The sequence below is a fragment of the Henckelia pumila genome, chromosome 4 (genome assembly GCF_033568475.1).
Source record: "Henckelia pumila isolate YLH828 chromosome 4, ASM3356847v2, whole genome shotgun sequence".
In the NCBI taxonomy this organism is placed as follows: Eukaryota; Viridiplantae; Streptophyta; class Magnoliopsida; order Lamiales; family Gesneriaceae; genus Henckelia; species Henckelia pumila.
Genome location: NC_133123.1, coordinates 146,114,603 through 146,186,691, shown reverse-complemented (window position 1 = coordinate 146,186,691; position 72,089 = coordinate 146,114,603). Strand labels below are relative to the sequence as shown.

At 38.3% G+C, this 72,089-nt stretch overlaps 2 protein-coding genes and 1 long non-coding RNA gene across 5 annotated transcripts; 2 read left to right on the top strand and 1 right to left on the bottom strand.

Moving 5' to 3' along the window:
- Positions 1-15,254: 15,254 nt before the first annotated feature.
- LOC140867146 (serine/threonine protein phosphatase 2A 55 kDa regulatory subunit B beta isoform-like) lies at positions 15,255-27,554 on the top strand. Its single transcript, XM_073272218.1, has 14 exons — positions 15,255-15,620; positions 17,312-17,415; positions 17,502-17,597; positions 17,823-17,942; positions 18,989-19,195; positions 19,602-19,693; positions 20,170-20,288; positions 25,767-25,890; positions 26,084-26,207; positions 26,732-26,800; positions 26,889-26,980; positions 27,071-27,148; positions 27,237-27,307; positions 27,407-27,554. Exons 1-14 carry the CDS (start codon positions 15,503-15,505, stop codon positions 27,541-27,543), a joined length of 1,551 nt encoding a protein of 516 aa, XP_073128319.1. The 5' UTR covers positions 15,255-15,502; the 3' UTR covers positions 27,544-27,554.
- Positions 27,555-34,618: 7,064 nt separating this feature from the next.
- Positions 34,619-42,240, top strand: LOC140867021 (inorganic pyrophosphatase 1-like). 2 transcript variants are annotated; one of them, XM_073272088.1, is made up of 4 exons: positions 34,619-34,680; positions 41,172-41,293; positions 41,390-41,594; positions 41,695-42,240. In XM_073272088.1, the coding sequence occupies exons 1-4, from the start codon at positions 34,660-34,662 to the stop codon at positions 42,055-42,057; spliced, it is 711 nt and encodes a 236-aa protein (XP_073128189.1). In that variant the 5' UTR covers positions 34,619-34,659; the 3' UTR covers positions 42,058-42,240. The 2 variants fall into 2 exon arrangements, with proteins under 2 accessions (XP_073128189.1, XP_073128188.1); XM_073272087.1 differs by lacking the exon at positions 34,619-34,680 and adding an exon at positions 40,932-41,079.
- A 4,771-nt stretch (positions 42,241-47,011) lies between these two features.
- LOC140866081 (uncharacterized) lies at positions 47,012-49,202 on the bottom strand. Of its 2 annotated transcripts, none has more exons than XR_012144798.1 (5): positions 49,080-49,202; positions 48,953-48,990; positions 48,005-48,774; positions 47,827-47,912; positions 47,012-47,469 (listed from the first exon to the last, which is right to left on the bottom strand). It is a non-coding gene; the product is annotated as an uncharacterized lncRNA (long non-coding RNA). The 2 variants fall into 2 exon arrangements; XR_012144797.1 differs by lacking the exon at positions 48,953-48,990 and adding an exon at positions 48,882-48,916 and having other exon boundaries at positions 49,080-49,192.
- Positions 49,203-72,089: the final 22,887 nt, after the last annotated feature.

The window sequence follows — 72,089 nt, the reverse complement described above, 5'->3', positions numbered from 1 at the left end:
AGTCAGAAGAGGCCGTATCAAGCTCCAACTCAAAGAAGACCGCAACAGCAGCAGCGCCAAAACCCCAATCAGGCGCAACCTCAGGGACAGAATCAACCGAATGCCAACGCTCCAAGGCGAATGCACCTATCTGTCAGAAGTGTGGGAAGTCACACTCCGGTCAATGCATGCTTGGGACCAATACTTGTTTTCTCTGCAAGAGGCCAGGGCATTTTGCCAAAGACTGCCCGCAGTCAAAGGAGCCTGTCAAGGGAAGAGTGCTTGCTATGACTCACGATCAAGTTGACCCAGATTCTGCAATTGTCTCAGGTATGATTTGTATTGCTGATTTACCTGCATTTGTGTTGATAGATACAGGAGTTACGCACTCTTTTATGTCTGTTAGTTTTATGATGAAATTGAGGGTCTTGCCGGATGAATCTATTTCGGAATTTTGTGTGTCGTTACCCTCATGAGAAGAATTGAAAAGTAGTAGTGTGGTAAGAAATTGCAAGGTTCAAATGCAGAGTCTAGTTTTGTGTGCAGATTTTATTGTTTTGAAAATGGTGGATTTTGATGCAATTCTTGGGATGGACTGGTTGACTCGGCATGAGGCTATTATTGACTGCAAACGGAAAACTATCTCTGTGATAGATCAGAACGGAAAATCATTGGTGTTCCACACTACGTCTAAGAAGAGTGCACCAGGTATGATTTATGCAGGAACAGCCTGGCAATTATTGAGTAATGGGTGTACAGGATTTCTTGCGAGTCTAATTGGTGATCTGGAGGTACAGCGACCGAAACTTGGGGAAGTGGAGGTAGTGAAAGATTTTTCGGAAGTCTTTCCCGATGATGTTGCGGGATTGCCTCCAGTCAGGGAAGCCGAATTTGGGATATAATTGTTGCCTGAAACTAAGCCAGCTTCTAAGGCACCGTACAAATTGGCACCGACCGAGATGAAAGAATTAAAGGATCAGTTGCAAGAGTTGCTAGATAAGGGGTTCATCAGACCGAGTGTATCGCCTTGGGGTTCATCGGTGTTGTTCGTCAAGAAGAAAGATGGGTCAATGAGATTGTGCATTGACTACAGAGAGCTGAACCGAGTTACAGTGAAGAACATATATCCCTTGCCCAGAATAGACGACTTGTTTGACCAATTTCAAGGGGCAGAGGTGTTCTCAAAAATAGATCTACGATCAGGTTACCATCAACTGAGGGTAAAAGATGCAGATGTGCAGAAGACAGCATGCAGGACTCGCTATGGCCACTACAAGTTCTTGGTAATGCCGTTTGGGTTGACCAATGCACCAGCTGTGTTCATGGATTTGATGAACAGGGTGTTTCAACCTTTCTTGGATCAGTTTCTCATAGTCTTCATAGATGACATATTGATCTATTCTCGTAGTAGGGAGGAACATCGTCAGCACTTGACTATAGTGTAGCGGATTTTGAAAGAAAAGCAGTTGTATGCTAAATTCAGTAAGTGTGAATTTTGGCTGGAGCAGATTTCATTTTTGGGTCATATAGTTTCAGCTAAAGGGATTGAGGTCGATCCGTTTAAGGTGAAAGCGGTTCGGAATTGGGTTGCTCCGAAGAATGCTACAGAAATACGAAGTTTCTTGGGTTTATCAGGCTACTATAGGAGATTTATTCAAGACTTCTCTAAGATAGCTTTACCACTGACTTCCTTAACTCGAAAAGGTGTGAAGTTTGTGTGGTCAAATCAATGTGAGAAGAGCTTTGCCGAATTGAAAAAAAAGACTGATGTCAGCGCTAGTGCTAGCAATTCCCGAAGGCACAGGTCGTTTTGTGGTTTATACCGATGCTTCTAAGAGTGGATTAGGAGCTGTTTTGATGCAGGATAATAAAGTAATAGCATATGCATCTCGACAACTGAAGGTTCATGAGAGGAAATACCCGACTCATGATCTTGAATTGGCGGCAGTGATTTTTGCTTTGAAGCTTTGGAGACACTACTTGTATGGAGAAAGATGTCAAATTTTTATTGATCACAAAAGCCTAAAATATTTTTTCACTCAGAATGAGTTGAATATGAGGCAGAGGCGATGGCTGGAATTGGTGAAGGACTACGACTGTGACATTAGCTATCATCCGGGTAAGGCTAATATTGTAGCTGATGCAATGAGTCGCAAGTCTGCGACATTGAACCAATTAACAGTACAGCAGGAATTGATTGCTGAAATTGAACAGATGAGGTTGGAGGTATTCGAACCAATGGAGGTATGCACTCTAGCAGCCTTAACAGTAGTACCTAGTTTGCTTGAGAGAATTCGTGCAGGCCAAGCTTCTGATGAACAGTTGACATTGTGGAGGAACAGAGATGAAGCTAAGGGTGGTACATTGTACACTGTCAAAGATGGAATTGTTCATCACCGAGGTAGAATGTGGGTGCCAGTAGTAGACTCACTGAGAGTTGAAGTGATGACTGAAGCCCATACTGTTATGTATTCCATTCATCCAGGAAGTACGAAAATGTATAAGTATCTGCAATCCTTATATTGGTGGCCAGGAATGAAGCGGGATGTTGTTAAATTTGTGAATGAATGTTTGACTTGCCAGCAGGTGAAGATCGAGCATCAGAGACCGGCAGGACTCCTGAAACCATTGCCAATACCCACATGGAAGTGGGAAGATGTCACCATGGATTTTGTGGTAGGATTGCCAGTTTCAACGTGAAGGATGAACTCGATTTGGGTGATAGTTGACAGGTTAACTAAGTCAGTTCACTTTATTCCAGTCAGGAATAACTTCTCGATGAATCAGTATGCAGAGCTGTACATTCGAGAAATTGTCAGATTGCATGGAGTACCAGCGAGGATAGTATCTGACAGAGACCCTAAATTTACTTCAAACTTTTGGGGAAGTTTACATAGAGGATTGGGAACGAAGCTAGCTTTCAGTACAGCTTTCCACCCTCAGACAGATGGTCAGTCAGAACGAGTGATCCAAATACTCGAAGATATGTTGAGAGCTTGTATGATCAACTTTGGAGGTAATTGGGAATCAAAATTGCCTTTAGTGGAGTTTACTTACAACAATAGTTATCAAGCAACTATTGGCATGGCTCCTTATGAGGCGTTGTATGGGAGAAGGTGTAGAACTCCCCTACACTGTGACAAAGTTGGAGAAAGAGTTGTTTTGGGACCGAAAATAGTGACCCAAACAGTAGATGTGATAGCCAAGATCAGAGACAGAATGTTGACAGCTCAAAGTCGACAGAAAAGTTACGCCGACCAGCGACGTAGAGATTTGGAGTTTGAAGTAGCTGACCATGTATTTTTAAAGGTGTCACAATGGAAAGGTATTATGAGATTCGGGAAAAAGGGTAAATTGAGCCCAAGATATATAGGACCTTTTGAGATCCTAGAAAAGGTTGGGGCTCGAGCTTACCGAGTGGCACTACCAGCCAACTTGGAGGGTGTTCACAATGTCTTCCATATCTCCATGCTAAGGAAGTATGTGGCAAATTCCTCTCATGTTATCCGCCATGAGCCAGTGGATTGGATGCCAGACTTGTCCTACGAGGAGATGCCTGTTCAAATCTTAGACAGACAAGTTCGTAGGTTGAGAAACAGAGAGATTCCAATGGTGAAAGTCTTATGGCGCAACCAATTGGTTGAGGAAGCTACCTGGGAAACCGAGCAGGATATGCGAGCATGATATCCTGAATTGTTTGGTAAGTCGAATTTTGAGGACGAAATTCTTTTAAGGAGGGTAGAGTTGTAAGGTCCAAAAAGTCTACTAGCTTAATCACGGTTAATTGGTTAAATTATATGATTTAATGCATGTTATTTAGAATGTTTAATTGCTATGTTTAATTATGTGATTAAATTAAATGCCTGAAATTTTATGCAATATATATGATTTTAAAGTTTTCATGTTGGAATTAATCTTGGGTCACAGGAACGAGTTTAGCCTTGAAGCGAGTAAGAAAATATTTTTTTTTAATTAATTTTAAAGGTATGCAGTGTATTTTTATTGGGAGAGTACAAATTTTAAAGGATTTTAAATGTAACTAATGGGCCGTGTTGGAGCTCATTAGTCACAAAAGAAATAAGCGTTCAGATTGTTTTTCTGAACTCTCATTTTTTTTGAACGCTCTCTTTTCTTTCAAATCTCTCTCACTCGAACGCTGCATCAAAGCTAGGGTTCTTCGACTTCTCAAGGCTAGATCGTTCCGCCGTCCAGGTTAATCCCAACCAGACGATTCAGACAAGTTTTTACTGTTTTTAAACCCATTCAAGAATATATATGTTTTTTTTTAGGTAAAACCCTAGGTGTTTGATTGATGATCTATGCATGTTTCTTGAAAATTTTATGAGTATGTTGCTTGATTATGATACGTGAAGCATTCCTGATGTGTTCGGTTCATGTTTATTGAGTTTTGAAAGATTTGAATGCATTATATCAGATTTTTGGGTAAAAGAAGTTATGAAGGTTTTTGACTCAAAATTTTTGAATGTTTGATGTATTGGTACAAGTTATTTTGAAATTTTGATGTTGTTGAATGATATTTTTGATGGAAAAATCGTCCCTAAGCAATGTGGTTTTGAAAAAGTGCAGAAAAGATCAGTTTTTGGAAAAAAGAGTCGCGACGGCGCGCCCGCGCTGCCAAGCAGCGCGCCCGTGCCTGAGTCGCGCAGGTCTGCGCACAGGAGGCGCGCCCGCGCTGCCAAGCAGCACTCCTGCACTTTTGTGAGTGGGCGGCGTGCCTGCGCTGGTTGTGCGCGCGGCCGCGCCAGTGGCAGCGCCGAGACGGCGCGCCCGCGCTACAGGGGTAGCGCGGCCGCGCCGCAGGCTTGAACTTCCCATCCCATTTTACGAGTTTTTGAATCCCAAAAATCATTATTTTGATATTTTAAGGTATTTTAATTATTTTTAAGAATGTTCATGAAGAATGTTAAAGTTTTCAGGGTCCGAAATGGACGGAATGCCTCACGTGGATCGGTCAAGTTATGTATTGAATGATTATGTGATTTTCTTATGAAAGCTAATTTCTCATGAAATGATTGGAAGGAATTTAAACATGTAGCATCACGAGAAATTTTATGAGCATGTTACGAGGTTTATGAAAATGATATGATATGATTTGATAAGATGAATGATATGATACATGAAAAATATTTTGATGAATTATGTGTCTTGTGGTGATTATATGGGGTATGCACTTCGGGATGAGCTCCGGAGCGGCTATCCAAACATGGCTCACGGGATGGTTATATGGGGTATGCACTTCGGGATGAGCGCCGAAGCGGCTATCCAAAGAATGAAAGTTTACGGGCGTAATGTCATATGCTTGTTGATCAACAGGAAACCATGAATGGCTCGTTATGACGGTTACCACACTACTCATACTTCATCACCTCAAATATTTTTATATTATGGCTAAATCAAAGTTATGTTTATTGCATGAAAATTTACGTTAATGTTTTTCTTTTAAAGTAGAAAATCCTTTTTCTGCCTGTTCTTGCTGAGTCTTTCGACTCACTATACTTGAATGGTGCAGGTAACGATGATGTGGATGCTTACATTGATGATTATGTGACCGGGCATGAAGAAGAGGCCGGGGTCGGTCCAACGGGCAATGCATAAGTGTGAACGCTTTAGCTTGGGAGATGTTTTAAAAACATTTGTTTTATTTTATTTTTATTTGATGAGAGGCAAACAAGTTTAATTTTCTTTAGTTGTTGGCCATGTTTGGCAAAGATTTTTAGATACTATTTTATTATGTGAAATTTTTATATGCTCCTTTTAATAAAAAAGATGATGCTTCCGCAAAATTTTTATTTTTACCAAATTTAAGTATGTATGTTTGAGTAACGTTTCGATTGTGAAATTGGGACGTTACAATAAATTCACAAGAAGAGACATGTTTTATCCACAAGTAATAAATCAGAGTCACTAAACTCTGCAGGATGACCTAGCCCAGTAAAAAACCAAGTGGATTGTAGTAGCCCGGTTCTATTTTACAAGATTAAGTGATTTTAAATACATTAGAAAATGACATATAATTTTAAAAGTGTCAAAACATGTTTAAGGAGTCCTTATTTGGTTAAAATAAGTGGAAAATCAGATCCGAAATGTCCGAAAATGGTGGGGTAAGTCCCGGGGGTTCCGGAGGACCAAAACCAGTTCGAAAGCATGAGAAACAGTTCGGAGCTACCGAGCAGATCGGAGCTTCCGATCCGAGAACGGAGCTTCCGATATCAACCAGAAACAGGTGTCAAGGAGATTGAAACACGTGGCCAAATGCTGGAGATCGGAGCTTCCGATCTTGACCGTCCAAAACGTGGCAAACATGCACCGATCGGAGCTTCCGATTAGGATATCGGAGCTTCCGATCGTGGCCTATAAATAGGGGTCTGAATCCCTCATTTTTAAGTGCAATTTTCCCTCTCCTCTCCCGGTAATCGCTCTATTTAAGGGCTTCGGGACTCTTTCTTTAAGAGTTGGAGTAGGAAATAGTTTATTTTATAGCAGACAGTGTCCTTAGTAGCAGCCAGGCGGCGGAGCTCTGGCGAGGCATCTAGGAGTCGTAGCTAGTCTATGCCCAGGCTCTGGGGCATGCGACATCATCGGGCTGACGATGGACGAAGGTATGGCTTTGGTTCCCTATAGTAAATAGGGAGTAGGCTATAGTTTAATTAAGGCTTTTAGAGCCTAGTAGGTGATGTTTGGCATGCTAGGTAATGCATGGTTATTTATGCTGTAGTGCTGAATGGTAGGCTTGGACCTAGAGGGGGAGCTTCTAGGATCTGCCTTAGTAAGGTACGGAAGTACTATTCGAGATATCCAGATTGAGTATGCATGTATTATGTGTTTGCATGGATTATGTGATTGCATGTTTTATATGCCTTTATATACAGCATGTCATGACTGTATGTTGCATACATGAGCATATTGAGCTTTTACCTTAGAGGGATCCTGTAGTAGGGCGCTCACCCTACGAGTTTGTGGATGGTTGGATATGTAAGTCTTGTGTCAGGTCACCTTATGGTTGGACACATGTACTAGTATAAGGTCACCATTATCCATTGGGTATATGAGCCACCTCCTGATGCGACGGCGCAGCGTGCTATATATCCTGGGCCCTGTCTATGAGCTTGTTTCTTGACCTGAGAGTCTTGGTACCCAGTTCACTTGCATACATGCACACATAACACCGTATACTCATACTCTCGTACTGAGCATGTTAGGCCCACTTCCGGTTATTTTTTCTGTTGGCTGGATGCCCTATTCCATGGGGCAGATGCAGGTAGTTCTCCCGGAGACAGTGAGGTTAGGTGGTGACCAAGGCTGGATAGCGGGGTTGACCACTAGGTTTTGCTTACCTGGTATTTGACTTACTTTAATTCCGCAGTTTCTCTGATTAAGATTATTTTATTAATTAATTGCATGCTTAAGTTCTGATTAGTAGGTGATCACGGTGCGGATCACTACATTTATGGTATCAGAGCATGCAATAAGATTCTTTGGGACATAGTAATTATTTTGGGTTATCCTTTGTAGGATTATAAGTTGGATTCAATAACGATAGCAGTATCAGGAATTGGAATAGCAGGATGTCTAGGCTTTTCCAAGATCGTCATTGCCAAGGTTGGCAGCGTAGGATCGTATTATGTGGATCCCAGCAGGATGGAGCTGGAAGAGAAGATCCAGTTTTCAACGCCAGGCACTTCTCCGGGTTGAACAGAATGTGTGACATGTAGTCATCAATTCTAAGTCGACCAAGGAAGCCACCCCGGAAGACTCTTCACTAGTAGTTGGAGAGATTGACGGGAAAATCTTGTCTCCTCTACCAGATAAGGAACCCAACAATATTGGAAGGATCCGGTAGATTAGCAAGATTTTATTCTTTGAGATCTTGTGAGGTAGAAGTTCTGCTGACATGAGTAGCAGACGGGAAACTTCACGTTCAAGATCAGTAGACGGAATGAAAGACTTTCGCATGAATTTAAATACTGTATTTGGTTGTAAACAATATTTCAGTTGTAATCAAATTTATTAAAGATTTCAGTATTTGATGTACTCAGTTATTGTTGTATTGTACATCTTTCAGTGTAATCTTTTGATTAAGTTACGTATTACATGGGATTGTAATAAAGATTATATTAGAACCTGGATTTGTGGTTCAAGTGTTGTAATCTTTGAGATTAACTTGGTTATTTTGAATAAAAGACTGATCATTGTTTTAATGAGTACTTGGGATTTTGCATGTTTTCAATGAATAGTTCTAGATGTTTTACCTAGAATATTCTAGTAAACCAAGTATTTTCAGAGATGATGTGATTCATCAGGATGCATGAATGTTTGTTCTAGACGGATTTATTTAGAACAGTTGGTTGTTTTGATCTTTTTAGGTTGTTACCTAGTGGTAATGGATTTTCATCAGGATGACAGATTAACTAATACCAAGAGTTGTGGATTGTGACCAGTACTAGACATGAGGGGGTGCCACCCTTAGTCGGTTATTCCTCTGGAAGTTTCTATACTTCGGAGATTGTTTGGAGGCCTTGGTGCTCCAGGGACTATATAGGGAAGGCTACTCAGTCTGGAAATTTGGCACTGTCACAGCAGGGTATGACTTTGGATAGGACAGATACCAGGTATGGTATCAAGGTTTAGTTATCCTCTGTTTGAGATACAGATGTTCCGTTGTCAGAACAGTCTTGGAATGGATTTTTCCTTGACAAGTAATTGTTCTGAGTAGATAAGTTTTTGATCTTGATTTGTGATATCGGGATTTAATCCAGGAGATTAGTTGAATTGATATTCAACAGGATTTAATTAAGATGCTTGCAGACTCGGGATTTGAGTTGTGCCTCAACAGAGAATTTTCCTTGACCAATGATTTTAGTCCAGAAAGGAATGATTGCATAATATCAGAGACTCATGGATGAGTTATGCCAGGGTGCTCTTGACTGTCGGGTTCTGAGATGGTATAGTAAGTGCGACCTTATGCCGGTGTACTCTGGAAGGATTCTTTTGTTCCAGTTTGGCATTATAGGAAGACTTACCTTAGTCTCGTTGTTTGTATAGTCATATCAATGGGTATAACTATCAGGAGAATATTCAGGATTTATTTGAGTCTTCTGGAGTTATACTTGGTACTGGATTAGTTCCAAGGGATTTGAGTTATCTTCTGACTTCATCAGAGATACAGACTTTCGTTTCCGTGGACAGAATAGTCTTGGAAAGGATTCCTTGACAAGTGAATATTCTGGACGGGTAGTTCTCGCACGTGATACTGGGGGAGAACCAGGAGGTTTTACCAGTATTAGCTGATTCTATCAGAGGTATTTTAGTGATCAGGATCTAGATTACGAGATGAACAGGAAATTCTAAGTGATGAGTTTACTTAGGTAAATTTTCCTATAAGAATTGGAATTCAATCGATGGATTGTCAAGCAAAGAAGAATTTTATCAGGGCACTGTGATGACTTATACTAGGAGACGTGCACTGTGATCAACGATAGACATGGGAGAGTATATTTCCATTGATATTCTGGAAGTCTTTTGTACTTCAGGAAAGGATGAAAAATTTACTCAGTCTAGAGATCATTGCAACAGTTACGTTAAAAATATAGTTTGGTGTCAGTTTGATAACCTTGAAAAGATACTCGATTCTATTGACAGATGACATGAGCCTGCTAAGTTACAGCATGGATTCATCAGTATGAGAATTCAATTGGTTAGTGAAAGCTGGGCACTTAGGTGTTCATGTATGTTTCGAAATGGTCAGTTAAATTGGTGCAAGTTTGGTGCCAATGACTATTTGCAACTATTTGTCGGAGGTAGATACAGATGTTATAACCCCGTGACGAAGGAGCTAAATATTCTTTTGCATAAAGAACGATTGGAATTATTCAATTTTTGGTAGACTGATAAGATGAGTATAGTACTCAGATATTCAGTTCTCAGGAATGATTTGAAGTAATTCTCGGACTTCAGAGACAGAAATTGATCTAGAAAGCATTTGAATTTTAATGAATACTAAGAGGATAACATCAAGTGTTTAGACATGGAAAAAGGACATCAGCTGAGATCTAAGGTTATCAGATCCAGCGAGATTGTTGTCACTGATTTTTCAGGATGTCTAATGGATGCATTGATAAGTCTGATTCGATGAGATTGATTCAGGGGTTTTTGCTAGGTTGTATTGTTTTTAGGACTTTGCCTAAGAGGGATGAAACGGTTTTGTTCATCCAGTAGTGCAAGTCAGGATTCAACAAGAAATGATTATCCGTGAGAGGATAAGCAATATTCTCATTTTCAGGTGTTATCTGAAGTTATGAGATGGGTGTCAATATAAATTGGCACTAGAGATTGCACTAATCGATTTGTTAATCAACAGAATAATTGTATTGATGTTTTTCAAGAAGAAAACCTGAGAGGTTCAAGAAATCAAGAATTGTGGACAACGACGTTGCCACAGTTGTTATGACAAGTGTTAGTCATAAAGTATGCGAATCCTTTCGGTGTAGAAAAATTTGCGTCTGAAGTTCTTTCTGGTGGAAAGGAATGAAGAAAAATGTGTATTAGTATGCTTCTATATGTTTGGTGTATCAGTAGGTCAAGGCAGAACACTGACAACTTGGAGGATTGCTTCACAGTTTATCCATTCCTGAGTGGAAATGGGAGTTGATCATGATGGACTTCGTGACCCATTTACCGATAAGCTCGAGGAATTGTGATGCTATCTGGGTTGTGGTGGACCGACTCATCAAGTCAACACATTTCATTCCTTATAACCAAAACTTTAGTTTTGATAGGATGGCACGATTGTACATCCAGGATATTGTTCGATTGCACGGAGTTCCTGTGAGCATCGTCAGCGATCGAGATCCCAGGTTTACTTCCAGGTTCTGGGGGAGTTTTCAGCGCGCTATGGGTACTACTCTTAGTTTGAGTACAGCATATCACCCAGAGACTGACGGGCAGTCAGAGTGCACGATTCGTACTCTTGAAGACATGTTGCGAGCATGTTCTATGGATTTTGGTCTAGCATGGCAAGATCAGTTGCCATTGATTGAGTTCGCGTACAACAACAGTTACCATCGCAGTATTGGGATGGCTCTGTTTGAGGCGTTGTACGGGCGACGATGTCGTACTCCACTGTTTTGGGAAGAAGTGGGGGAGCGACAGGTTGAGGGACCAGAGTTAGTACAGCAGGCTGTTGATATTGTTGGATAGATCAAGAAGAGAATTAAGGTTGCGCAGGATCGACAAGCTAGTTATGCGAATGTCAAGCGCAGACCTTTACAATTTGAGGTGAGTGAGAAAGTATTCCTGAAAGTTTCACCATTTCGCAGGATTTTTGGGATTTGGTTAAGCTATCTCCTAGGTTTATTGGTCCATTTGAAATATTGTAAAGTGTTGGAGATCTGGTTTACATGTTGGCTTTACCCCGTATTTGTCTAAGTATCCACGACGTGTTCCATGTTTCACTGTTACGACGGTATGTGGCAGATGAGTCTCATATCTTATATTCGTCTGAGGTACAGTTGGACTCGAATTTGACATATGTGGAGAGACCTTTGCGTATCATAGGTCACAAGGAAAAGGTGTTACGCAACAAGACCATTCCTCTTGTTCTAGTTCAGTGGCAGCGCCGAGGTACTAAGGAGGCCACTTGAGAACTTGAGAGTCGTATGCGTACAGATTATCCAGAGCGATTTTGAATTGTTGTATTTTCAGGTTGTAACTTGTAAAATGAATCAGTTTGAATAAAAGATGTTTATTCAATATTTTACTGCATTCAGTACTTAAGATTGTTCGAGGATGAAATATCTTAAGTAGGGGGAGAATGTAGTAGCCCGGTTCCATTTTACAAGATTAAGTGATTTTAAACATGTTAGAAAATGACATATAATTTTAAAAGTGTCAAAACATGTTTAAGGAGTCCTTATTTGGTTAAAATAAGTGGAAAATCAGATCCGGAACATCCGAAAATAGTGGGGGAGGTCCCGAGGGTTCCGGAGGACCAAAACCAGTTCGGAAGCATGAGAGACAGTTCGGAGCTACCGGGCAGATCGGAGCTTCCGATCCGAGAACGGAGCTTTCGATCCGAGAACGGAGCTTCCGATCTCAACCAGAAACAGGTGTCAAGGAGATTGAAACACGTGGCCAGATGCAGGAGATCGGAGCTTCCGATCCTGCGATCGGAGCTTCCGATCTCGACCATCCAAAACGTGAAAAACATGCACCAATCGGAGCTTCCGATCAGGAGATCGGAGCTTCCGATCATGGCCTATAAATAGGGGTCCGAATCCCTCATTTTTAAGTGCAATTTTCCCTCTTCTCTCCCGGTAATCGCTCTATTTAAGGGCTTCGGGACTCTTTTTTTAAGAGTTGGAGTAGGAAATAGTTTATTTTATAGCGGACAGTGTCCGCAGTAGCAGCCAGGCAGCGGAGCTCTGGCGAGGCATCTAGGAGTCGTAGCTAGGCTATGCCCAGGCTCTGGGGCATGCAACATCAGCGGGCTGACGATGGACGAAGGTATGGCTTTGGTTCCCTATAGTAAATAGAGAGTAGACTATAGTTTAATTAAGGCTTTTAGAGCCTAGTAGGTGATGTTTGGCATGCTAGGTAATGCATGGTTATTTATGCTGTAGTGCTGCATGGTAGGCTTAGACCTAGAGGAGGAGCTTCTAGGATCTGCCTTAGTAAGGTACGGAAGTATTATTCGAGATATCCAGATTGAGTATGCATGTATTATGTGTTTGCATGAATTATGTGATTGCATGTTTTATATGCCTTTATATACAGCATTTCATGACTGTATGTTGCATACATGAGCATATTGAGCTTTTACCTTAGAGGTATCCTGTAGTAGGGCGCTCACCCTACGAGTTTGTGGATGGTTGGATACGTATGTCTTGTGTCAGGTCACCTTATGGTTGGACACATGTACTAGTATCAGGTCACCATTATCCACTGGGTATATGAGCCACCTCCTGATGCGACGGCGCAGCGTGCTATATACCCTGGGCCCGGTCTATGAGCTTGTTTCTTGACCTGAGAGTCTTGGTACCCAGTTCACTTGCATACATGCACACATAACACCGTATACTCATACTCTCGTACTGAGCATGTTAGGATAACTTTCGGTTATTTTTTCTGTTGGCTGGATGCCCTATTCCATGGGGCAGATGCAGGTAGTTCTCCTGGAGATATGGAGGTTAGGTGATGACCAAGGCTGGATAGCGGGGTTGACCACTAGGTTTTGCTTACCTGGTATTTGACTTACTTTAATTCCGCAGTTTCTCTGATTAAGATTATTTTATTAATTAATTGCATGCTTAAGTTCTGATTAGTAGGTGATCACGGTGCGGGTCACTACATGGATTCCCTGGTAAGATCGAGATTCATACAGTAAAATGTCAGAGCCTTTCGTTCTTAATCTGAGAATTGAGATCCATAACCCATGTCCCATCATACATCATATTTATACCAAACAAATGAGAACTCGAAAAATAATATCATCTTTTCTACAACAAAGGTGCTTAATAGATAATCTTCCGACTCCAATGTCAAACTGTCATAAAGGGATGCAATTGGTAATCTAAAAGAAAACAAAAAATGTACTTCCCCGCTGTCATTAGTTCATTTAATTGGTCATCTAAATGATTCTACCAAATATATAAAAAAAACCTCTACAACGAATCAAACTCCAACAAAAATCCACAATTTCACCGTTATTCCATGATGCTTAGGTATGACAAAATCTAATCAATCACAATCACACGAACTAAAAATGTGAGGAAAACACACAAACCTGGTGTGTTGGAAGAGCACGGATTTTGTATTTCTCGATCTCCTGAGACTTATTGTCTTGTCTATAAGTGAGAGCCCGACAATCTTTAACCCTCCCCAGTAGCTCAACAGTTATCCTCCCCACCCTTTGTGGATCATTAACTTGAAAATCTTTAATGTATCATGTGATTTCAAAATCATCACACTCTACTGGATTAAGAATTCAGTGATGGGAAAGTGAGACAAAAGCAGAATCAATAAACACTTAATTCCTTCTGTTTGCCAATTGGAAATTTAAAATCTTTTTCAAGGGATACGAATAGTAAGTTTCTCAGAATATCAAATTCGTTTAATCGGCTCTTATTTTCACTAAAATCCAATCTCAAACACACCCTCACAAAAAATCTGAAAAAAGCATCAACTTTTAGAAACAATCCAAAGAACGAATCCAATCCATTTGCTCATCTAGTAATCGGCACCAATCAAAATCAACAAAGAAAGCATACAGAGTCGCTAGTAAATTATAACAGTAAACAAGAATAGATACAAGTGTACCTCTATATTTCATGATTTGAAGAAAAGAAACCATGACATTAGAGATGGGGTTCAGCTCAGTTGAAGCGAAACCTCTCTTTTCTGCATTGACGATGGTTCTCAAGGCGTCGTTCAGTATTCTTCTTCCCATTTTTTGCTCTCCTTGTGCGTCAGCTCCAAGCCCTTCTGATGCTCTACCGCAGACAACCATTCTGGGCTTTAGTCTCTTTTTGGGCCTTTGTTGCTCTGGGCCACCGTTGATATTGGGCCAATACAGCCTCGTTTTCGTCATTTTCAATTTTACATGTATGCTGTAAATAAATCGAGTCCGTTTCCCAGATTTTTTTTAAAGCCGGTTCGAATTCGAAGAAAAAATTAAAATTTTTGAGTTTCGAATCGAACTTATTAACGCTTAATTCAAACAAGTCACCATGATACACGCGATGTGTGTCTCATAAATATATAATTTAGTTAAGATTTCAATTTGATAAAAGGTGTCTACAAATAAAATTTGAGTTTGACCAAGAAAAAAATGGAAGAGGAGGAACCGATTAGAAAGTAGGAGAAAATAAGATATGAAGAGAGTTTTTGTCAATGTGGGGTATGAGAGTATAATGGAAAAATTTTAAAAAATGATCATGATACCAAAAACAGTTTTTAACAGTTTTTACTCACACACACTTAATAATATAGTATAGTATAGATAGTATAAATAGATAAGCTGGTCAGTAGAAAGAACCACCATAAATATTTATTAATATTAAGCTCGATTTATTGCATTTACTCTCTAAAATCAGTACTACTTGTTTTGAGTTATAAATTTATTAATAAAATATAAATTTATATTTTATTTTATATTTTCAAGGGTGCCATAATTTATTAACAATTGTTTTCTAGAATGAAAAAAGTAAAAAATAAAATAAAGTAAAAAATAAATTGAAAGAAGGAAGGAACATATACATACACTGTCTAGTATATCTACGCATTGAGGGAGAAAATCTGAATCATCTTCTTTTGTAATCGGCGTTGCCGTTTTTCTGCAAGCCCACTGAAAAATGTTTGAATCTGAATCCAAATTGCCCCTGATCTTTCTCAATTCTTGAAACCTTATTTCTTTTTTATGAACTAGGGAGGAAGTGAGATTAGCTGTTGCCTTTTGATATTGTTTTTGTCGTGGCTTTTGATTTTTCTATATCGTTTACCGAGGAGAATGAACGGTGGTGATGGGGAAGAGGTGGATTCAGCTGCGTTGGGTCCGCCACCGCCGCTCGAGTGGAAATTTTCTCAGGTCTTTGGCGAGCGGACAGCCGGAGAAGAAGTACAGGAAGGTAGATTTTCTATTGTTGATTTTATTTTTGAGGGAAAGATGTTTGCTTTGGGTTTGGATCTTCTCATTTAGGGTTAGGATTTATGTAATTTGATCCCTTTTGGGTTTGTTAACAGCTTGATTTAGTAGGATTTCAGCATGATTGATTGGGAATTAACGTCAGTGATCTGCATGCCATTGTTTTTGATAGATGATATGAAAGTTTAATGGTGTGGGTTTGAAGTGAATAGAGTTCAACGTCAGTCTGATTGTGGGTTTTCACTGAACCTAAAGAATGTGTTTTATTGGGGGTTTTGATTACTTTAAGCATCTTTGCAATGTCTTTGAATTTGTTTCGTGTATGGTTAGTATGAAGATGATGCCACTTTATAGCTTGAACTCCAAACTCTTTTTAAGTTGTTGGGGGAAGTGAGACCTGGTCTCTTTGCACACTTCATACAGTAACTGACCCAGAGTTGGAGGTCATTCCACGACTGTGCTACTGTCGTTTTGTAGGTGTACCGATTTGTGACTTGGTGCTGGGGTAAGGTTTTTGGCAACTTTTGGCCGTGTCTGTTGCTTGGACAACTATTTACTTATATTGAACTGGAGCTGCCGGTTTATACGAACATGTTATAACTTATATTGCTTCCAAATTTTCGTTATGGGTAGAAAGGGTTCAGGACTTCCCTGCGTTACCCAAATACACTGGTCGGACCTATTATGAGATTCAAAATGATGGTTGTATTTCCATGATGCCTTGACAGGGCCATTCAAAACATGCATCGTGCAGTTCCTTTAAGTCGGAAATACAAAAATGATGTCTATTATACTTTTGTTTCCACATAAAAGGGAAGGTTGCCTCTTTTTTTCGTTTGTTCATTTATCAACTGTTATAGGGTCATTTAGTTTGCAATCATTTGTTATGCTGTTTAGTGTATACCTTGGGTGGGTTCAAATTAGCGTACTGGTTCGTGTAGAGGGAGCATTGAGTAGGAACAACAAGAAAAATTGTGATCTTATGTTCTAGGGTTGATCATTCTTAAATGGACTGGGATCAGCAATAGATTTTTTTGTCAGAGTCTGGGTTTTTGCCATGTTTGGCTTGAATTATCTGTCTTTTGCAAAAATTACTTGCGATCTGCACATATGGTAAGAATTGCACACATGTGTAAGCTGAGGCACTTGATGGTGTTGTTTTAAATTTCATGGTTCATACGTAATTGGATTCTACTGTTCGAAAGACAGAAGTTGGAAATTTACTGATTTCTTAAGTGCATGCTTTTACTGTTGTACTTTTTAAACCTGAAATAATTTGAAATATCATGTTTAAGACATGGTGAGGACAAGTATTCTGCAGTTCAAGAAGTTCAATTTCAATAATCCTCTCGCCCAAGTTTTTATCTTTGATATGCGAATATATTTTTCTAATTTCTTATAGACTTTATTATTTTACATCCCTTAGAGTTTCCCACTTAGTGAAAAGTGTACAGATACACTGCCCTTATTTAATGGCTTTGTGCCTCTTCTTGGGTAGCTGAGAACAATGATAGCAGCAGTTTTGTATGAATATTTTTAATGTTTCCTGAATCATGTTTCCAGTGGTTGGCTGTGTTATAATTTTATAGGAACTGTCCGACTGCAAACTTTAGGGTTGCAACTCATGACCGTGCTTTTGTTTTTTGTTTTGTTTTGTTTTGTTTTTTATGGCAGTTGACATCATATCCGCAATAGAATTCGACAAAACTGGTGATCATCTGGCTACTGGTGACCGCGGTGGAAGGGTGGTCTTATTTGAAAGGACTGATGTGAAAGAGGTAAGGTCAACATTTGATGTTTTGATTTCATTGGTGACATATTCATTTTGAAAAAGATATATTATATTCACTAGCTTAAATCACAGCGTGGTGGGAATCGTAGAGATTTAGAGATGATGGACTATCCAATTAGACATCCAGAGTTTCGGTACAAAACTGAATTTCAGAGCCATGAACCAGAGGTATTCATTAAAATTTCCACTGTCAAATTATCGTTATATGTGGTTTACCTTTGAGATTTAATCATTTTTCCAAATGCTCACGCCTTGATTTAACAGAGGTTTCCATTTTCAAATGGACAAATTGATTAAAGATTACTTTCACTGTTTTACTTCCTTTTCCCTTAGGGAGGAATTGGATAAAAGTTTGAATTGCAGTTACATTGCGTAAAAATCTTTTTCGTTCAGTTTGATTATCTCAAGAGTTTGGAAATTGAGGAAAAAATCAATAAGATTCGATGGTGTCAGACAGCTAATGGTGCACTCTTTCTCCTTTCCACGAATGACAAAACTATTAAGTTTTGGAAGGTTAGATATAAATTTTTCCTTTCTTTTAATTCTTTTTGTGATGTTGAGATATGACATGTATCTTACTATATTATTAAGTGTAATACTAGAGACAAATTTGTGTCATGATCTGATTTTTGTTTTTCTCCCCTTTTCTTTTCTTTTCTTTTCTTTTTTAAATTCATGATTTTAAATTTCAGTTTAGCCCCTTCGTATTTTTAATTGTTTAATTACATTATTCTAATTGTAGTTTAGTCCCTTATTAATTTTTACAGTTACGATATGACCCCTTTGAAAAATAATCATTTCAAATTGCAGTATGACCTTTCACTACTTTTACTATTATGATATCACCCTTTATTTGAATATAAATTGAATTAATTATGAAAAAGATTGTACAAACATGCAACGTGTGCCAAGGGTCACTAGTAATAGTTAATTATTTGTGGTTGTTTATTGTAGCAATTATGTGTTCAGATCCATACTCATCTTGTTCACGTTCTGAATTTGTTTTTCTCATATTGTAATTGATTTTGAATGCTGTCCTTAATTTTTCTTCAATGTATTTAAGAATTATTTGTTTGAAACAAATGTACTTTTAAGAGTTCAGACATTGATTAATACAAATTTTTGACATGACTAAATTACTGTCACCCACTCCAGAATTTTTTATTCTACACATGTTGATTGGTTCCATTCCCTTATCATTTTTTTCTCGGAAATGTCTTTTTATGATCAGACATCATTTAATGCTGTTCATTTTATTTAATACATTTACAGAAGCTTGACATAAGAATGGATTATTCATTAAAATTTGTGTACAATTTAAATGAAATAAATTGTAAAATTTTTTGTTTGAATTAATAACCAACAAAACCTGCCATGACTTGATATTTTCAACAGAAAATGTCCCCAGAGACAAAAAATTAAATATATATATGAGCACTACTGTGCACAATTTTTGGTGCAAATTTCCCTGGAATATTTTGAAAAAAATTCCGGAAACAAAACCAAACACAGCCTTTAGTTATCAGTTTGCAGTATTGCCTGATGGTTGTTTGAAACAGGTTCAAGAGAAAAAGATCAAGAAAATATCTGATATGAATGTTGACCCATCTAAACCAGCTGGAAATCGTTCTGTTGCAAGCTCCAGTGGTTCTTCGAATCCTAAGTTGCATCTGGAAAATGGTGGCAGTCCGGATAGATTTTACAAGTACTTGAGCAATGACTCCTCCTTTCCACCTGGGGGCATTCCCTCACTTCGATTGCCAGTGGTACTGATACTTTACTATGCTACACTTCTATTTGTGATGTTAAGAATTACATGTGATGCACTATCTTTTTTATGCATTTGGTCAAAAATTGTTTGTTGGGTATTAGTAAATAAAAGCTATTTTGGTTTGTTGTACTTTCTTGTGATCTTGTCCATTTCGAACGTGTAAAATCCATTTTGTGCACTGAATGATTTAATATGCCTGGGTATGTGTCTCACATCATTTGCGACTTTCTCATTACTGTTGAGCTGTGGTACCTAATGATGACATCATTAGGATTAATAGCTCAACTCTCAATCTTAAACTTATTGTAGGCATTCCCACAAAATTAACTTCTGCACATCATGATGGTAAGTACAATTCGATATTTATCACTCATTTTTTTTCTTGATTTTACAATCTTTAGGTCACATGCAGCGAGACCGGACTCGTTGCGAGATGTAGGAGAGTATATGCCCATGCCCATGATTATCATATCAATTCAATATCAAATAACAGGTAAAGATTCGAAATTTATCTCATCTTATTATGCCTGCATATGTATGGGACAGGTAGAATTATTCTGATGATTGAAAAATAAAAATGGCATAGTTTGGTTTCTCATTTTTAGAAAACTTTAGTTATTGTAGTATGGCTTGGGGACGATGACCGTTCATCCACGATGGTAAGGGTCTAAGGGATAATGTAGAAAATTTTGTTTCCAAGTATTTGCTTCAAATTACGAAAATAGAGAATAGAGCTGTGCGGATGGCATTGATTGGTGGCCTTTCAATGCCCATTTCTTTTTCCTTTATCCATGCACCTTTCCATACCGAGCGCTTCTACTGTGGCGCATCATGAAAGGCTAATAGTAGTTGACATGTTAGCTATGAAAAATAATCACTATGTTTTGGCCCGATGACATGTCATTCTTTGTTTCTGTTGATTTTTCGTTTGCCTGATTTCATGATTCTCATAATTGAAATGCTTTGCAGCGATGGTGAAACATTTATATCAGCTGATGATCTACGAATAAATCTTTGGAACCTGGAAATAAGTAACCAAAGTTTCAACATCGTTGATGTGAAGCCCACAAATATGGAGGATCTGACTGGTGTGCCTTTCTGTTTATCTTCTTTCTCCATATATATTTTTCCACATTTTAAAATAATCGCTTCTTGCGTGAGATTTTGCGCCATTCCTCTAAGTACTTGATGACTGTCATGATAAATGTAAAGTGACATACAGACTGGAAAAGGGGTCATATCAAGAGGTTTAAGGCTTATCATAGTTGTTGCTCTCTAATACGTGATATGTTGTAATGGACTCTACTCTTACAGATCAGCCCAAGACACACATGGGCCAAACCTCCAAATCCAAAGACATAATCTACAAGAGATTCACTCATGGAAATTTTAAAAATTAATGAGCAAAATCAAGGGAAGATCTCAGCAGCTAGGATCTTATTTACTTTCCTTTCTAGAGTGCATATTCCATGGGATTGCATAATGGATTAAATAATTATTTTCTACAGATTTCTTGCCAGTCAATTAATTGCCTACTCTTGTATTTAAACGTTGCTATTGAAGAAATAAAGCAACTGAATCCTCTTAACAAATTCTAGCTATTGAGATCGTGAGGTTCTCTCGTAAACGAGCCTCAGTCATTAATCAAAATAGACAGACAAGGCAGAAAAACTCAGAAACTCATTTCTGAATTAAATGATCAGCCTGTCAATCGACCTATAACTCGATCCATCTCCCGGGGTTATAACAAGTTGGCGTCAGAGACAAGCGTTATGGGTGATTTTCAAGCTTTGCAGAACCAGATCACAGACCTCCTGAACCTTTTCAAGGCTCATACGAAGGACCAAGAACACCGCCAGCAGGACTTCAACAAGCGTCTGGATGAACTCACCAATCAAGTGCCCATCAACCACCACATCACCTCAGAAACCCACAGCTCACGTGGTCCACGGACTAATGAACGCCCTTCTAGTAGCACCGGTGAGCCCCATTCATTCGTTCCCAAGTACTCGAAGCTGGATTTTCCAAGGTTTGATGGGCTGGCCGATCCTATAAGTTGGCTAAGCCGTTGTGAGCATTTTTTCCATCACCAACGCACTGCGGAGGACGAACAGGTAGGACTTGCATCCTTTCATCTCGAGGGTGATGCACAGTTATGGTTTTTGAAGCTGGAGCATGACAGACCAGATCTAAATTGGGAACTCTTTAAACATTACTGCCACATGAGATTCGGGCCCCCTATCCGCACTAACAAGCTTGGAGAATTGTCAAAATTGCGCCAAACAGGTACTGTTGAAGAATACCAGCGCCAATTTGAGCAGCTTTCAGCACGTGCTTCTTCTCTCACAAGCGAACAAGAGGTGGAAATCTTTATTAGTGGCCTTCAAGATTACATTGCCTTGGAGGTGGAAATTCATCGCCCACGGGACTTAACAAGTGCCATGGCTCTAGCCAGATTGTACGAGCGGCGTTCCGGGAATTGCCGAACAGAATCTGCACAACCTACACGACGTACCAATATCGCAAACAACCGCCCAACCTTCACAAAGCAGTTGAGCAGATCAGAAATGGAAGAACGACGTGCACGTGGCCTATGTTTTAATTGTGATGATCTTTTTGTTCCTGGCCATCGTTGTAAGAGGTTATTCCGTCTGGAGATCTTGGAGGACAGCCTACCGGACGAAGAGAATGATGATGACCAATTGGGTGATGTGGGCATATCCATTCATGCAATAACAGGTACCCATAACACAACTACAATGCAAATCCAGGGCTCCATACACTCGCTTTCCTTCCGCGTCCTTATTGATACAGGTAGCACCCATTGTTTTTTGGACGACAAAGTGGCCGTACATTTGGGGCTTCCAATAACACCTAGACCAGCCCTATCGGTTATGGTGGCAGATGGCCAACAACTACCATGTGCTGGAGTGTGTTCTGCAGTACCCATCCATTTTGGAAAGCAACTATTCCACATTGATTTTTTCATCTTATCCTTGGGCGAATTCGGGGCTGTTATGGGCGTGAATTGGCTCCGCACTTTGGGTAAAATCTATTGGGATTTTGAAGTCATGCAGATGCAATTTTTCTGGCATGGAGAAGAAGTGAAGTGGCAAGGGGAAGTGAGCACCAACCCTTCCCACAGTAGATTAACAGTAGCATTATTGGAAGAAGGAAACCACTCACAACGCATCAGCTTCTAAACTCCTACAACCATCTTTTTGAAGAACCAGTGGGTCTTCCACCTTCAAGGGGATTTGCTCATAAAATTATTTTAGAACAGGGGACTGATCCCGTTGTGGTACGACCATATCGTTATCCACATGCCCAAAAGGATGAAATCGAACATCAATGTGCAGAGATGCTGAAACAAGGTATCATCCGCCCAAGATCCTCATTTTCTTCCCCTGTTTTGTTGGTAAAAAAATCTGATGACACATGGCGATTTTGTATCGATTATCGGGCTTTGAATGCCAAGACAGTTAAGGATAAATTTCCAATTCCTGTTATTGAGGAATTGTTGGAAGAATTGCATGGTGCAACGTACTTTTCAAAGCTGGACCTACGTGCTGGCTATCATCAGATTCTAATGGATCCAGAGAGCATTCATATGACAGCCTTCCGAACTCATCATCACCATTTCGAGTTTATGGTCATGCCATTTGGTCTCACAAATGCCCCATCCACTTTCCAGGCCTTAATGAACTCCATCTTTGGCAGCTTTCTGCGGAAGTTTGTGTTGGTTTTCTTTGATGATATCCTCATCTATAGTGCATCATGGAAGGATCACTTACAACATCTTCAAATGGTCTTTCATCTCGTACAGCAGCAGCACCTATTTCTGAAAAAGTCCAAATGTTCCTTTGCTCAAAAACAGGTCGCGTACTTGGGTCATGTGGTCTCCAAGGATGGTGTGAGTGTGGATGACGGCAAGATTGCTGCAATTCTACGCTGGCCACGACCCACTACAGTTAGGCACTTCGAGGCTTCCTTGGTTTGACGGGGTACTATCGCAAATTCGTCCAAAATTATGGCATCATCGCTGCCCCATTGACCAACATGCTCAAGAAACAGAACTTTCAATGGACAGAGGACAGCTTACATGCCTTCAACACATTGAAGAAAGTCATGACATCCACGCCAGTACTCGCCCTTCCTGATTTTTCTAAGCCCTTTATTATAGAATGTGACGCATCAGAGTCGGGACTAGGGGCTGTACTCCAACAGCAAGGCTGCCCCATTGCATTCTTCAGCAGTACCTTTGCTCAACGCCATCGCAAGTTACCGGCATACGAGAAGGAACTCATTGGGCTCACCAAGGCAATTCGCCATTGGCACCCCTACTTTTGGGGAAATTCTTTTATTGTGCGCACTGATCATTATAGCCTCAAATTCTTATTGGAACAAAGAATTTCTACCTCACCTCAGCAACAATGGATTAGCAAACTCATGGGATACGACTTTAAGGTGGAATACAAAGCCGGCAAATCAAATATAGTCGCTGACGCTCTGTCACGACAAAACGAGGAAGAAGGCAGATTGATGGCTATTTCTAAACCACTGGGATTTCTTAGCAGCCATTCGGGAATCTCAATCTAACAATCCAGAAGTGCAGCGCATCATCCAGGATGTACTGACAGGAGAAGCCTTGGGCCCTTGGGAATTCAAGGATGACATCCTTTGGTTTAAATCAAAGCTCTACCTTCCTCCAAATTCCACCTTAGCTGCTCCGATAATAGCCATGGTGCATGACAGCTGCCATGAAGGTTACCAGCGCACCCTCCATCGTTTGAACCGCGATTTTTATTGGCCAGGAATGAAGCACCAAGTCCAAGAATGGGTCTCCACTTGCTCTACTTGTCAGCGCAACAAAACTGAAACTCTTAAACCTGCAGGACTGCTCCAACCCTTGCCAATTCCTCACCATGTTTGGACCGACATCTCGATGGATTTCATTGAAGGGCTGCCCAACTCACATGGGAAGAATGTGCTGCTAGTTGTTGTTGACCGTTTTTCAAAGTATGCTCACTTCCTAGGCTTATCACATCCTTATACCGCTGTTTCGGTGGCCAAGTTATTTTTTGACAACATTTTCAAGCTGCATGGTTTGCCCGAGACAATAGTCAGTGATCGAGACGTCGTCTTTACAAGTTCTTTTTGGCAGGAACTGTTTCGATTAAGTGGGACTAAGCTTTGTTTCAGTTCAGCCATCCCCAATCAGATGGGCAAACCGAGGCCGTTAATCGCATCTTTGAAATGTATTTAAGGTGCTTTACTGGAGATCATCCAAAGAAATGGTTTGAGTGGCTTGCATGGGCCGAATTTTGCTATAATACGAGCTTCCATACAGCACTTAAGGCCACACCCTTCGAGGTTGTTTATGCGCGCAAACCACCCAGTTTCCTATCATATTTACCAGGCCAAGCACGTGTCGAATCTGTCGATTATGCACTCCAGCAACGTGACCAGATTCTGTTCCAGCTCCGCGATCGCTTACTACAAGCCCAGAATGTCATGAAAACACACTATGATGTCAAGCACAGGGATGTCAAGTTTGAAGTAGGAGAGATGGTACTTCTGAAACTCGCACCCTATCGCCAGCACAGTCTTGCTTCCAGAACCAACAACAAACTTTCTCCTCGTTATTACGGACCCTTTAAAGTAACAGCAAAGGTGGGGGAGGTAGCATACAAACTTCAACTTCCAGACATTTCACACATTCACCCGGTTTTCCACGTTTCATCTCTTAAGAGATTCAAAGGGGGCTCTTTCTCAAACATAGTGTTGCCACCGCTTGCCTTGGATGGATACCAACCCTCACCAATGGCCATTTTAGACCGTCGAACACACCAAGGGAGACCTGAAGTCTTGGTACATTGGGATGGTCTACCTCCAGCAGATGCTCCATGGGAGGATGCCGAGATGATCACCACTCGTTTCCCTTCTTTTGTGGTCGAGGACAACCACAATCTCCCAGGGGTGGCAGATGTAATGGACTCTACTCTTACAGATCAGCCCAAGACACACATGGGCCAAACCTCCAAATCCAAAGACATAATCTACAAGAGATTCACTCATGGAAATTTTAAAAATTAATGAGCAAAATCAAGGGAAGATCTCAGCAGCTAGGATCTTATTTACTTTCCTTTCTAGAGTGCATATTCCATGGGATTGCATAATCCATGGGATTAAATAATTATTTTCAACAGATTTCTTGCCAGTCAATTAATTGCCTACTCTTATATTTAAACGTTGCTATTGAAGAAATAAAGCAACTGAATTCCTCTTAACAAATTCTAGCTATTGAGATCGTGAGGTTCTCTCGTAAACGAGCCTCAGTCATTAATCAAAATAGGCAGACAAGGCAGAAAAACTCAGAAACTCATTTCTGAATTAAATGATCAGCCTGTCAATCGACCTATAACTCGATCCATCTCCCGGGGTTATAACATGTCTTTCTTACAATGTAACTAAGCGTCTGGGAACTTATTTTTTTTTGTGAAAAAGGTTGAAAGAACAAGTTATGGGGTGATGTTCTATTCACTTGTTTTTGTTTGTTTTTGCAGAGGTGATAACTTCAGCTGAATTTCATCCTTCTCATTGCAACATGTTAGCATATAGTAGTTCTAAGGGTTCAATTCGTCTCATTGATCTGCGGCAATCTGCCCTGTGCGATTCACATTCTAAAATGTAAGTAATGCGTTCTATTTCGGTCTTCTGATTAATGAGTTTGTACTATCTACCTTTTAAATTAAACTCTAAATTTTCTTAAGAAGTTGAACGTTAATTGTGGGGGTTCCAAAGTACTTTGCAAGTCAGTGTTTTTGTGCTGTGATTTCTTGTGCTTTTCTTGGATGATATATTAATGTTCATTCATGAACAGATTTGAGGAACAGGAGGCACCTGGTTCAAGATCATTTTTCACTGAGATAATTGCTTCGATTTCAGATATTAAGTTTGCGAAGGATGGAAGATATATTCTTAGTCGAGATTACATGACCCTTAAGGTTTTATTTTCTGTAGTTACTTTTGCACTTTTATCCTTATTGGTTGTCAATGTTCTAATTGGCCTACATGTTTGCTGTTTATTTACTTTTTTCTGTTTACTTACAGCTGATTTAGCTGATGGTAATGAATGCTTTTTTCGGCTGTGTTCTTTAGTAAAGATTGTGGGCTGGATACAATCTAGGGTCTGACTATTTTAATGTTAGAAAATGCGTTTGTTATAATAGTAAGTGGTTGAGATATATATATAACAAAAACTTTTGCTCTCAGATTAACATGTCCATAATTTATCTGAAATTCGAAAACTCAGAGCTCAAGTTTGGTGCTGGAAATTGGATATGATATTGTAATTCAACTATGCTATTTCACTGACTGGCTGTAGAAATTATTTAAATGCATTGCTCGTTGGATGACAAGTTTCCAACTTTTATAATTTTTTGAGTTTCATTGGATCTCACTTTTCCATTTTTGATATTTGTCATGGTTTCAATTTGTTTTTCGCCGATCGAATATAAATTGGTTTCAGTTATGGGATATTAACATGGATGCTGGTCCAATTGGAACTTTCCAGGTTCATGAGCATTTAAGACCAAAGGTGAGTTGCCTTGCACCTGGACCATTTTCCCTGAAGCTTTTTTGTGACCCTTGAGCTTATCAAATGTTGCTATTTTAATAATGTCCAGCTCTGTGATTTGTATGAAAATGACTCCATTTTTGATAAATTTGAATGCTGTCTGAGTGGTGATGGTCACCGAGTGGCTACTGGTTCTTACAAGTACGTTCAAGTTTGTGCTCAGTTTTATCATACTGTTATTTGCATGTATGTCTCTGTAACAAAATGCGACAAATACTTGGTATGATTCAGCAATCTGTTCCGTGTGTTTGGCTGTGCTTCGGGCAGTACTGAAGCCACTTCCCTTGAAGCAAGCAAAAATCCAATGAGGTACGTTTACCAGTTTTAAGTTTTGGCTTGTCAGGCTAACTCTAGTCTCCGTTCTCAACTTTGCTTCTTATGGACGGCTCTCTTTCAGAAGGCAGGTGCAGAACCCTTCAAGGCCTACCAGATCCTTGAGCAGTAGCATCACGCGTGTCGTAAGAAGAGGTATGATTCCCATTGCCATCTCTTCATTTACACGGTTTTCATGTCTGTGCAACATAATCATAATCTCAACTGAATGCAATGGTGGGCTCTATGTTGCAGGTGCAGAAAGTTCGGGAGCTGATACAAATGGGAATTCATTTGACTCCACCACAAAACTACTCCACCTTGCATGGCACCCATCAGAAAACTCAATTGCTTGTGCTGCTGCAAATAGCTTGTATATGTATTATGCATAAAGAAACTCAATTCCTAAACACCAGTTAACATTTTTGGGCGAACTCATTTGAAGATGCCTCTTTCCTCAAATAGAAGAGAAGGTCGATAAAGTTCCCAAGCCTCTGTACTCCATCCACGTGCTTGGAATGGCGTGTTTCATAAGCGACCATGACAATATCGGAATAGATCTGCGTGTCTTTGTTGTTATCTGAGCAAGCCAACTGTATTCCCTTCAGCGTCCGTTGTTTTATCCTCAAAATTTCTTCTATTTATTTTTTCACACCTCTCATCAAAGGAAAAGATGTAGTTCTCCTGTTTTCTTTCTGTGTCGCTTTGGGTCGGGTCTGTTCGTATCGTGTAGAATTTTGGAGGGATGTGATTGTAGCTCTCCTACATACCGAAACTAAGGTGGTCTTATATTTGCTCCTAGCTCTGAGGTAAATGTTAGTTTTACTCGAAATATTTCTGGAAATTCATTAAATTTCATTGTAGCATAATGCTTGTACTTCCTTTAATAGGATGATCATTTTGGTCTTTTTTTCAACTTAAGATTTTCATCCGGTATTTCTCTTGTTAAAGTATTCTACTTTTTCTTTATTTATTTGTACACGATACAAGGTGATTATTTCAAGGACAAAATTTTTGGGTTTACAACTCGTAACTTCTCAAATTTGAAATTTGATACCAAGCTATAAATCATCTTCGCCCATTTACTTCCGTAGTTATTTATTTTTGCATATACATCAAAGCAATGAAAGGAATAGTGCATGGAGTAATAAATGGAGTTTTTATGAGACTTCAAGTTCGATTTAATTCCTTTTTTCCAAATGACGTGGTCATTTTTTTTTTTCTATGGGTATTGGATAAATCTTAAAGTAATTTGATAGCCTGTCAATTATGTTAGTCATGTAAACTGAATTGAGCAAGCTATTAGCGACAGTTTAATCCAAAAAAATATTAGTAAAAAAAGTTGAACACCTAAACATTGGTAAAATATTTATCTACTTAAGCAATTTGGACATGCCTTAAGAACAAGTCGGAATTAATTTTTATGTCATGATGGAATGAATAATCGTGGCTAGTTGTTTCGTTTGGATTATAAACATATTCTTCTTACAATTTATTTTATTTCTAAAAAATAACATTGTACTTTATTCGAATAAATCAGAGAACTCATTAGTGGGGAATATCAATATGATATTATATTATTTATAAGGAAAAATTAGCATTTTGGTCCTGTATGTTGGCTTTTTTTTGTTTTGGTCCTGTATGTTGGCTTGTTTTGGAAAAGATCCTGTAACTCGATTTGTTTTTTTGGATTTAGTCCTATATGTTGGCTTATTTTGGTTTTGGTCCAGTAAGTTGGTTTGTTTTTTGGTTTTCGTCTTGTATGTTATCATGTTTTGGAATTTAGAAGTTGATCTCTAATTTTTTTTGTAATAAATATTTTTTTATCCTTTCATGTTTTATCTGCTTATTGGTTTGAGATAATTACAACTAACTAATAAAAAAAATATTTTTTTACGCTTAAACTTTTTTTAATATAAATAATTTAATAAAATCTAAAATATGTTAATTTAATGTATTAAATGTAACATACTTTTGTTCTTTTAAAAAGTAACAAACAAACATTCATTTATATCGCTCTCAACTGTAACTTCGATTTTTTTTTATTTATTTGGCACTAAGTGTTCGCCCACTTAGCACCTATTAATGATCATATAAATAAGTTTCAACCTAAATTAACAAAATTAGCTAAAAAACTAAAAATATATTTAAAACATACTTTCGTTCTTTTAAAAAGTAACACTTTAATGTATTTTTTTATCGTTTTCAACTATGGTTGACTTTTTTTGTTCCTCTTTTCTCGAAAGCAGATCTTTTTAGGTATGTTTCACTTTTATCACGCTTAATCGCCGCTTAAGCGTGCTTTTTAGAACACTGCAAATAAGCAAAATTTTGCTGCTCCCTCCAATTTCGGCGACGGAGAAAAAATACAAAAAAAATCAAGTTATTGTACCTTTTAGAATATAATTATTATTTTAAAAAATAATTAGAAGGTCAGCATCTAAATTTTAAACTTAATTTATTTAATTACAAAATCATAAAAAAATATTTATTATAAAAGCTTAAGCGGTGAAGTTGAAAAGTCAAAATTGGGTTAGCTAGATAAGAGTAATATGTGCTTACTCAACTTCTAAATTCTAAATTTAATTTATTATTTTAAAATAAAAAATATAGGCGCTTATTCTAACTTAACCGAGCTTAATTTGGTTAAAACCGTATCTTTTCCATGACCAAAATAAAAAAAAAAAGTCAACTAATATGACCAAATCCAAAAAAAATCCAAATTCCTGTATTTTTTTTCAAAACATAACTTTGTATAGGACCAAAATAAAAAATTAAGTCAACTTATAGGACCAAAACCAAAACAATCAACATGTAGGACTAAATCCAAAATAAAAACAAAGTTACAGGATCATTTCCAAAACAAGCCAATATACATGACCAAAACCAAAATGAAGCCAACATACAGGACTAAAATGCTAATTTTCCCTATTTATAAAGTATGATGATTCTTCTAAATACTAATTCAATAATTAATCAATTATTAAACGTTGAAGATGAAATATTATCATGATCAAGAATTAATGAAATAACTTTTCTCTCTATTATTCTCTCTAAAATAATTGATCCAACATTTACATGATCGATGATTTGAATAAGCTGATATTTGTATATTCAAATACATACGAGTGTAAAATACGGTTAAAATCTATCGAATATATACGACATATATATACTTGGAAATATTTTCTCTCCTACGTAGGAAAGTGGAGATTCTTTCCTCGGATCAATATTTGTTTCCTAAATCAAATACTTGCATTAATGTCTTTGGCTCCAACGTTGTTAATCCGAGCTCATGAATTAATTTGTGGAAATCAATACAACGAAACTTATAAATTAGATTACAAAGTGCATTTAAAATTACAAAATTATTTTAAATGTATTTATGAAATATTTTTCCCAAATCAAGCGTAGGAATAACTTTATAATTTCAAATATATAGCACTTTTCTTGTGAAACATATATTTTATTTGACCATACCCATAAAAACATATTATCTTTCATTTATGAGTCGACTTATTTTAAGGATAATCAATATTTAATTTGGACATGTCTATATATCCATCCATGAAAATATTGATATAGAAATAAACTGAATACATACCCACGTAAGATTAATAATTAAGAGGTCCTCTTTAAAAAAAATAATAATAATTAAGAGGGTGTTTAGCTAAGCTTATTAAAAAACAGCTTATAAGCTTCTAGAACTTATAAGCTGTTAGGTCTTATATTAAAAATAAGTTGTTATCTCTTGGCCATTAGGTCAGGAGTTCGATTCCCCTGCCAACATCTTTTTGTACTAGCCTGTCAAACAGGGCTTGCCTAGTGTGGTTTACCTAACTAGCGTAGTTTGCAGGCTATTGCGTTAGTCCGGGGGTTTACCCAGAGCGCACCGAAAGGTAGCGGCTGCAGGTTCCCACGTCACGAAAAAAAAAAGCTCTTATAGTATTTGAATAAAATTATTTTAAACAAATTAAAGATATTGATGTGTTTGGTATTTTAAGATCTTTTTATTAACAAAATTACCAAAAAGAATATAATATTATTAATGTAATGAAATAATTATATATATAAATAGACAAAGTAGTTTCACTTTTATAAATAACTGTTAAACTTATTTATATATATATATATATATATATATATATATATATATTAAATCTATTTTATATTTAAATTTAGAAAAAATGAAAAAATAAATTAAAAATTTAATGTATCATTAATATTTCAAATAAAAATTGTAGTTAAATATTATTCAATAATATATTAAACACTTTTTTTAAAAAATCCTAAGAAAAAAAGATAAAAAATTTTACAACAAAAACCTTGTTAGGAAAGGAAGTAGAGGCGTATAGATAGACTTGTTAGGTTTGTAAATTCTGTGGATGATAAAATGTTAATTAATGAAAATACATAGGGATATTTTGGAAAAGATAATTATTAAAATAAGTTTTTTTGAAAAAAAAAAAAAAAAGTAAACTCCCTCTTATTTTTTTAAAAACAGCTAATAAGCTGTAAAACAGGTTATTTTGACACCTTATAAGTTGTTTTTAAAATTCTTTACCAAACAGATTTGTGAAGCTTATAAGCTCCGCCAAACACAATTGAAATTAATTAATAGATATTTAGTAGGATTCGAATTGAGAAAATGGAAACCATAAGCAACTAGATGAGATATCCTCTTCATATAATATTGCACGCACCGCTTTTGAAAATTAACTACTACAATATTTCTCATCCGAATTCGAATTTGAATTTGAACCAGCCTCTGTTATGATTTGTATATAAAAGGAAAATGAGATTTCTAGTTGGTTACTTGGTTTACAAAAACTCAATAGAATATTCTCTTACAGATAATTTTTTTTCTTGAAAACAAAATTTAAAAACCAACCTGAAATTCCTCCCAAATATATACCCCAACCCCAACTTACATCTCCATAATGTGCATCAAAAATATTCTACGTTTTCAAGAAACATAAAAATATTCTACGTTTTTGGGTTTAGAACTCTACGTTACTTCTCAAATTTGAAATTTGACATCAAATCAGCTATAAATCATTTTCTCCTATTTACTTCCGTAGTTATTTATTTTTGCATATACAGCAAAGCAATGAAAGGAATATTGCGTGGAGTAATAAATAGAGTTTTTATGAGACTCTCAAGTTCGATTTAATTCTTTCTTTTCAAATGCAATGAAAGGAATATTGTGTGGAGTAATAAATAGAGATTTTATGTGACTCTCAAGTTCGATTTAATTCTTTCTTTTCAAATGATGTGGGAAAATATGCGGTCATTTTTTTTCTTCTCGATTCGTATTAGATAAATCTCGAAATAACCCAATAACTTGCTAATTATATTATTTATTAAGTATGCTTAATCATCGCCTCCTTCTAGATACTAATTCAATAATTAATCAATTATTAAATGTTGAAGATTAAATATTATCATGATAAAAAATTATTGGAATAACCTTTCTTTCTATTATTCTCCCGAAAAAAATTATCCAGCATATGCTTTGATTTGATGCTTTGATTTAAAAGATATATATGCTTACATTCTGAAGCCAAGATTTGTATTTTCTAATATATTGGTTGAACACGGTAGGTGAACAACATAGCATAACTATATATATATATATATATATATATATATATATATGAGTTTTGATAACATGGGCAACCATTATGAGCAACTGCGTGAGCAACAGCTAACGTGACAATCACTCATTGGATGTATAAAATGTCACGTCAGCTGTTGTTCACGCAGTTCGATCCCCATGATAGTTGTTCATGTGATCAAAACTATATATATATATATATATATATATATATATATATATATATATATATATATATATATATATATATATATATATATACACGAAACCAGTACGTAGGAAAGTGGAGATTCTTTCTTCGCGTTGCTAGTTCAATATTTGTTTCGTAAATCAAATACTTGCATTAATGTCTTTGGTTCCAAGGTTTTTAATCCGAGCACATGAAATAATTTGTGGAAACCGATATAACGATAATATTTGAAACTTCTAGAAATAAGTGATTGTAAAAATCTTCTTAACAAATTGAAGTTGCAAATACTACCTTATAAATTGGATTACAAATTACATTTAAAATTACAAAATTATCTTAACTGTATTTATGAAAGATTTTTCTCAAAACAAATGTAGGAAAAATTTTATAATTTTAAAAATATAAAAATTTTCTTGTAAAACATATATTTTATTTGATAAACTCATAAAAATATTTGAGTCGATCTGTTTTAAGGATAAATCAATATTTAATTTGGACATGCCTATATATCCAACATGAAAATACTGATATAGAAATAAATTGAATACACACCCACGTAAGATTATTATTAATAACTAAATGAATTTAAACTAATTAATAGATATCTAATAGGATATTTCTTCTAGTTGCTTTTGAAAATTAAATGCTACAAATATTTCTTATTCGAATTCGACTTGGTTGAGTGGGATTTTTTTGTTGTGATTTGTATATAAAAGGAAAGTGGGATTTCTTTTTGGTTTACAATAACTCAATGGAATATTCACCTTGAAAACAAAATTTAAAAGCCATTTTTAAATTCCTCCCAACTTTAAAATATTAAAAAGAAGAATTAAAAAAATAGAACGCAAATAATTAAAAAAAACTTTAAAAATATTAAAACGTATAACCCATTTATTTGGTTACTAATTTTGAAAACAAAATTTTAAAACTTAACTTTAAATTCCTCCAAAAGTATATACCCGACCCCCGCCTACAAGTCTCCATTCGTTTCCCAAAACTAGGGATGTAAACGAGTCGAGCCGAGCTTTTGAATGTTCAATCTCGGTTCATTTATAACCGAGCCGAGCCCGAGCTTATTTAACGAATATATTCATGGCTCACAAGCTTATTCGAGCTTTTATCGAGCCTAAACGAGCTTAATATATTTAAACTATAAATTTAAATATTCATTAAATTAATTAAAAACTAAATTATATATTTGAAAAGATATATATAATATTATTATTAAAATTTGTAATTTTATTCTAATAAATTAATTTTTATAGATTTTTCAATATTTTTCATAAGTAAAGTGTAAATTTATAATTAAATATCAATACTATTATTTTTTCGTCTAAGAGATGACTTACGAGCTTGTTAACGAGTTTGTTCGCGAGCTAACGAGCCTATTAACGAGCATGTTCACGAGCAAACGAGCCAAACATTGTAAAGCTCGAGCTTGGTTTGTTTGCCTTAACGAGCCTCATTAAACGAGCTCGAACGAGCTTTTAACGAGCCGAGCTCCGAACAGCTCGCGAACTGTTCGGCTCATTTACATCCCTATCCAAAACATAAAATGTTCACAATTTTCCTCTTCTCTTTGCCATGGTCGGAGTCGTAGTGATTTTTGATTTCGACAAGACAATCATCGAGCCCGACAACGATAATTGGGTGGTGGACGAACATGGTGCCACCGATTTGTTCGATCAGCTTCTCTCCACCATGACTTGGAACTCACTCATGGTATGTACGTGTATCCATCTTTAAGTTACAACTTTATGGGTAAGTAATATCATTAATATATTTGTTTCTTTAATTTGTTTTGAAACGATACTGCAGGGAGTGAGCGTTAACCTGTAATCCCTTCCCTCACTGTGCTTAACACCTTTTAACTTCACCCCTTGTGAGTACTAACAAAGCAGTCTTTATAGCACAAATGTGTGCAAGTGTTTAAGAACACAAGAGAGCTTACTTTGTATTGCTTTTCAAGTTGGTGGTTTACAAATGAGGGCTTTACCATTTTATACTAGTGGCTTCTACTATGAATGGATGAGATCGTTTTGATCTGACGATGAAGATTAATTTTCCAAAAGTTTCTAGCATCTGCACATGTATAAATGCTTCTTTTTACATGATTCTGTACAAAATTATATATACAAGTGTATTCTAGATAGTTCTACATAAGTTTTGAATAATATAGATACTTCTAGATTTATGCAATCTTTACCATGCACAGTGCTTTAGAGTCTTCTGGAATGTCAATAAGAATGTGAAGTTGGGAGTCCAACCGGCAAATAAAAACGAACTAAAAACGCGTGTTTATGGGGGGGGCGAACGTAACCTCAAAGGCCGTAAAAAAACGTAACCTCAAAGAATATGCTTGTTTTAAACAACTTTCTATCCTATGCATTGTAATTAATAATGATAAAATCTTATCGAGTGGGTCTCCAGTAAAACGATCTCACGGATCTTTATCCGTGAAACGGGTTCACCCTACTCATATTCATAATAAAAATTAATACTTTTAGGTAATATTTTTTCATGAGTGACCCAATTAAGAGATCCATCTAATGAAATTGACCCATGAAACTGTCTCACAAAAGTTTTTATCAATCCTAAAATGATCTTTGTTTTATTACTACAACTAAATCATTTTAAAAATTTTGGTTGGACTTTTATAAGAATTCATAAAAATGGATAAATTTATTTATTATAATTATGATAAACTCACAAACACTTTTAAAACTTATTGTTTTTCGACTGTAATTAAAGTAAAATAATATTTTTTAATTTATTTAAAAATAATTTGATAATAAAATCAATATGTTTAACTATATATAATTTTACATGACAGGTATTTTAGCCTGTGTATTTAATATCTCTAACTATAATAAATGATTAAGGTTTGCGTTATGACAAATAATCAACATAAGCAATATAAGGAGTAAAAGAAAAAGCAACAGAGTAACAGAGCTACCAGATGATTGATTGCAAGTAGCTAACCAGCAGAGCTATCTAGCAGTAGCGATGGCTACTCAAATAAGCAGATCGAAGCTACAACAACTAATATAGGCAGAAATAAAGAAAAAACATGAGATAAACTAAGAAAGCAACAGAAGAAGCAGAGCAACTCAGCAGAAGCTCTCTTGTAACCAGTTAAAGCTATTAACCTACGGTCTCTAGAACACTTATCCAAGTCAAATATACGCAGTCAAGTGTACCTTTATACAATGAGCTACTACGACAAGAAAAAAACTATTTCTAATTCAATTTATAGATTTTAAATGAATTAAATCTTTCAAAAGAATTCAACTAAGATCGCATGTTGAAACCAAATTAAACGATAATTATCTAATAATGTCTATGTTTAATCAACCATCTTCATATCAAGATTAATCAACATGAAACATCTACGTCATATACATTTTAATAAAATATAAAAAGGCGTATAATAATTTTTTTTAGATCACGGTTTAATTTTTTATAAACCAAAAATACTCTTACAAAATAAGAAAAACATGATAAAATTTCATCTTAATTTAATAAAAAAATCATATATTTTACTTAAATGTTTGTTTATATATACACCATAAATAACTTTACATATCTAGAATAATTAATTTTGAGATCATGATTTAATTTTTGATTAACAAAAAATATATTTATAAAATATTAAAAAACATCTAATTAATCAATTAAATAAAAAATATCATAAAAACTATTTTAGCCAATCCTTTTTTTAATCATATTTTTTATAATTCTTTTTTTATATTTAACCATCATATTTAATAAGATAATATTTGATATTTATCTATATTTTTCCTTAAATGATTATGATAGTATATATATTATGCATACCAAGATTTGGAAATAGGGATTCATTCTTACCACCATATTTTTTTGGACTAATCTATTGCATAGGGCCAGCCTAATGCGGTTTACTAGACTAACTTAGTTTGCAGACTATTACATTAGTTCGAGAGTTTAATTATCCAATGCATATCGAAAGATAACGATTGTGGATTCTAACATCATAAAAAACTATATAGATTCATTGTATAAAAAATATTAGTGGAAAAATTTTCTAAATCTCAATCTTGCCTGAATCTCATTTCATTCTCGTCCCGAAAAAATCTCATCCCGATATTTTCTCGACCCGAATTTTGGGGATTTTTCTCGTCCTGATTAACATCGGGATAGAGATCGGGAATCAAACCTAATCCCGACAGGATTTTCGACCCGTCTCGAATAATATTATAATATATTTTATTAATACTTTTATAAATTTATTGAGTTAAATATTTTGTGCTTCAACCCATATAATTATTAATTATGGACTTAATTCACATAATTGTAATTTATTGTTGAAACGATCGAATAATAGAATCATATATACATTTTATTTTTATGTATTTTTTAAAAAATTAAATTAATAATTTAATTAATTCATATTTTTAATTTTTCCTATCATCAACGTATTCGACTGAGTAACATGAATATATCTACGAAGTGATGCATACTATACTTTTCTTCACTTTGGGAAGAGAACCTCTGCTGTGGCAAATCAATAGCACAAAATGCTTTCCCCGAAACTTACCAAATAGAAAGATAAACATTTATTTTACCTTCCCAACTAAGATGATTGATTGCAAGTTGCTAACCAGCAGAACTATGTAGCTAGCAGTAGCGATAGCTACTCAGATAAGCAGATCGAAGTCACAACAGGTAATATCAGCAGAACTAAAGAAAACCAGCAGACAAACTATGAAAGCAACAGAAGCAACAGAGCAACTCAGCAGAAGCTCTCTCGTAACCAGTTAAAGCTATTAACCTACAGTCTCTAGTACATTGATCAAAGTCAAATATACGCAGTCACGACGTATCTTATTACAATGAGTTACATGACAAAAAAACGACTATTTTTCAACAAATGTATTTGAATCAAGACAACAATTATCTTGCCACTAAAAATAAAGACCACATCCATCAGTAAAAATGGTCGGCTTACAAGAATTCACAACACTCATCAAAGAAACAATAAAATTTGAACACTTTCAGCTGTTACGTACATTCATACAAGAAGAGTTCACGCTTATATTGAAGATCACTCATGGAAGCCGAAGAAAATCAGCACCCACATCAATTCATATCAGATCTCATAGGATCATTTTGTGCTTAGTGTTTAGTTACAAACTTTGTATTACATTTGAGGTGTTGTAAACCTTTGTAATATGTTTTCAGATGATGGCTAAAATCAGTAGAGTGACTCGGAGTCTCAGCAGTAGGTATTGGGGTAAGTCCCGAGCTGAGGTGGGCCGTCGTGTCAAAGTCTTATAGTGATACCTTATAAAGCAGAAAAAGGGGTGATGTAAGATTAGTTGAGTCTCCGAACATCCAAAAACAACCTCTATGTCATCTACTGCTTTTATATTTCCTCTCATACACCAGTTAAACCAGATGATGCGAGTCAATCTCGCAATTGAGTCAATCTCCCAGTTGACATTTTCCGCACAATCGTATCTTTGTTGGTTGACTTCTGGAGATCTAGAGAAAGGAAGAGTTCAGTGACTAACACTGTTAAACTCACTGCTGAAACAGTAGACGCATATTTCATTCGTTCAATGGGACAAATAGCAGCTTACTATTTGTTCTACTCCAGCAGCAATAGTATATCGATCCTGACAAATACATATGTATATATATTTCTATATGTATACTCGAAAAGATTCAATTATCAAATTGAGCGAAACTCAATTTATTAACAGTCCTAAAGTTATAATCTACTATTATCATGATGTACATGATAGTGACCAAAAAAAAAAAAAATGACTTGGAATGTACACAAAACTTTGCCACACGTACCTAATCTAACCAAAAACACCACATAATCTTGAACATCCTATAGAATTGAAGCCGGGACTAAAGAATTTATCAGCAAAAATGAGCACCCCTATCAGTTCCATCAAACATGCATGTTAACAAACCAAAGGAATGGACAGGCCATATAGAGTTAATTTCATACTTTATTTTATAATAATTTAAATATATTTTTTGAACTTTGTCTTATTGTTTTCGCCTTTTGTTTTAATTATTCCAAATTTTAGATTCTTCGGGTTTTTTTTTCCTTTAATTAATTTTTTAAAAAGAATTTGTGAAACGAAAGGGAAAATTTTAATATACAATTTTTTTCTTCGAGCCAAATTAAAATCGATTACTTCATCTCGATAACTCAATTAACCGATTTGTTCTTTAAAAATAATTTAAAAAATTAATAATTGAATAAGACATTTTTATCATAGAAAAACATGTTATGGTTTAAAAAATTAAAAAAAAAATTGAATACAATATTAAATATAAAAACGTCCAACAAATATTATAATATATATATAAATTTTAATATAAAAAATCAAAATTTAGTTATTTATAATTCGATTAATCGAATTTTTTTAGAAAATGGAAAATGAATTGAGTATTCATGAATTGAAATTTTCTAAAATTAATACTTAATTCTTGAATTAACCTATATAAGAAAAATTGAAAATATAAAAAAGAAGAATTAAAATAAATAGAACGCGTATAATAAAAAAATCTTAAAAAAAAAAAGAACGTATAACCCATTCATTTGGTTACAAATTTCAAGAAAATAGATCTATTAATTTAAAGCATACTAGCCAGCTTAAATCATCTTCTGCTATTTACTTCCGTAGTTATTTATTTTTGCATATACATACATCTAAGTAATGAAAGGAATAAATAGAGTCATTATGAGACTCTTCAAGTTCGAATTAATTCCTTTTTTTATCTACTTAAGCAACTTGGACATGCCTTGAAAACAAGTTGGAATCAATTCTCATTATATGATTGAGTGAATAATTGTGGGTGGTTGTTTCATTTGAACTACGCACATATTCTTTTTACAATTTATTCTATTAAAAAAATAACATTGTAATTTATTCCAATAAATCAGATAACTCATTAGTCAGGAATATCAACGTGATATTATATTATTTATAAAGTATGCTTAATCATCGCCTCCTTCTAGATACCAATTCAATAATTAATCAATTATTATGCGTTTAAGTTGAAATATTATCATGATTAGGGCTAGGTACGGTACGGTATACCGTACCGAACTACGATACCGTATATCGTACCGTACCATACCGAAAATTTCGATATACCGAATTTTTGGTATGAAAAATTTTTATACCGGATACTGTACCGGAAATAAAAAAAATTCGGTATACCGACAAATTTCGGTATATCGAAAAAAAACTCGGTATTTTTTCGGTATACCGAGTTTTTTTTCGGTATACCGTGAAAAATTAAAAAAAAAACATTCGGTATATTCGGTATACCGAAATAAAAAATTTTATATACCGATACCGAAAATTTTGGTACGGTGAAATTTTCGGTATACCGATTTTTCGATATATTCGGTAAATTTTTCGGTACGGTATGACGGTATTTTCGGCATTTCGTATTTTTTCCCAGCCCTAATCATGATTAAGAATTAATGGAAATAACCTTTCTTTCTATTATTCTGGCTAAAAAAAAATTTGATCCAGCATTTACACGATGCTTTGATTTAAATAATAGATAGATATAGATGCATGCATATATATGAAGCCAAGATTTGTAATTTCAAATACATACGCGAGTGTCTAAAGGTAGAATAATTTTGATTTGTTCATTTGATTAATTTAGTAGTTGGCTCAAAAGAATTTGAATTTAAATTTTGAATTTGAATTACCTTCTATATAAAAAAAAAAGTGAGATTGCTAGTTTGTTTAAAAGAACTCAATTCTCAATGAAATATTTTCTTGGGGATAATTTTTTTTTTGAAAATAAAATTTTAAAACCAACCTTAAATTACATCTAACTGTCGGATCAACCTAATCTAGCGACTGATATTTCGACCACAAATATAATTTTGAACTCAAATTTCTGAGTCATTGGGATGTGATTATTGGATGACACACAAACAACTTGGATTTCTGAGTCATGGCCGGAATTGTGGTGGTTTTCGATTTCGACAAGACTATTATCGAGCCCGACAGCGACAATTGGGTGGTGGACGAACATGGTGCCACCGATTTGTTCGATCAGCTTCTCCCCACGATGCCTTGGAACTCAGTCATGGTACGTGTATTGATCTTTAAGTTACAACTCTCTGCAGGGTACGTAATATCAATAAATTTGTTTGTTTAATTTGTTCTGAAACGATATTGCAGGATAGGATGATGTTAGAACTCTATCAGCGTGGAAAAACCATTGAAGAGATCAAACTAGTGCTGAGGAGGGTTCCGATACATCCTCGCATAGTGCCGGCAATCAAAACCGCCCATGCTTTAGGGTACGTATAATGCATCTACATATATAATATATATATTGAATTGAATTGGGTCGTCAAGATTTTGGAGTTTTGATTTATGTTTTCATAAATTTTTAGGTGTGATCTGAGGATAGTGAGTGATGCCAACACCTTCTTCATTGAGACGATTCTTGATCACCTCGGAATAAAAGATTGCTTCTCCGAGATCAACACGAACCCGAGCTACTGCGACGATGAAGGGAGGTTGAGGATTTCTCCTTACATTGATTTCAAGTCGTCTCCTCATGGATGCATCAATCCTTGCCCTCCAAACATGTGCAAGGTAAGTATATAATAAAATCTTGAGTGTTTTTGTATTATTATTAATTATTTGAACGTGTAGTCCTGAATCTGATATCTTGCGTTTGTTTAATTAATGACAGGGTATGATTGTGGAAAGGATCAAATGCTCTGTAGCCAAAGAAGGGAAGAAGAGGATGATATATCTTGGCGACGGTTTAGGCGATTTCTGCCCGAGTTTGCAGCTGGAGGAAGGAGACTTCATGATGCCAAGAAAGAACTTCCCAGCGTGGAATTTGATACGCGAAAATCTGGGACGCATCAGAGCTGAAATACATGGATGGATGAATGGAGCAGAGCTGGAAAGCATTCTACTACAACTTATAGAAAAAGTCAGGATTCAAGAAAGCGACGTTCAATCGGCTTTGATGGTGGATTGTAACTTCAGCAGCATTCCAATGGCAGCGCATGAGAGCAGGCCCCATGTCCTTCGAGTCCATCAATAGATATATATGACTGAATAATTTGGTTGTTGATTAAAAACAGCAGCTGGTTTCACCTTTTTTCGTGTGTGTTTGGGACAAGAAAACGCTTATGTAGTACTCGTTTCGTTCGACATGTAGAATATATGATTAAAAGATATGTTTGTAATTGAAAGCATCAGATTAATTAGTAGCTTGCTTTGTGGTTGGATTCGGTGCATGTGAAATATATTGACAAAATTTCTGAATTACATGTCGCCTGACAGTACTAGCTAGCTATGGCATAAGTTAGCTAGCAAGTATTTTGATCAGATTTTACATTCAAGAAATTAGATACTAACACGAATCAGACTTGCCTCACAATTAACGGTTGTTCAGAACAAAGTAGCATGGGTTTATGGGATGAGATTAAAATAATATTTGGACAAGTTGATATCTTTGATTACACTGAAAAGTGATGAATTGCCCAAAGCTAGCTTACAACATCCATATATATATGGGGCTTCAACACCTCCACAAATATGGCAAGCGTGCTGGCCAAATCATCCACAGCAAAGACAACTTGGTAAACGTACGTAATGAATCACTTTTGAGCTTTGTTCATTCTATTAAGGCGTGAGAATAAGAGTAAATTGATGGCTGACCGTGACGTTAGTGTGTAATGATGTAATTATTTCTCCAAATCTACATTTTTTCATAACACTTTATCATTTACAAGTACATTGATTATTTTTAAAATAAGGCTAGAACTAATTGTTTTCTTTTCATTTTCTCATTATTATTTTTTTGGCATTGTTTGTTTGATTTTTCATCATACTTTATTTGTATGTCCATTGGTTATTTTAAAAATAAAATTAGAACTTACGTTCTTAAATAAATTTTGTTGCAACCAATATTTAGTGGTGTTGACTACAACTGATGTGTTACAAAAATTTCTGCAACCAAAATATTTTAATTACATTTATAATTTACTTAATAAAATATCATCATGAATGAATTTTTTTAGATTTTATAATTCTATAATCTCTTTATCTTACTTGTAGAAATTAGCTACCAATTATATATGTAAATATCAAAATTATATGGTATATTCAGAACTTTTAATTTTTTAAGTTGATCTTTATTCTACATGTGGTCATTAATAATAAATTATATGATTAAATTATATATTTAAATGGTAATATCAACTATATCATATTGCTTTCATGCTTTGCTTGGTTTTTGGATGTCAATTTTTTAATTTTATGGTTTGTATTAAACATGTAATTACTTTAATTACAACATTAACACATAAATAATTGAAGATAACAGAAAGCTTGCTAATTAATTATATAACACAATCAAATTATAATAAAAGATAGAAATTTCATTAAATTAAAATCAACAGTGCCCTCTGCTCCTAAGACCTGATAAGTGACTGAACAACGATTCACCTCCTAAACAACTTGCAAGTTGCCCATTCAAATGTGGTGTCCTCAAATACTGACAGTGTTATTGGACAAACACTGTCTTGGGTAACCGCACATGCTACTTTATTGATCAAGTGGTTGTCACACGGTTACAAAAAACAAGAGCTGAGAGACCCAACTAAATAAGTTGTCTCAATTGATATCATACTCGAAGTGATTATCACATGTTCATAATAACATGACAGAATATCAATATATCATATGATAGATAATAATGCAACACATAATCATGAATACTCAGCTGGATATCTATGTCAATACTTATGTACCTCTAAAAAACTAGTTTATGACAGGATATCAATATATCATATGGTAGATAATAATGCAACACATAAACATGAATACTCAGCTGGATATCTATGTCAATATTTATGTACCTCTAAAAAACTAGTTTATGAGCACATAGTCTAAAGTGTTAGCCTAAAGATAAGTGAACATGATATCACTATTTTTTTAATCTAGAAGTATATGATGATCAAATAGTTACTACAAATAACTATAAGGATTCGGGATAATACACTAGTATAATTTCTATTACTTCGGCTATTATCTGAAGTAATAGGCAGATAAGTACCAAAGTAGACGCACTTGAAATAAAAAGGTATTTTTTACTTCGCATTAAAACCGAAGTAATATATCGATAATTACCGAAGTCTTTGCCCGGTCCAAGAAACCCAAACTAGTTCAAAATTGAACCACTACTGAAGAAAAAACACGTGTATTACTTCACATGTAGTAACTCACTTAGTGATCACATACTAATCAAGAGTTTACGTATGCATTTAACTTAATTAAATAATAATCAGAATATAACCACCGCAAAACCATGATAATATACAATCCCAAGGAAAGAAATCGGTAATACTCAAGTTTGTACAACCATATCAAAATCAGTGTAATAACCTAAATGAAATCATACTGAAATTCTAGGCAGAATACAACAACTGTTTCCAACCTACAGTCTAAGCTCTTTTGGAACCACCCGACTCGTCTAACCGCAAATCTACCTCATGGAATAGGGTGTCCAAACAACAGTACGAGGACGTGAACATAAAATGCTCAGCATGAGAGTATGAGTATACAAATATTATATGTGCATGAAAACAAGTGATCTGAGTACCAAGATACGAGGTTCAAGAAACAAGCTCACAAGCCGAGCCCAGGATATATAGCACGCTGCGTCGTCGAATCAGGAGGTGGCTCCTATACCCCCATGTGGATATCGATGACTTGATACTAGAACAGGTGTCCAACCATAACTGGTGACCTGACACAAGTATTATGTATCCAACCATCCACTACTCGTAGGGTGAGTGCCCTACTATATAATATCTCAAAAGATACAGGATCAAGATGCTAATATATGCAACATACTGTCATAACTTGTATATACAAATAAAATCATACAAATCATGCAACTACATAATACATGCATACTCAGTCTGGATATCTCGAAATGTACTTTCGTACCTTAAATCCATAGGCAAGTTATATCAACTCTATGTCCAAACCTATAGTCTGCACTACAATGCAAAATACTCGTGCATCATAATCTTATTCTAAAAGCTTTAACTAAGCTAAAGCATACTCCCTAACTATTTATAGGGAACTTGAGTATACTGATGATGATTGCCCCAGAGCTTAGGCACTACTCCGCTGCGACTCCGGAGTACCTCGCCAACTCCCAGACCAGGCCTTGGAAGGCTGAAAATCGATACAAACACCTAAAATTTGAGAGAAAATTTTGTGAAATGGGTGCCCAAATCTGAATATCGGAACCCCTATTTATAGGCAAAGATCGGACGCTCCGATCTCTGCATGCAGATCACGTCATTGCATGCACGGTTCGGACGCTCCGAACTCTATTTCGGAGGCTGTGAACTCCTTCGTGTCCGATCAGTATTAACAGTACCTCATAAACTGCATGGCCTAACTGAATTCGGACGCTCCGATCCTGGTTCGGACGCTCCAAAATTAACGTAGCCTGCAAAGGGTTTGGACCTTCCGAACTGTCCTTGGCCAAAAATCATAATTCGTCCAATTAAATCCAAATTAAGTCTCTAATCCATGCTTAATCATTTTTTATCATTTAATCTTGTAAAATAAAATCGGGCTACTACAGATCTCATCAGCTGACATTACTTGTTGGGGTTCACGCTGCTCTAATTGCATCATCAGTTGGCTATTGCAACACGTTTTAGTTCACTTTAATAAATGAAATGGTTGCAAGAAGTGCATTGGGAAACATGTTGAATCTTCATATTCTCATGTGTACCGAAACATTTATGGAAAAACGTGATAACGTGAGTGATTCTTAGTATTCTAAGGATTTTCTATAAAATAACATCTAATATTCTTTAGTTCAACTATGATATTAAACGAGTTAACCATGGACGCTCAAATGAAGAAGTATAAAGCGGGAGTTGCAGTAAAGATAGAGACATTGAAGACTAAAGTCAAGAATTTGAAGAAGATTTCATTTCCTCTTCCTCAGCATGAGGACATGAGGTTGGAAAAATACAAGCAGCGACTTGGTGTTACCAAGTCTGAGGATGTCTTCAATGATTAAGGCACCACTTTACTGATTCTCTTGAAAGAAATTAGATCCTGAAGATAATCACAGCATCACCAGACGTCATGAGGTTGCAACTAATGAGTTGTTCTCCGTGATAGATTTCTGGATGATGGTTGTGGAGTATGAAATATGTATTGCAAATAAACATATATTAATTAACTTTTGTTTCTATCTATCGTGTTGTTTCATTTTATTGCAATTATCGTTAAAGATCAACAATTCAATCAGTGAATGCGAAACAAACTTAACTAAAACTAATAAGTTCTTTAAGGAATTAAGAGAAAAAGCTCAGTCTGATGATAGATTCAGTTGATTTCTTCCTGATTTGAACTATTTTCTTCGAGAATTTTGCTCAATTAAAGTTTCCTCTCACTCCAGTTTCTCTCTTAAATTGATAGTTTATCAGTTGGTCAACTTTTATTTGACTAAACTGACTCCTTGCGATCTTTTTTTCCTGTCTCCTGCAAGCACAAAACAAACTAGGCTATGATATCCGATTTACGTGAGTCCTCGATTGATTAATACTTTAAGGATTAATACTTGAATCAACCTAAATGGTCGATTCTTGGATATGTCCCATTTAATCACGATTTTTGAAAAACCATTGCAGATTTTGAAAATAGCCACAGTTTTTGAAAAACTATTGTTAAATTAGCAACGCTTTTATTTAGTCACGGTTTTTAACAACCGTGTCAATTTTTACACCATTTTTAAAAACCGTGGGATTTATATAAACCGTGGTTAAATAAAAACCATGACGGAAACAAATTATTTGTCGTTGAACTTAACGACAAACTATTTAAATCTGTCAATAAACGTGCGACGGAACTTAATTTGTTGTCGTTAGTTTTAACGAAAACTTTGACTATTTGTCACTAATATTAGCGACGCATATTTTATTTCCGTCGCTAACTGTGCCAACCCCTGCTCCCCATATCTCAGCCAATACAATGTAATACAAATTCAGAGTCAAAATATTCAATAAAACATTTTCCACCACAAATCCCAGCCAACACAATCTAACACAAATTTACAGTCAAAATATTCAATAAAACAACCAATAATCATTCCATAATATCAGTAGTTCCAAAATATCAAGACAAAAATCATTCTTACTGTTGTGGTCACTTCCAAAGTATACGATCATTCATTGACAAAAACATGAAAACAGTACCATAACACACAAAGTAACTTAAATACCTTCCAAAAAAGTCTAGCACCGACTTATCTAAGATGACTATGGCTGCATGCTATCATCATCGTCGTCAAGAGCACTCGAAAAGGGGGCGGATTGGGGATCAATAAGTGCATGCTCCTACATTGATCAGCTGCAAGTGTTTTCCATGTTGCCCTAATATGAGCATCATGGTCAGGACGCCACTGATATGTTTTCTGCATTTCAAAAAAATACATATTATTTATTCACATAAAACAAAGAAACAAAGGAACCAAAAAAAAAAACCCAAGCAATCACTTTGAAACAAATGTGTACAATTATTCCAAAAATATCAGTCATGACCATAGAAAACAAGCAAAACACAATGAGATAGATGCTAAAAAGAATTTTTGCGTAATCAATTAAATTCCAAGAAAGCACGTACAGAAGAATGTAAAATTCATTAAAAAAAAATCTGTAGATTAAAAAATTATTGTTGTTAATTTTAAGTCAAATAATTAAATTAATCATGTTTTCCTAATGGATTTAACTATTATTAAATAGGTAAAAATAGGTAAGATATTTAATCTTACTACAAACTCCTCCAGTTTCTCAGCACTGTTTCTCAGCAAATTTATCAGTGATAAAAGCCGATACTGCATTGCTCTCCGGTAAAAACCTACATCATATCGATCAAATAGTAATAGTAATTATATAAAATAATGAGCAAACAACTTTTAAAATAAATATAAACAACACAATATGACTTACTTGCCACCTTAGTCAACAATCAAGATCCTAGAATCATGGGAACTATTTTTGAAGCCGTCTCAGCTAATTTTCAAAATGAACAAATACAAATTCATATATAAATATGATCATCATGCATGATATTAATATTAAAACACATTCTAACAAAATATAAATATCGGCATCCAGAAATTTCCTCAGCATTGATGATATGCTGTCCAATTTCCTCGTTTTGGAAAGCTTCATTTATCTGCAGACGATACCTCACCAAATAATAAAAAATGAGATAACTCAAGTACTGAAAAACTCTAATATATTAATATTAGGAATTGTTACTGTCTTGGTGAGGGAGTTCCCAGAAATGTAATTATACATGTGTGTGGCCTTCAATTAAAATAACTCGCACATAATCAAACTTTTCCAAAGGCTACAAAAAACATTAATCCAGTAAACTGTCAACCAAGCAATTAAGCACATATAAGCACTTTATTTTCAAGTTTCAATTGATAAATTATATCGTGTTTCCATGTGAACTTGTGGAAAAAATTGACAAATCACACAATAATTAGAGAAACACATTTTAACAGTACATACCAAAACCCAATTTTAGTAGTTTATAACAAAAAAATTTATTATTCCTTTTTCCCATAAAAAAATCATTTATAAACAAAATCCTATGAATTTTTATAACAAAAAACAAAACCTTAAGTACCGAATCTGATGCAAGGGTAGACGGAGGATGCTACGGTCGGGATTCTCGGCAGTGACCGGCGTGGGTGGCAGTGAACAAACTAAAATTTTAAGAAAATATGGATCTGTTAATCAGAATGAAAATAATTTTAAGAACAAGGTTTTTGTTCAGGGACAGAGGGGCGCGGCGACATTGGCGAAGAAATACCTAGAATTCGGGAGAATAATGAATGAATATGTAAACTGAAATAAAAAAAAAAAAAAAAAACTTGTAAGTACCGGTCCATTTGCAATGTAGAATGAGAGACAACATAGCCCTATAATTTGGGGAAAATTTTGTGTTCTATCAAACCACAATTTTGTAAATTAAAAGTAAAAAAGAAGCAAAATAGTTATGTAAACATACCTGGGAGAGCTGAGAAGAGCTAGATGTTAACGTGAGGAGAATGAAACCCTCAATCTGTGAAAAGTGGTGTGTAGAAAAACAAAGGCGCGAAGAGGTGGGAATTACAATTGAGGCTAAAATCTTTATGAAACGACAGATGTTCATTTGTTGTCGTTAAATAAGGACATATAATTAAAATCCGTCGTTGACTAACGACAACTTAAATATATTTTGTCGTAAATACCGACAATATTTAAATTTCCATCATTAGTTTAACGACAAGAGATATTGTTGTCGTTAATTGACGACTAAGCAATGTCAAAAATTAAACGTCACAAATTAACGACAAATATAATAATTTTGTCGTTAAACAACGACGGCATTTTTATTTGTCGTTAAATCATCGACGGTTTTTTTAAAATCTGTCGTTATCTGCGACAGAAAATAAATTTTCGTCATTAAATAATATTGGTGATAGATTATTTAGTTCAGTCGTAAATTAGTGACAACATTTATATATTCTGTCGTTAAACGCATTTTTTCTTGTAGTGAATTAGCCACAGTTTATTTAAATTGTGGCAAAATTAACCACGATTTTTAAAAAATGTGGCTAAGTTCAGCCACTGTTGTAAAAACCGTGGTTAAATAGCCACGATTTTTTAAAATCATGGTTAATTTTGCCACGATTTATATAAATGGTGGCTAAATTAGCCACGATTTTTCAAAAATCGTGGCATATATTTTAGGGTTATGAATTTCGGGATTTTTTATTAATTCGAGTTGTATAATTGATATGTGACTATTTGTTGGTTTTATATGCTATATTTGAGCCGAGTAGGGATTCGATTGAATTTATGATTTTTTTGGAATTTATTTTGAATTTCAGATTTAATTATCTAGTGATTTCGAATAATTGGAATTGAATTTATTGATATTTTGGCATCTAAATTATTTTATAATATTTATGATACTAATTTTGGAATATTCCATGATTTATCAAAAAATCAAATTTATAAATAGTGTATTATTAATTCAATGGTTAAAGAGATCAATCAACACGCATGAATCATATGAGACCGTGATTTTCTGAGTTTATATTGATATACCTCAATAAAGTGATCTTCTTAGATGAGCTAATTAGTCGCGCTAACAAAACTCCTCCAATAAATGATGACTTGTTACCGACATGAAACCACGAACAAGAGTGTTAAAGGGGGGCCGGAAGATGTTCCGGCGTATCCCCTCCGACGCTCAAGTCAGATGCTAGGATAGCGAAATACAGAGAGTGGTGTGTGTACACGAGTGAAAATTAGGATCCAAATAATGAAAGTGAACCTGGTATTTATAGGAGAGGACTCCGAATCTTACGCTTACCTTCTTTATCAGGAACCCGAGAATCCCGGGATTGAAATCCCGAATATATAGGCGGATATCTCATCTGAATCTAGCTTGACCATGAAAATATCGACATGTACATTTTATTCGAGTTGACCTATCATCACTAAGACTCTATATTGCTGCTCCCCCGGGGGTCATATGAAAAGGGGTGAGTGAGTTATTACTGAACTCCTGAACTCGCCCTAAACATTGATCCTAACATCTTAACTAGCTCACCAAGGTTGTCGAACACATTTACTAAGCTAACTCCCTACTAATATTGGGGCTGAGCTGAGCCCCAAGCTCCCGACCCGAGCTGAAAATTATGGTGGGGGAGCTTGGATGAGCTCCGAGCTCCCGAGCTGATCTCCCGACCCGAGCTGGGAATTATGGTGGGGGAGCTTGGCCGAAATCCGAGCTCCCGAGCTGAGCCCCCGACCCGAGCTGGGAATTATGGTGGGGGAGCTTGTCCGAGCTCCGAGCTGAGCTCCCGACCCGGTTCTAGTTGATTAGGGATGTTCCTTTTATATTAGGGTCATCGATGAGCTGAGGTGGTTTCTTCCTCCTGGTATCACAAGTCCCTCCCATAAAAGTCGAATTGAGGTCAAAGACTCGAAATTCATTTTTATTCTGAGATGACCCTAAAAGAATGACGAGCTGAGGTGCTCCGCCGAGCCCAGCTGTCACTCTGACAAGCACTAGGTAACGGTAACTTTTCCAAAGAATCTGAGCCGTACACCTGTCTAAATTCAACAGTTCGATTTAACCCGAGCTTTCTATAAATAGCCCCTTGCTGTGAAAACTTCATTTTCACTTTCTTCACTTCTTACTTCTGTAAATTCTCTTTCTAATTCCTTTTTCCAAGCTTCCTCGCTTTCTTACCTTTCTTCCAAGTTTCCGAGCTTCCTAAGTAAGTATTCCTTTCATGGCCACTTCTTCCCGAGCTCACTCTGGAAGCTCAGACGAAGTATTCCGTGAGGTGGATCAATTTGATTCCCTCGCTCTTACTCCCGCAGGAGAGCCTACAGGCCAGGACCCTGCTCTCCCCTCGACCTCAGCTCAGGATGTTGACTCGAGCAATGACCCTGATGTCCCTGCGGCGCCGTGGTTTGAGCTGTATCCTTCCGAGCTAGATGCTTCGGACGAGGACAAAATAAGAGCTCTATCCCATGCTCCCAAGGAATATGAGTTCATTATTCCTGACCTTGATGACCGAGCTGACAATCCCCCAGAGGGATATTGCACCTTTTATGTAGATCAATTAGAAGCTGGTCTTAGGTTTCTCCTATCCCTCATCTTCCAGCAACTCAGCCGTTATTATGAGCTTCACTTAGGGAAGTTCACCCCTAACTCCTTCCGAACCTTGTGCAGCTTTATAGTTCTCTTCAGAACATTAGGCTTTGAAGTAACTTGTTTTACTATCTGTAACTTTTTGCTCCCCAAACGCTCTGAGGAGGGCCTTTTTTACTTCTCTTGCCGACCTAATTGTAAATTTTTTAAGGGCTCTCCCAGTTCAAACAAAAACTGAAAAAACTCTTTCTTTTTTGTTCATCCCTCCGATGCCTTGGACATATGCTCAGCTTGGAGGGAAACTCTCCCCCTACTGCCTGATCCTGCCCCGGGCTTTCAATAGGGGGAGTTGTTTACCGGAGCCCTAAGGGCTATAGGGGGAAGGTGCTTGGATACTTCTGCCCTTCTGGCAGAAGATCTGCTCTGTCACCATGGGCTCAGCTCGGCCGATGTCTCGGTCCGAGGAAACTTAGGTATGGCCCTTCCCCGCCCTTGCTCTCTCTCTCTCTTTTTTTTTTTTTTTTTTACTAACCTCCTTTCTACTTGCTCAGAAAAAAAGAGTCATGAATGCTGCCATGAAGAGGATGCTAGAGAAGAAGAAGACACCAGCTCAGCCAGGGAGCAAGGCTGAAGCTACCTCGGGCAAATCCAAAGCTGCTTCGCCCCGCGCTGCTGCTGCCTCCGAGCCATCCTCTGCCCCTTCCAAAGTATAGTGACCCTTACCTGGATCACCTACTAAACAGAACTTAGGCATGCAATTAACTTTAATTAAATGGATATCAAAATAAAACTGCGGAAACCATAAACATTATACAATCCCAAGGCAAGAAATCTGTAAATACCCAAATATAATACAACCAAATCGAATAGTTGTATCAATCCAATAACAACAGGATAAAACCTAGGCGAAGCTCCAGCTGACCAACAACTGCCTAGCCCCTCTTGGATTCACCCGCCTTGTCAAATCGCAAACCTGCCCCATGGAATAGGATGTCCAGAAACACAGAGTACGAGACGTGAGCATAAAACGCTCAGTACGAGAGTATGAGTATACATGCATGCAAAGTGAACTCCCTATAAACTCGAGGTCAAGGATCAGATAACAGAGACAGACCGGGCCCTGGTATGTAGCACGCTGTGCCGTCGCTTCAGGAGGTGGCTCCCATACCATAATACCAGTGGATATGCCGGACCCAAATCGATGGAAGTCCAACCACTAACAGGATAGGGAAAAACCCTACTAACAGACATCTCGAAGGAGATAGCTCATATGCAAATGGATGCAGCATAAATCAATGACATATAAACCATGCAATCACATAATACATGCATACTCAGTCAGGATATCTCGAACAGTACTTTCGTACCTCAAATCAGTGCAAGCTCTACCAACTCTAGGTCCACGCCTATAGTCTGCTCTACACTGCCAAATGATACAACTATCATTAAAGTGCTCTAAAAGCCTTAACTAAGATATTGCATACTCTTAAATATTTATAGGAAGCAAAAGCTATACCTTCGTCCGTCGTTAGCCCTTTGCTGTCGAGTGCCTCAAAACTAGGCCACAGCTCCGCTACAACGCCTGGATCGCTATGCCACTTCCGGATTCCCCGCGGGACACCTAGAATTCCCTAGATCTGAGTTAGAAGGCTAAGGAATTGAGAGAGAAGAGAGGAATTGGTGCACTCAAATGTGAGTTCGGCACCCCCTATTTATAGACGACGATCGGAACGTCCGATCCCGACATCAGAGCTTCCGATCTCGCTTATCTGCCACGTGTCAAAATATCACTGGTTGACTTCGGATAGAGGTGATCGGAACTTCCGATCCTGATCGGAGCTTCCGATCCTGCTACATGTCATGCCTGATGTAATTCGATCAGAGATTCCGATCGCTCCTTCGGAGCTTCCGATCCTGTTTGGAGCTTTCGAACTCACCTTCGAAGCTTCCGATCCTACCTTCGGAGCTTCCGAACCCTTCCCAAGTAATTATGATTAATTCCTTTGTAACACCCAATATTTTTAGTACGTAAATTCGCATGCATAATTAGGGATTTTATTTATTTAGAATTTTAGATTTATGGGTTAAATTATGATGTGAATTATTGTGCATGTTTTAAGATTTATTTTCAAGCATTTAACCCATAATTTGAGATTTTTATGATTTTTAGTATTTAAATTATTTTATCGCGTAGACGGGACCGTGGACGGACGAGATGATAACTTTCTATCCAATTTATTTCATGAGCATTTTTAGAGTCCAAAAATATTATTTTGAGTTTTATTTCCTCAAAATTATCAGTATTTAATTTTATATATATTTAGGAGTCCGTTTTTATTCAAAATAAGCCAAAATATTGACTTTTTATTATCCTTAAAATTCCCTTAATTTTATATTTCGGGATTTATGTTTTTATATTAGATTATTTTGTATTTTTAAGAGTTTAAAATTTTATATTTTATGTATATTACCTATCTAATTAAATTATATTATCTATCTAACTAATTTTAATTATTTATTTTAAAAACCTAGATTAATCTAACCTATCCAACCCCACACCCCACTACCATCACTCAGCCGCCACCCCACCATCTTCATCATCTTCTTCATCGGCCATCACCCCCTAGGACTCCATAGCCACGTTTTTGAAGCTCCAAGTCAAGTTGTCGTCGTCCCGTCATCCCGAAATCGTTCTACGCGCCTACTTCTCTTCAACCTATGGTGCAAGGCATGTTTCCTTTCGAATTTTTTTGCCATATCAGTGTTTATGCGTGTGTGTGCGTGAGCATCAGTTTTCTTCAAAAATTTTCAGAAAAAACGAGATCAGTTTTGGTTTATGCGTTTGTTCTTGTGATTCTTGATCATATTCATGATTTTCTTAGCCATGGTTCGTACCACTGCTGGCCAAAGGGATTTAGGATGTGTGAGGGTGGCCTAGACTCAAATGGCTCGAGCCAAACAAGCCCAGGGAACCAGCTGATGCAGGTCGGCTTCCATGGGAGACGCAGACTAGGGTTCACGGAAAGGGCTCGGGTTGGCTAGGGACTGGGCTGCATGGCTCGGGTTAGGACCACCCAGACATGGGCTACATCTGGGTGGCGGAGCTCCGGCCAGGGGCGGCCGGAGCAGGGCGGCAGCAGCCCTAGAAGGGCTGCTGCTCGTAGCCGAGAAGAAACAAGGGAGGGGCGACGGGTTGTAGGGTTTTGGGGTGGTCCGGGTCAGGTTGTTGTGTCTGGGTCGGGTCTGGAAAGTCATGGGTTATGTTAGTTGGGTCCGGGTCCGGGTTAAGTTAGTCGGGCTCGGGTATTTTATTTTTAAGTTAATTATTAAGTTAAAGTGTTTTAATTGGGCTAATTAGATTAATTAAATTAATGGGATACATTTAAGTTTATTATTGGGCTTGAATAATTATTTTAAGTTAGCCTAATAATTTTTATAGGCTTGAGAGCCCATGTGAATTATTGGGCCAGTCTTTGGGCTTTTGGGCCCATTGGGCCAGAATAGGTTGTTATTGGGCCAGGAATGTTTTAATGGGCTTGAATTTATTAATTGGGCCTAGAAATGTATTTTTGGATTTAATTGTGTTAATGGGCCAGTCTCAGTGTTAATGAGCCAGATTTAAGAAAATGGGCTTGAGTGTTAGGGTCAGCAGTTCAGTACAACCCATGAGAAATTGCATGTGTCCTGAATATATATTTAATTATTTTTATGATGGAAGTTATTTCTAATATTTATATGTTAGTATGAAATTAAATTAAATATATATGAAGGACACACATTTTATTTAAGTACATGCATTCATGAAATAATTTTTATGCATGATTTAATGTTTAAGGTTGAGCAAAAGAAAATAATTTTATGTTGGAAGTTGAAGTAGTGTGACAATTTAAGAGGGATTCGTCCCCATATGTGAACTATTGAAGGGCAATTTACTGCCAATTTAAGAGGTGATCCGTCACCGCCACGTACGTTGGTTTACCACGCTGATCAGTATTTAATGTATGTATGGTTACACTATGGAGACGATCTTTCGATGTTAGAAAATACTTTGCTCAACAATGTTTATGTATTATTATGATATTCAAGTTTAATTTACGTTTATGTTATGTTCATGATATTTTTAAGCATGCTCATTCATGTATATGTTATGTATTAGTATTAAAGTGATTTAAATTATTTTAAACCCTTGTTATGTTAGCATGTTGGGCCTCTAGGCTCACTACACTGATATGGTGCAGGTGAGTACGTAGAGGAGGATGTAGTACCCACCAGCGGCGAGGACCTATGAGCGGACAAGCAGTAACCCCGTGAACGTTGTCTGAGTCTACGTCATGTTTTGAATATTTTTATCATATCATACATTTTATTTATCTTCAGTGGTGGATATTATTACTCATTTTATTTAAATATTTTCAGTGCATGCAAATTTTATTTATTTTTCTTATGTCAGTATTTTATTAAATGTTTGACTCAGATATTTAATTTATTAAAGGTTGCATTTTTATTTAAGTTATTTATTTTTAAATCTATTTATTCTGTGCATATATGTATGGGCATGTATGTACATATTTTTACTTAGTAATTGTAAAAAAAAAAAAATTTCCGCATATTTATTTATATTTAGAGATTTAGGGTCGTTTCATCCTTAATCTCTGATTTTGGTTACGGGCTACTACATTCTCTCCCACTTAAGATATTTCGTCCTCGAAATCAGATCTTAAGTACTGAATGTAATACAGAAATCAAAAACATTCTTTATTCAAATCAAACGTTTACAGAGTTTGCAACTGAATACAACTTTAAGAATAAAATCAAAATAACTCAGGATGGTCTTCACGCATCCTGTCCTCAAGCTCCCAAGTAGCTTCCTCAGTGCCTCGGCGCTTCCACTGAACTAAAACCAGAGGAATGAATTTGTTCCGCAAAACCTTATCCTTATAATCCAGGATACGAATAGGTTTCTCAACATAGGTCAAATCCTTGCTCACCTGAACCTCAGACCGCTGCAAAATATGAGACTCATCCGCCACATATCGTCGCAACAGAGATACGTGGAACACGTCGTGAATACTGGAAAGATGCGGTGTCAAAGCTAGTCGATAAGCCAAATCGCCAATACTCTCCAAGATCTCAAACGGACCGATAAACCTGGGAGACAACTTGCCCTTAAGGCAAAATCTGAGAATTTTGCGAAAAGGTGACACTCTCAGAAACACTTTCTCCCCGACATCGAACTGCAAAGGCCTACGCTTGGTGTTAGCATAGCTGGCCTGACGATAATGTGCAGTCTTAATCCATTTCTTGATCTGATCAACAATGTCTACCGTCTGCTGGATAAACTCCGGTCCCTCAGCCTGTCTCTCCCCCACTTCTTCCTAGAAGATTGGAGTACGACAACGTCGTCCGTACAACGCCTCAAAAGGTGTCATCCCAATGCTAGTATGATAGCGGTTGTTGTACGCGAACTCGATCAATGGCAAATGATCCTGCCAGGCTGAACCAAAATCCATGACGCACGCTCTAAGCATATCCTCCAAAGTACGGATAGTGCGCTCTGACTGACCATCAGTCTCCGGATGATAGGCAGTACTCAAACTGAGAGTAGTACCCATCGCACGCTGAACACTCCCCAAGAATCTAGAAGTGAACATGGGGTCCCGATCGCTGACAATGCTCATCGGCACTCCATGAAGTCGAACGATCTCCTGAATGTACAACCGAGCCATACGATCCACATTGTACTCCTGGCTATAAGCAATGAAATGCGCTGACTTGTTGAGTCGGTCCACCACAACCCAGATAGCATCACAGTTCCTCGAGGATACCGGCAAATGGGTCACAAAGTCCATTGTGATAAACTCCCATTTTCATTCAGGAATAGGTAGACTGTGAAGCAATCCTCCAGGTCGTCGGTGCTCTGCCTTGACCTGTTGACACACCAAACATCTCGAAACAAATTGATAAACACTGCGTTTCATTCCTTTCCACCAGAAATGAGTACGTAGATCCTTGTACATCTTGTTGCTCCCAGGATGAATACTCAACTTAGTGTGATGCGCCTGAGACAAAATCTCCTCTCACAACTCTACATCCTGCGGAATCACAAGCCTACCAGACAAACACAGAAAGCCATCTGACTGATAGTGAAATCCATACGAGCTACCCTCGTTAGCTAGATGAGCTAAACGCTGGGTCTTCGAATCAGACATCTGAGCATCTCGAATCCGCGAATACAAAGCTGGCTCAGATAATATCGCAAACATCTGGATACTCTGCATACCTTTCTTATGCTTGAAAGTATATCCTGAAGTACAACAGTCACTGATCGCACTAGACATCGAACAAGTCTGAAGTGCGGATAGTCGCACCTTGTGACTCAATGCATCAGCGGTGAGATTAGCAGCTCCCGGATGGTACTTAATCTCATAATCATAATCCTTAAGCAAGTCCATCCAACGTCTCTGCCTCATGTTCAACTCCGCCTGAGTAAACAAATATTTGAGATTCTTATGGTCGGTAAAGATCTCAAATTTCTCGCCATACAGATAATGACGTCAGATCTTCAAAGCGAACACAATGGCTGCTAACTCCAAATCATGCACTGGATAATTGTCCTCGTGAAGCTTCAGCTGTCTAGAAGCATATGCGATCACATGCCCATTCTGAGTCAGGACACAACCTAACCCCTAAAGAGAAGCATCAGTGTATACCACATATCCTCCAGATCTTGACGGTAATGCCAACACCGGCGCAAAAGTCAACCACCGTCGAAGCTCACAGAAATTCTCCTCACAATCGGAGGACCACTCGAAATCCATACCCTTGCGGGTAAGCTGCGTTAACGGTCGAGCTAACTGAGAGAAGTTCAGAATGAAGCGACGATAATATCCTGCTAGACCCAGAAAACTACGGATCTCAGCAACTGTCGTCGGTCGCGACCAATTAAGCACCGCCTCAATCTTGCTTGGATCAACAGAAATCCCCTCCCTGGATATGATATGGCCAAGAAAGACCACTCGATCCATCCAGAACTCACACTTGCTCAGCTTGGCGTACAACTACTCATCCCGAAGAGTCTGCAGTACCAATCGCAAGTGAGAAACATGCTCTTCCATATTACGCGAATAAACCAAGATGTCGTCAATAAAGACCATGACAAACTTGTCCAAATACTCCCTGAAGACACGGTTCATCAGATCCATAAATAAAGCCGGTGCATTAGTCAAGCCAAATGGAATCACTAAAAACTCGTAATGCCCATATCGAGTACGGAATGCAGTCTTGGCTACGTCCTGATCTCGGACTCTCAACTGATGATACTCAGATCTCAAGTCAATCTTGGAGTAAACTGAAGTACCCTGCAGATGATCAAACAAGTCATCAATATGAGGCAAAGGATACTTGTTCTTCACAGTGACTCGATTCAGCTGCCGATAGTCAATGCACAGCCGCATCGACCCATCCTTCTTCTTCACGAAGAGAACAGGAGCTCCCCAAGGAGATACACTAGGAAGAATGTACCCCTTGTCCAAAAGATCCTGTAGCTGATTCTTCAACTCACGCATCTCTTACGGAGCCAGATGATACGGTGCTCGAGAAATAGGCGAAGTACCCGGCATCAACTCTATGCCAAACTCGACTTTCCTATCAGGAGGAAAACCCGGAATCTCATCAGGAAATAAATCTGGAAATTCATCCACAATAGGAATACTCTCTATCCCAATACCCTCAGTGGACAAATCAACTGCATAGATAAGGTAGCCTTCCCCGCCAGACTCTAGAGCTCGACAGGCTCTCAAAGCTGATACCAAAGGCATCGGGGGTCACGCTCCCTCTCCATAGCTCTCACTCCCCTCCGGATGAAAGCGTACTAATCTCTGATAGCAGTCCACTGAAGCTCGATAAGTAGTCAACATATCTATTCCCAGAATGCAATCAAATTCGTCCATCGCAAGGACCATGAGATTCGCAATCAAAATGTTACCCTCGAATTCTAAAGGGCAACCCATCACTAGACGCTTAGCCAAAGCAGATTGGCCCGTCGGAGTAGAAACAGACATCACTACGTCTAGTGCAATGCAAGGTAACTTATGCCTCTTAACAAAACGTGCAGAAATAAAGGAATGAGATGCACCAGTGTCAATAAGTACAAGAGCAGGTATACCATAAAATAGAAATGTACCTGCGATGACTTTCTCATTCTCCTCCACTGCCTGATCATGGCTCAAGGAAAACACCTGGCCAGAAGCTCGTGGCCTCAAATGAGAACTCCCAGCAGGCTGTCCCTGCGACCTATGCTGAACAGTGGCTTGAGAACCTGATCCTGAACCAGAACCAGAACCACCTTCCCCAGATAGTGGACAATCCCTCCGGATATGACCAGTCTCTCCACAATGGAAACAAGCTCCAGAAGCTCTACGGCACTTGTAGGATGGATGGTTCTTCCCACAGTGATCACACTTGTCCTTCTTTCCGAAACGGACAACACCAGCAGAGCCAGAGGAAGAAGAAGTAGATCCAGACTTCTTGAAAGATTGGGCACGGGAACCCAAAGAACTAGCAGGTCTCGACTGAGAGAAAGACCTGTTCCGTCGAATGTTGTCCTCCGCCTGGTGACAACGGCTCACCAAACCCTCATAGGACATGTCGTCATCAACCACCACACAGTCATGGATCTCAGAGTTAAGGCCCTGAAGGAACAGATTATACTTCATCTCGGAGCTGTCGGCAATCTCGGGGCAATAGAATAGCAGATCAAAGAACTTCTGCTGATACTCATCAATAGACATGGCTCCCTGTCGCAGACTCAGTAGCTCACCCGCCTTCGACTGACGGAGTGCAGGAGGAAAATACAGCTTCTGAAAAGCTGTGCGGAACTCGGCCCAGGTGTCCACTCATCTTGCCGCAACAAAAGGTGCAGAAGTAAACCTCCACCACCTGCGCGCACGTCCATCCAGAAGATAACCAAGGGTCTCCATCTTTTGCTCCTCGGTGCATTGGAAAGTCTGAAAAGTCGTCTCCATGCGGTCTAACCAGTTCTCCGCATCCTTCGGAGACTCACCTCCAACCAAGGGCTTAGGCCCCATCCGCAAGAATCAACGTACACTGAAACGGTCCTCATCACGATAACGATGGAGGTGTTACCGACGAGGCTCCCGGTCGGCATCACCCCAACGCCCACCAATACTTCCATGAGAACTCTGGTCGTCACGATCTGCCATCTACAAAATTAACCTAACGATTATCTTATGTAGAATCTAAATCCCAAGAATACTTTGCATGCTCTGATACCATAAATGTAGTGACCCTTATCTGGATCACCTACTAAACAGAACTTAGGCATGCAATTAAATTTAATTAAACAGATATCAGAATAAAACTGCGAAAACCATAAACATTATACAATCCCAAGGCAAGGAATCTGTAAATACCCAAATATAATACAACCAAATCGAATAGTTGTATCAATCCAATAACAACAGGATAAAACCTAGGCGAAGCTCCAGCTGACCAAAAACTGTCTAGCCCCTCTTAGATCCACCCGCCTCGTCAAATCGCAAACCTGCCCCATGGAATAGGGTGTCCAGAAACATAGAGTACGAGATGTGAGCATAAAACGCTCAGTACGAGAGTATGAGTATACATGCATGCAAAGTGAACTCCCTATAAATTCGAGGTCAAGGATCAGATAACAGAGACAGACCGGGCCTTGGTATGTAGCACGCTGTGCCATCGCTTCAGGAGGTGGCTCCCATACCATAATACCAGTGGATATGCCGGACCCAAATCGATGGAAGTCCAACCACTAACAGGATAGGGAAAAACCCTACTAACAGACATCTCGAAGGAGATAGCTCAGTATGCAAATGGATGCATCATAAATCAATGACATATAAACCATGCAGTCACATAATACATGCATACTCAGTCAGGATATCTCGAACTGTACTTTCGTACCTCAAATCAGTGCAAGCTCTACCAACTCTAGGTCCACGCCTATAGTCTGCTCTACACTGCCAAATGATACTACTATCATTAAAGTGCTCTAAAAGCCTTAACTAAGCTATTGCATACTCCTAAATATTTATAGGAAGCAAAAGCTATACCTTCGTCCGTCGTTAGCCCTTTGCTGCCGAGTGCATCAAAACTTGGCCACAGATCCGCTACGATGCCTGGATCTCTATGCCACTTCCGGATTCCCCGCGGGACGCCTAGAATTCCCCAGATCTGAGTTAGAAGGCTAAGGAATTGAGAGAGAAGAGAGGAATTGGTGCACTAAAATGTGAGTTCGGCACCCCCTATTTATAGACGACGATTGGAACCTCCGTTCCTCGATCGGAACGTCCGATCACGATCGGAACGTCTGATCCCGAAATCGGAGCTTCCGATCTTGCTTATCTGCCATGTGTCAAAATCTCACTGGTTGACTTCGGATAGAGGTGATCGGAACTTCCGATCTTGATCGGAGCTTCCGATCCTGCCACACGTCATGCCTGACGTAATTCGATCGGAGCTTCCGAACTCACCTTCGGAGCTTCCGATCCTGCCTTCGGAGCTTCCGAACCCTTCCCAAGTAATTATGATTAATTCCTTAATCTATGATTTTGGTTATGGGCTACTACACAAAGGCTCTAAGAGGCGTGCTGTATCCAGCCCCCACCCCGAGGTAGTAGAGCTGGATTCGGGAAAATCTACCATTCCCGAGGTAGTGCCTCTTCGGCAGTTCAGGTCGGAGAAGCCTCAAACCCCTGTGGTCCGATGCCGCTCCAATTTCTTTGACATGTACCATGATGAGCTTCAGATAGTGGGGGTAGGTCCTACCCCAGCAGCAGACTCAGTCCTTCGGGACATGCTTTCTCAAGCCGATGTTGACTTTGTGAAGAACCTTGGCTGGGCTGAGCTCCTACAGCGCTCCAACACTGCTTTCGCTGAGATGATTTATACTCTATTTACTTTAAGCTCAGCACTTTATACTCAGATCAAAACGATCTCTGTCCTATGCCAGGCTGCCGCACTGAACGCCGAGGTGTCCCTCCGAGCTTCCATTGCTCGGAAGCAACTCATCAAGGACACCAGGAGTTTTGATACTCATCTTGCTGAGCTGAACCAAGAGCTTGAGGTTCTAAAGCTGGCTCATAACAAGGAGGTGGCCACTCTCCGAGCTCAAATGGAGGAGATGGGGATGGGCTTCCAGGCCGACCGGCTGAAGCAGTTTAATGACCTTCGAGTCTCCGAGGTGCAGAAGGAAGCCCTGAAGGGTGAACTTAAAGGTTCCCAGGATCATCTTTCTCAAGCCCTCCAAGAGCTAGAGCTGTCCCGAACCGAGCTGGCCAAGGGAGCTGAAGGCTTCAAAGAAGGCTTCCTAAAGTCGGACGAGTTCATGGATGAGGTTGCTGTCCAAGCCTATGGCTACTTATCGAAAGGGTTCGAGGGTTGTACCCAGCAGTTCAGGGCGGCAGGTTATCCTCAGATTTTCTGGATTTGGATGGGTTTGCCCTCTCCCTCACCTCAGGAGACCCAGTTAAAGAAGGTGAGGGCGAGGCTGAGCAGGGTAAAGGGGAGGGAGAGAATGAGCATTGATTTTTGTTATGCCCTTGTAAACATTTAACTTCTCGCTTTACTATGCAAACTCATTTATTACATTGTTTCTCTTTTATTTATCTGAATTGACCTACAAATGGGAAATAAAAGCTGAGCTAAACTAACATCCAAAGGTTCTAAGTTCAACTAACACCCAAAAGTGTTGAGCTGATCTGAGCTCCTTGAATGGAGATAAGATTAACATTTAAAATTAAACTAACACCCAAAAGTGTCGAGCTGAGCTGAGCTCCCTAAAGGAAGGTGAGATTATCACCTAAAAATAAACAAACACCCGGAGGCATTGAACTGAGCTTAGCTCCCTAAGGGGAGCAAAGTACGTATTTAAAAATAAACTAACACCCGGAGGCGTTGAACTGAGCTGAGCTCCCTAAAGGGAGCAAAGTACTTATTTAAAAATAAACCAACACCCGGAGGTGTTGAACTGAGCTGAGCTCCTTAATGGGAGCAAAGTACTTATTTAAAAATAAACCAACACCCGGAGGTGTTGAACTGAGCTGAGCCCCTTAAGGGGAGCAAAGTACTTATTTAAAAATAAACTAACACTCGGAGGCGTTGAACTGATCTGAGCTCCTTAAGGGAAGCAAAGTACTTATTTAAAAATAAACCAACACCCGGAGGTGTTGAACTGAGCTGAGCTCCCTGAGGGGAGCAAAGTACTTATTTAAAAATAAACCAACACCTGGAGGTGTTGAACTGAGCTGAGCTCCCTAAGGGGAGCAAAGTACTGATTTAAAAATAAACCAATACCCGGAGGTGTTGGACTGAGCTGAGCTTCAGGAGCCGAGCTGAGCTCCCAGAGCCAAGCTGATCTGCCGTAGCCAAACTTCCGACCTGACCTGACATATGTTCTCAGATCGCCTAAATGGGCTCCCGAGCTCCCGAGCTCCCAAACCAAATTTGTAGTAGCCCGTACCCGAAATCAGTGATTAAGTGTTAATCAATTCATTAATCCTACTAGTTAAGAGTAAACGTGATTAAGAGAACTCTTAATGGGTTAACGGAGTCCGGAATTGGATTCAGAACACTTGAAAATGGTTTGAGGGTCATCGAGTTCGGAGGCTCCAAAGTCAAGGTTCGGACGGTCCGAAGTTAGGGTTCGGACAATCCGAAGAGTGGTTCGGACGCTCCGAACGTGCTGTCGACAGCCGTCATGGATGACGTCATTGTGCTAACGTAATCAATGACGTATTATTGGGTTCGGACGACCCGAAGTCGAGATCGGATAGTCCGATCGTGTTCGGACGCTCTGAAGTCCAGTTCGGACGATCCGAACTCCGTCTATAAATAGGAGGGCCAAGATTCAGATTTAGACGCACCAAACACCTCTTCTCTCTCGATTCCTTAGCCTTCTAACTCAGATCTAGGAAATTCTAGGCATCCCATCGGGAATCCGGAAGTAGCATAGCGATCCAGGCGTCGTAGCGGAGCTGTGGCCTAGTTTTGAGACAATCAACAGCAAAGGGCTAACGACGGACGAAGGTATAGCTTTTGCTTCCTATAAATATTTAGGAGTATGCAATAGCTTAGTTAAGGCTTTTAGAGCACTATAATGATAGTAGTATCATTTGGCAGTGTAGAGCAGACTATAGGCGTGGACCTAGAGTTGGTAGAGCTTGCACTGATTTGAGGTACGAAAGTACTGTTCGAGATATCCTGACTAAGTATGCATGTATTATGTGACTGCATGGTTAACATGTCATTGATTTATGCTGCATTCATTTGCATACTGAGCTATCTCCTTCGAGATGTCTGTTAGTAGGGTTTTTCCCTATCCTGTTAGTGGTTGGACTTCCATCGATTTGGGTCCGGCATATCCACTGGTATTATGGTATGGGAGCCACCTCCTGAAGCGACGACACAACGTGCTACATACCAGGGCCCGGTCTGTCTCTGTTATCTGATCTTTGACCTCGAGTTTATAGGGAGTTCACTTTGCATGCATGTATACTCATACTCTCGTACTGAGCGTTTTATGCTCACGTCTCGTACTCTGTGTTTCTGGGCACCCTATTCCATGGGGCAGGTTTGCGATTGGATGAGGCGGGTGGATCCAAAAGGGGCTAGGCAGTTGTTGGTCAGCTGGAGCTTCGCCTAGGTTTTATTTCTGTTTTTATTGGATTAATACAGTTGTTCGATATGGTTGTATAATATTTGGGTATTTACAGATTCCTTGCCTTGGGATTGTATATTGTTTATGGTTTCCGCAGTTTTATTCTGATATCCGTTTAATTAAGTTAATTGCATGCCTAAGTTCTGTTTAGTAGGTGATCCAGGTAAGGGTCACTACATTTATGGTATCAGAGCATGCAAAGTATTCTTGGGATTTAGATTCTACATAAAGATAACCGTTAGGTTAATTTTGTAGATGGTAGATCGTGATGACCAGAGTTCTCATGGCAGTATTGGTGGGCGTTGGGGTGATGCCGACCGGGAGCTTTGTCGGGAACGCCGCCATCGTCATCGAGATGAGGATCGTTTCAGTGTACGTCGATTCTTGCAGATGGAACCTAAGCCCTTGGTTAGGGGTGAGTCTCCGGAGGATGCGGAGAACTGGTTAGACCGCATGGAGATGACTTTTCAGACTTTCCAATGCACCGAGGAGCAGAAGATGGAAACCCTGGGTTATCTTCTGGATGGACGTGCGCGCAGGTGGTGGAGGTTTACTTCTGCACCTTTTGTTGTGGCGAGAGGAGTGGCCACCTGGGCCGAGTTCCGCACAGCTTTTCAGAAGCTGTATTTTCCTCCTGCACTCCGTCAGTCGAAGGCAGGCGAGCTACTGTGTCTGCGACAGGGAGCCATGTCTATTGATGAGTATCAACAGAAGTTCTTTGATCTGCTATTCTATTGCCCCGAGATTGCCGACAGCTCCGAGATGAAGTATAATCTGTCCTTTCAGGGCCTTAACCCTGAGATCCATGACCGTGTGGCAGTTGGCGATGACATGTCCTACGAGGGTTTGGTGAGCCGTTGTCACCAAGCGGAGGACAGCATTCAACGGAAAAGGTCTTTCTCTCAGTCGAGACCTGCTAGTTCTTTGGGTCCCCGTGCCCAATCTTTCAAGAAGTCTGGATCTACTTCTTCTTCCTCTGGCTCTGCTGGTGTTGTCCGTTTCGGAAAGAAGGACAAGTGTGATCACTGTGGGAAGAACCATCCATCCGACAAATGTCATAGAGCTTCTAGAGCTTGTTTCTGTTGTGGAGAGACTGGTCATATCTGGAGGGATTGTCCACTATCTGGGGGAGTCGGTTCTGGTTCTGGTTCAGGATCTGGTTCTTAGGCCACCGTTCAGCAGAAGTCGCAGGGACAGCCTGCTGGGAGTTCTCATTTGAGGTCACGAGCTTCTGGCCAGGTGTTTGCCCTGAGACTTGATCAGGCAGTGGAGGAGAATGAGAAAGTCATCGCAGATACATTTTTGCTTTATGGTATACCTGCTCTTGTACTTATTGACACTAGTGCATCTCATTCCTTCATTTTTGCACGTTTTGTTAAGAGGCATAAGTTACCATGCATTGCACTAGACGTAGTGATGTCTGTTTCTACTCCGACGGGCCAATCTGCTTTGGTTAAGCGTCTATTGATGGGTTGCCCTTTAGAGTTCGAAGGGAACATTCTGTTAGCGAATCTCATGGTTCTTGCGATGGACGACTTTGATTGCATTCTGGGAATAGATATGTTGACTACCTATCGAGCTTCAGTGGACTGCTATCAGAGATTAGTACGCTTTCATCCGGAAGGGAGTGAGAGCTGGTTTTTCTATGGAGAGGGAGCGCGACCCCCAATGCCTTTGGTATCAGCTTTGAGAGCCTGTCGAGCTCTAGAGTCTGGCGGGAAGGCTACCTTATCTATGCAGTTGATTTGTCCGCTGAGAGTATTGGGATATAGAGTATTCCTGTTGTAGATGAATTCCCAGATGTTTTTCCTGATGAGATTCCGGATTTTTCTCCTGCTAGGGAAGTCGAGTTTGGCATAGTGTTGATGCCGGGTACTTCGCCTATTTCTCGAGCACCGTATCGTCTGGCTCCATTAGAGATGCGTGAATTGAAGAATCAGCTACAAGATCTTTTGGACAAGGGATACATTTGTCCTAGTGTATCTCCTTGGGGAGCTCCTGTTCTTTTTGTAAAGAAGAAGGATGGGTCTATGCGGTTGTGCATTGACTATCGGCAGCTGAATCGAGTCACTGTGAAGAACAAGTATCTGTTGCCTCGTATTGATGACTTGTTTGATCAGCTGTAGGGCACTTCAGTTTACTCCAAGATCGACTTGAGATCTGGGTATCATCAGTTGAGAGTCCGTGATCAGGACGTAGCCAAGACTGCATTCCGTACTCGCTATGGGCATTACGAGTTCCTAGTGATGCCATTTGGTTTGACTAATGCGCCGGCTATATTCATGGATCTGATGAACCGTGTCTTCAGGGAGTATTTGGACAAGTTTGTCGTGGTTTTCATTGACGACATTCTGGCGTAATCATGTAATATGGAAGAGCATGTTTCTCACTTGCGGTTGGTACTGGAGACTCTTCGAGATGAGCAGTTGTACGCCAAGCTGAGCAAGTTGAGTTCTGGATGGATCGAGTGGTCTTTCTTGGCCATATCATATCCAGGGAGGGGATTTTTGTTGATCCAAGCAAGATTGAGGCGGTGCTTAATTGGTCGCGTCCGACGACGGTTGCTGAGATCCGTAGTTTTCTGGGTCTAGCAGGTTATTATCGTCGCTTCATTCTGAACTTCTCTCAGCTAGCTCGAACTTTGACGCAGCTTACCCGCAAGGGTATGGATTTCGAGTGGTCCTCCGAGTGTGAGGAGAACTTCTGTGAGCTTCGATGTGTTGGAAAACTGGCGAGTTCCCAGACCAATTACGATTGATACCCGGTGCAGCGGAAGTTTAAAATTTTTTTCATGGAACGTTTCCATGGTATGGGTATCAACCGTTCATCGATTGAATTACGTGTGTGTCAAATTTAAATAACAATTAAATAAATTTTACCTCAAATCTCGCAACGAGATTAATGGACACCAACAGAACAATTCTGCTCTTGTTGTCTCTCCCTGGAACCGATGAACGCCTTCAATCAGGTCCACGAACAGAGGTTTAATCCCTCTGATAGATTGCACTAGAAAATCTATCAGAAGTTTTCTGCGAAGAGAATACACGAATTTGATTCGTTATTCCTTACTGCGATTCAAAATCACAGACCGGAATTTTCTCTGACAGAGTAGGGAGGGGGCGGCCAAAAACGTTTTGAGAGGCTAGGGTTTTCGATTTTTGCTTCTCAAAATAATGACCTGTTGTGTGTAATTTCTGTACTGAAATAACTTATTTATAATGCAGGCCACTAACACCTTAGGGCCCATTAGTCATAAGCTGGGGCCCGACAAGCAAAGCCCGCTCGTTCAGAAATTAATATAAAATTCATCGTGACTCTGATTGATGAAACGATTTCACCAATGTGCACAGAAACCATTTCTGCACGTTTTAAAGTCAAAATAAATTTTCCTGAATCCGAATTCAGTGGTTTCCAAAAATGTCCATCCCTATGTCATTTTAGGAAATCCTACTCCCTTACTCTTATTTAAGAAGTCCAACTCCTTAGTTCATTAAATTTAACTCTTTAAATTTAACTATCTTAACGGGGATTAAAACTCCATTACACTGTGTGACCCTCAATGGTTCAGGGATACAGCTAGCCGTGGGCTCACAACTCCTTGTGACTCGGAACAACACTTTCCGACTTGCCCAACGAATCATGGTAAAGCGCCTAGCAACATCGCCCCATGATTCCCTAGGTATCACTGATAGTGCCTACAAGAACCAGTAGATTTTGGTTAACGTACAGTACGGTCCCTTCATCCATATATCCCGATCGAATCAACAACCATTGGTATATCGAGAGTCGCTCAAGATTCGATAACTATGCAATACATCTTGAAGATCAAATTAGTGACATCGCATGTGCTACTAAGAAACCATTTCTTAAATCACATCAAGTACTCTGGCCAGAGATTTGTCACACTAATATCTCCTCAGATCGCATAGGATATCCACACTCGCAAGTATGTGGTGAATCCTTGACAACAATGCATTGACTCCTATATGTGTCGTAACTGTACCCAATCTCGACACCTGATGACCCCCTCAGAGTCGGTAAACGAGTCAAAGCACAGTACTAGCATATAGAGTCTCCATGATGTTTCAAGTCGTAAGGACTAATGGTGTACAACCAAAACCGCGGACTTTATCCACTCGATAAGTGATAACCACTTGGAAAGTCCGGATAGGGTAGTTCGACTATTCATCCTATGAATATCCATTTGCATGCTTCGAACATCTCCATGTTCCCTACCAATGAAACGTGGTACTCCGCATCGCAAATGCTAGTCTCAAACTCGAGCGATCCTTATCCTTATTATCGGACGGCTCAATCGACTAGGAACGGTTTTAGAATATACAGTGACTATAAGATGTATTTCATGATAGACATCTCCATGTTCTACCACATCTTACATACACTATAGTATATTCAAGGTCTTTATCAAAACAACAATAGTATATCACAATATAACAATATGAAGTAATATAAAGTCATTGCCATAAAAGTGTAAATAATATTAAACAAAAGATTGTTTATACAAAGAGTCAACAAAGCCCATAGCCACACAGTTGGCTCACTGGGCACCCACTCTTACAATCTCCCACTTGCCCTATAGCCAACTAGTCATACTACGTAGACCCATTGCTTCGCGATGTTTGTCAAACAATGGTCCTGGCAAAGGCTTAGTAAGTGGATCAGCGATATTGTCTGCAGAGGCCACTCGTTCGACACTGATGTCTCCTCTTTCCACAATCTCCCGGATTATGTGGTATTTCCTCAGTACGTGTTTGGATCTTTGATGAGACCTTGGTTCCTTTGCTTGAGCAACGGCACCCGTGTTGTCGCAGTACACCGGGACTGGACCAACAAATTCAGGAATGACGCCCAACTCTTGGACGAAATTCCTCATCCAAACGGCCTCTTTAGCAGCAGCTGATGCTGCAATGTATTCAGCCTCAGTGGTGGAATCCGCTGTGGTGTCCTGCTTGGAACTCTTCCAAGAGACAGCACCGCCATTGAGCATGAACACAAAACCAGAGGTTGACTTCGAGTCATCCACATCACTTTGGAAGCTAGAGTCGGTATAGCCTTCCAGTTTGAGTTCTCGTCCTCCATAAACCATGAACATATTCTTAGTCCTTCGCAAGTACTTAAGAATGTCCTTCACGGCTTTCCAATGCATCTGACCAGGATTAGACTGATATCTGCTCGTGACACTCAGAGCAAATGCTACATCCGGTCTGGTAGATATCATCCCATACATGATACTACCTATAGCTGACGCATATGGTACATGTGTCATATTCTCTATCTCTGCATCAGTCTTGGGACACATAGACTTGGATAGAGAAACTCCATGACACATGGGTAGATGTCCTCTCTTGGACCCATCCATTGAAAACCGTTTCAATATGGTATCGATGTAGGTTGATTGAGTGAGTCCTATCATTCTCTTAGATCTATCCCTATAGATCTGTATCCCAAGAATGTAGGATGCCTCACCCAAATCCTTCATCGAAAATCTACCTGATAACCATATCTTTGTTGACTGCAACATCCCTACATCATTCCCAATGAGTAGGATGTCATCAACATAAAGTACTAAGAATGTCACCGCATCCTTAACTACTTTCTTGTACACGCAAGGTTCCTCCGGGTTCTTGATGAAACCAAAGTCTTTAATTGTTTCATCAAATTTCTGGTTCCAACTTCTTGATGCTTGTTTTAGACCATAAATTGATCTCTGAAGCTTGCATACCTTATGCTCGCTTCCCATGGATGTGAACCCCTCAGGCTGCTTCATATAGATTTCTTCCTTAATGTCTCCATTAAGAAAAGCAGTCTTCACATCCATTTGCCATATCTCATAGTCATACCATGCAGCTATGGCAATAAGGATTCTTATGGACTTGAACATTGCAACTGGTGAAAAGGTTTCGTCATAGTCAACTCCTTGCCTTTGAGTATAACCTTTCGCCACCAATCGCGCCTTGTAGGTCAATACCTTACCATCAGGCCCAAGCTTTCTTTTGTAGATCCATTTACACCCTATTGGAACAATTCCATCGGGAGGATCCACTAAAGTCCAGACTTGGTTAGTATGCATCGAATCCAATTCTGATTGCATAGCTTCAAGCCATAAATTCGAATCCGCATCAGAAATTGCTTCCTTGAAGCTTCTTGGATCACATCCAATGTCGGGTTCATCTTGACCCTCTTCAAGAAGAAGACCATATCGAACTGGAGGTCTAGAAGTCCTCTCGGATCTTCTAGGTGCAGGCGTGTCCAGCAATGGTTCCTGAGGTGTGGGATCGTTATTTTGTATTTCGGGTTCTTCTCGAACTTCTTCGAGTTCCATCATCTCGCCTTTCTTATCCAATAAGAACTCCTTCTCCAAGAAGGTGGCATTCCGCGAAACAAACACCTTTGTTTCATCAGGATAATAGAAATAATATCCGATTGAATTCTTCGGATACCCCACAAAATAACACAAGCTGGATCGACTATCCAACTTATCTCCCACTGTCCGCTTCACGTAAGCAGGACATCCCAAATCCTCAAGTACGAATACTTAGGAGCTTTGCCATTCCATAACTCGTATGGTGTTTTGTCCACTGCTTTAGTGTGGACGTTGTTCAACAACAATACCGCCGTTTCAAGCGCATAGC

Bases quoted from the DNA above. Each gene is read 5' to 3' on its own strand.
- LOC140867146 (XM_073272218.1), top strand. From the start codon at position 15,503: ATGAACGGTGGTGATGGGGAAGAGGTGGATTCAGCTGCGTTGGGTCCG. The intron at 15,621-17,311 runs GTAGATTTTCTA...TTTTTATGGCAG, and splicing joins CGGAGAAGAAGTACAGGAAG to TTGACATCATATCCGCAATA. The intron at 26,801-26,888 runs GTGAGTTGCCTT...AATAATGTCCAG, and splicing joins ATGAGCATTTAAGACCAAAG to CTCTGTGATTTGTATGAAAA.
- LOC140867021 (XM_073272087.1), top strand. From the start codon at position 40,942: ATGGCCGGAATTGTGGTGGTTTTCGATTTCGACAAGACTATTATCGAG. The intron at 41,080-41,171 runs GTACGTGTATTG...ACGATATTGCAG, and splicing joins TGCCTTGGAACTCAGTCATG to GATAGGATGATGTTAGAACT. The intron at 41,294-41,389 runs GTACGTATAATG...ATAAATTTTTAG, and splicing joins AAAACCGCCCATGCTTTAGG to GTGTGATCTGAGGATAGTGA.